Source organism: Uloborus diversus, chromosome 8, assembly GCF_026930045.1.
Source record: "Uloborus diversus isolate 005 chromosome 8, Udiv.v.3.1, whole genome shotgun sequence".
NCBI classification, from domain to species: Eukaryota; Metazoa; Arthropoda; class Arachnida; order Araneae; family Uloboridae; genus Uloborus; species Uloborus diversus.
Genome location: NC_072738.1, coordinates 39205297 through 39277385, shown reverse-complemented (window position 1 = coordinate 39277385; position 72089 = coordinate 39205297). Strand labels below are relative to the sequence as shown.

At 35.1% G+C, this 72089-nt stretch overlaps 1 protein-coding gene across 1 annotated transcript; it reads left to right on the top strand.

Annotated features, from left to right (window-relative positions):
- Positions 1–32904: 32904 nt before the first annotated feature.
- LOC129228321 (uncharacterized) lies at positions 32905–39459 on the top strand. Its single transcript, XM_054862997.1, has 3 exons — positions 32905–33897; positions 35221–35522; positions 39036–39459. Exons 1-3 carry the CDS (start codon positions 32905–32907, stop codon positions 39457–39459), a joined length of 1719 nt encoding a protein of 572 aa, XP_054718972.1.
- Positions 39460–72089: the final 32630 nt, after the last annotated feature.

Below are 72089 nucleotides of genomic sequence, written 5' to 3'. Positions count from 1 at the left end.
TGTGATGAACTGTTGTACTACCATAATTAAACAAAGAAAATTAAATGAATTTCTGAAAAATTCACGGACTTTTTGGCGATTTTTCTTCCGGTATATCAATGCAAAACACAAAACCAGCCAAAAGGGAAGCTGCCCGCCTTTCATACCGAGGTTTTCCTATTCCTGATGATCAAATTGTTTGTGCTCTGATAATCAAATTCTTGCCATTTGAACTGTTCTGAATGATTGTGTACACAAAGCAAAAGGAACCTTAGCAAGCGAACTGTGCGACGAGTAGAGAGACAACTGTAAACAGTTTTTCTTTGTTTATTATTATAAACGTCATTTCGATTATATGTGATTTTCTTTTTGACCCTTTATGTTAACCACTGTTGCAAGCTATGATGCACAATTTGCCGTCACTACTATTTCGCGGTCCAATATGTTTGCCATCAAGGATGGGCATTACCTCACAGCACAGTTATTCGCAAGGTCCCCATGTGAATGGCATGGATATGTGTATATTAAACTTGCTAAACACGGCAAAAAATTTAACTGGTAGTTAAACGAAATTAGCGACATTCTTAGGATTTTGTGTAAAAACAATTTGTACAGAAATTTCTCTTATTACTCTTAGCAGTTGCTGCAATGCCCTTCATTTTATGTTTCCGTAATGCACCTCCATTATGACTTTGCAGAGAAGCAAACAAGTGTACCGTGTCCCAAGTAGTGAGATTAGAAAAAGAGTTAAAATTTGGATTTGCATCCGAAAACATCATCACCATCAGGCAAAATTTGGAGTTCCATTTGACAATTTGAGTTTTGGAGTCCGTGGTTCCAACACATAAAAGCGGATTTCATATCACGTTGCAGATATTGGAATTAGAGAAGGGCCCTCACGGACATGGGACTCCGAAAGGAATACAAAAGTGCACAGAATGCCTGTTCTGAGACAAACAAAAGGGCTCTCAAAACTGCATAGCGAGCGGCCCTCAAAACTGCAAATACTGACAACACACACAAAATCTCCCTACAACGAAATTAAAACTTACATCGTACTTTCATCGAACTGTTCAATATTCACCTGATCAGATCGTTATTCAGTAAAGATTTTATAGAAGAGAAAGGATACAAGCTGGCATTAACCACCAGTAGGGATAATGTTTAATAAAAGTATTTAGTTATTTTCCTCTTCCCGCGGTTTAACAAAATGCCATAAGCATTCCTTTTCATGATTTCTCGATGGGAGCTCGAAACTGCGTGAGTTTGAGCTTAAAGTAGCATTAATATAACTAACCAATATTATAGCTTGAGAGTGCGCCCCTTCCACCCACGTCAAATGCTCTCGACGTACGTCGCATCATCAGATTTCATTCAATTAACACTCAGGCAGTGGGTTCCCAACCTGTGGGTAGCGGCTCCAAATTCGGTTGTAACATTATTCCTACTTTGAAATAAAAATAATGCATATTTTAAAACTTAACGTAAGAAAATAAATGGAATTATTTTTATTTTCCTTTGTAATAGTTAATTGCGTGCTCTGTGTTAGTTTTGATAAGGTCTCAAACTTTAATTTTTATCTGTATTTGCTGCCACTATAGGGTAAATCAGAAAATCAATAGCAGAGTAAGAATTTTGAAAATGTCCGAAATTTCAACCTTCTGAGTCTCGGGAACTCATTTATATAGTAAAACATAGGGGTTTTTCTATTTGAAAATTTAGAGTTTGTGTTCATTTTAGTTTGTACTCACATGTTGTCCCTTAATAAATTAAATGTACGTAGTTTTGAAAAAGACTTGAATCCATGTCGGATGACTCCTTTCTTTTTTTTTCCTATCATGTATAATGGCCGAATAATTACGATTGTGTGTGTTTCCGTTTATTTTTTTTTTCCTATGACTGTACTTAAAAAAAAATACGTAGGGGAGAAGTGGGTCTAGTAAAACAGGGGGGGGGGGGACCGTGAGACAACTGTAGTATATTTTCTGCTAAGGGTATTTCCACCCTCGAAAAACTTAAGAGAAGTCAAGTCGACGTATTGTTTGTTGCACTGCTTCGAGAGCCAAGCCAAGCCATGTAATATCTAACAGGCGGAGGGGGAGAACCCCCTTTTACCTGAAATCAATAAGAAGTGGGTGCAGAAAAAAAGCGCCGGAGCGCACCTAAAAGAAAAGAAAAAGGGGGGGGGGAGGAGAAAGCTTATGGCCTCGCTAGGGCTGCGAGGCCGCTTACGAGGGCATCTATTTGCTGTTGTTGGGCTTGGAGCTGTGTGAGGACCTGGGTGAGAAGTGCCAGGACCTGGCTGGAGTCGGGGGCGGAGAGCTGCTGCAGGGCAACAGGTCTGGGAAGGAAGTCCGTAGTCCTGGGAGCTGTGCGTGGAGTCCTTTCTTTCCATGCGTTTCCGACCTGTGCAGAAAAGGTCCTGGGGGGCTTGGGTAGACGGGGTTTTGGTCTTTCAGGGCAGATAGGAGCATTTGCTGGATGAGGGCCGCCACACAGGGCACAGCAGGCTGGGGTAGAACTGTCCTTAGTACAGTCGAAAGTCCTGTGTTCCTGGGCACATTTTAGGCAGCGTGGGGAGCGGTGACACTTGGCCGCCGTGTGGCCAAAACGCTGGCATTTATAGCACTGGATCACAGTGGTCTTGGGACGAAGTCGCTCCACCTTGATCCGGAGGTATCCGATGTTTCCGACACCAAAGACGTCGTCGGCCTTCTCGTCTTTGTTTAGTACGGCCAGGTATAGGGGCAGCAATCTTTTCTCGGGACCTGACTTCATTTGGAGAACCTTTACAACGTCGAATCCGTATCCTTTGAGATCCTGAAGAATATCCTCTGTAGGGAAGTTGATGGGCAGGCCACGGATTACTACCTTCAGCGGGCGTTTACTGGGCAGGACTCGACTGTGAAATTGGAGACTCTTCTCCTGCAGATATTTCTCAATGAGGTCGATGTCGTCTTCGAGGGCTGGAAAGATGTTGAGATCATCGCCAGTGATTTTTCCTTGGATAGCACCGGCGCATACTTTAGACAGGAATTCCAAGATACCAACTGGATTTGGGGGGTTGGCGACAGTGATGGGAGGCGGAGAACATGCCTTGGTCTTTCTGGGAGCATCCTGGGTGGCCGAAGGTACGGACTGATCTGTAACCATACTAGGAGTAGCACTCTGTAGACTGGCTGGTTCGTCATCTTTAGAGGAGAGGGTGGAGAACATGTTTTTAGTGGGGATAGCCGTCACTTTTTCCTTGGGAGGGCTCCGACAGGTTCTTTTAGCCTTTACGAAATCATTCTGTGTGGGCAACTCCTCGTCGCTTTCGCTGTCGAGGGGGATGTCTGGGGGGAAGAGTCCGTCAAGCTTCTTTTGGTTTTCCTTGGAGAGAAGATCAGCATCATCGTAGATACTTTGTTCCTCCATAGTCCAGGTTCTTGGGTCGGTCAGAGTGAAGAGGGCGTCGAGAAGTTCGTACAGGTAGTCCGCAATGCCGTTTAGAGTGGGCTGGTCGAAAGCTTCAACATATTTTTCCTTGGTTGCCTGAAGATCAAACTTGTAGCGATCAAGAAGTTGTTGAAAGCGAGTGGATATTCCCTTTTTAATGGTGCGTGGGTATTTCTTCCTAATAGTGGCCAAAGACATGAGAGAACCGGGAGAAGGCCAGGCGCTGAGCTGGGGGACGGTTTCGCTGATGGGAGTAACCCCGCCGGCCCACTGCTTCGAGACTGTTACTTAAGCGTTAATATAAGCTTCTTGCATTAGCCAATCAACAAACGTTCCTTTGTCTGAGAATGACAGCTATTGAATTTGTATTTTGCAATGAGATATCATTCCTCCCTAACGCAATTTCCCTCTTCATATCTTCACCCACAGCTTTTATTTGGTCTTCTCTCGGCCCTCTTTTAACACATAATGCTAATAAGAGAAGAAAATCTATACAGGGTGTTCCGTTTTAACCTGCAAGACCTTTATTTTCGCAACCGTTAGTCCTAGATATATAATTCCAATTGCTAAAATGTTCAAAACCAGATGCAGGGTTAAGATATTGAAGATTTGAAGCCAAAATAAAAAATAAGTCAAAAAAATACAAAATGTAATTTTTTTACGGGCCCCAGGTCCTCTAACTTATGTTTAGGAAATAATCACCGTTGAAAAATAATTCCAAGACAAAAAGTTTGAAATTAGTACAACCAATATTCACCGAGATATGAAACGCAGCATTTTCTGACTTAAACCACTTTTCACTCGCCGTCAATAATATATTTTGGGGGGAAAATATAGCGGTTAACAAATGTTCAAAATTATGTGTGCATAGAGTGCGGTTTTTCAAATTGTACGAGGCTTCGTAGTGTGTTTTTGCGTATTATGGCATAACTTTTGCATTTATTTTTGAGTAGCAGAAAAAAAAAAAAAGCACGTTAAAAATGATGCCTAAAGCGGGGAGACCTTTGCATTTGTGTCCCTTTAACCCTAGTAAGAATCTTCGCGTATCGATTAATTACTAGCAGTAACCAGAGTTCCCTAGCGTACCCGTTTTTAAGATAAAACGCTAACAAAGCTTATTGTTGTTTTCACATTTTTTAAAAAATTCCATTTTCTGAAATTCTGATTGCTCTAAATTGATTCATAATATATCCTTGTTTGTTTTTAGCAAAAAAATTCGGCATTTATGAATATTATTTAAGAAGTGTCTTCCGATTTTGCGACTTAGATTCGAGGTTATAGTTGGATGAAATAAATTCATGTGCTTGGGCAATTTTATTTATTTATTTATTATTATTTTTAGTATTATTTTTTTATTTTATTTTATTTTATTTTATTTATTTATTTATTTATTTATTTTTGAGCAATTTATCAGTTTGATCAATTTTGAAAGGGGTCAGAGAATATAAATGCAAAACGCTTTCGGCGTCGTGAGATTCCGATAACATGTCGCAAGTAGCAGAACGCAGATGTAAGGTATTTTCTTGTGTCAATTGCTTAATTCTTTAAAATCATAGAAATTCTTGACATAATTTCAACTTTTCTGTGATTCTCAAAAAAAAAAAAAAAATGTAATACTAATGGGAAGATGTTAAATAAATCTCATTTCAAGCAGCGCCGCGCCGTCCCTATGTGCAAGGTCGTTTGCAGCACGACGGCGGCGAGCTCTGCCGATCATCAAAAATGCTGAACATGAAGGGGAAAAAACTCGAAACAAAAAAGTAGAATTTAAATTCTTTATTATATCTAATGTCGGCAGTAAAATTATTCTGCTCATTGAAACAATTAATCCGTCTCGCTGAGAATCTAAAGGGAAAAAATTATTGATTTGTTATGTTTAAACATGCTATTCAAAAGCACAATCTTTTACACTGAAAACAAGTGACTTTAATTAATGCATACATTAGCATTTTCCTTCTTAATGTGGAGCTTTGTATGCTATTTCTGTATGTCCACAGTTCACAAGTTGAGCATACGAGGCCCAAGAAATTTGCTATTCCCCATTCCGGTTCTTGCGGTGACACGCCTTGTATTATAATTTGTGCAATTACAGTCTTTTTGTGATTTTTAACTCATGTTAATTCCACTGCTTCGTGTTATCATACATAAAAAAATACGGTAAGCACATTTGCATATTATTTAGATGAACGTAATATTTATATATTGTAGACCATAATTTAGGTTAACTTTTTAGTTCTGAAAAGTAACGACGTGACCATAATTACTCGACTATCCTGCCCTTTTATTTCCTTAACTGTTTGTGCATTAAATTAAAAAAAAAAAAAAAGCTTTGGAGAGACTATATGTCTATATTTGTTTTTTGATATTAAATTCAATGCCCTTTGTAAAGGTTCGGAATTTTTAGAATTTTTGATTTTTCCGGAAATGTGTGTGTGATTTCAGTTTCAGATTCTCCGTTGTCATGATTTATTTGACCGGCATAAAACTTTGAATAACTATTTATCAATCAGAAATTAGAGAGATATTTAGAACGGCGTTAACTTTGATCATTAAAACATTCTCTTTTTCCAAAAACGCATTAGCATATCAAAGGCAGAGTTCCTAAAATCGTACCCGACCCGAAAAAATCCGCCCGTTTTTTTCGAGTATGCGTACTTGAAAAAACCCACTTCCTCGGTAAAGTGGGTTTTTCACAATTTTCTACATTTTGAAACATATTTTTTTTTTCGACAAACTTAATATTGATCAATACGAACTCCAGAATAAGAACTCTTGCTTTCTGGACAGTATATCAAATATTAGAAATTTAAGCTGCATAATATCCGTTTCCCTTTTTTTTTTTTTTTTTTTGAAGTACTTATTAGACTAATAAGCAATACTTATTTCAATCAAATTCCAAGTTTTTTTTTTTTTATTTATTTTTTTATTTTTGGGGTAAAATGCTTTGATTAACTGAAACTAGCCACCTCGTTTTTATAGCTGCTCAATGCCAGGTTTCCAAGAGAAAAAGTCAAATTTCAAAAGTTAATTTTGATCGCCCCTTTCTTACATCCGCCCTTACTCGAAATAACTTCGAGACATGAAGCAAAAAGTACACTGCGTTCCAAAATTAAAATTTTAGTTTGTGTTTCATTTGTTAAATTAAATGTCAAAGGTATTTTTTCCCATATTACATTTGTCTACAAAACCTCACCTCACGTGTTAACTATATTTCGTCCGAACGTTAATGTGTAAAGGCGCTCAAAAGACATTTGTACGACGGCGCCTATCAGACTTGGCGCGGGCCTGATTCTAAGTGGAAAATAAGAATAATTCGTCATGAAATCACCTTCGCTTTACAACAGAGGACAGATTTTTGTTGCATGCTACCAGTAGTTTAATGTGCGTGATTTCAATAAATATACGATCAGGACTTCAAAGACTTATACATACTTACAGGGATTACATAATTGAAATGACAGGAGAATTGAATAATCTGGAATATGATAAGAACTGAGTTTAAATATATGCAAGTATTTACATGGAATAGTGTGGCCCTGAAAAGATTCCTTTTTTTTTTTCTACTCCATCCCCCCCCTCACACCATGTCAAAAAAACTCCATGACTTTCCCTCATACAGGGTAAAAGAGCTCCGCTCTGGCCCATATAAATTCCTATCTGAAAGACTTATCTAAAAAAAAATACAGTCGAGTTTTCTGATGTGTTGAAAAGATCCTGAATGCCATAGCGTATCTAGGACGAGAATTGAGAGTATAAAACTATGTGCGACGTCACCAAGTCTAACACAAATGCAAAGGCACTCCCGTTTTATGCTGATGGTGACTGAGCCTGAAGCAATTAGACTTACAATTGAGCAATGAGAATGGTTTCACTGATTCGGGTAGCATTGTCTATCTAAGCTGTGAGCTACGTTATCGTCCAAGCTGGTTTTATTTGACGAATTAATTTATTTACCCACTATGACCAGATCCTATCCCTGGTTTGAACGGACAAAGCGGGTTTCAGGAAGGGTTAAGTATTTTGCTGATTTTTGCATTAAAAGCAAATATTTGTCTGTTTTTTTTTTTCTTTTGAATACAAACAATGACAGCAACAGAAAATGGTGATTGCTAATGGAATACCTAATGTTAACGTTCCACTTCGTACAAAATATCAGGGTTCCCGTCTCCACTCGACGTCTTATCCTCATCTCCGAATCAAGAGACAGAGGATATTAGGATCCCTCCGGTGAGATACGAAGATCAGATGTTTCTCGTGCAATGCGTAACAAGAGTGTGTCGCACGGTTCATGCAAGAGCATGTTGAAACAACTCATCATGTCTTGTATCCCAGGAAAGGATCGGCGGCGAAAAGTGAAATCCAAACTTATACTCCGTTACGTGTTTTAAAAAGTGGTAGTTAACTTATGCAGATTAAATATATATTTTAATTTAATTTTCATAATTTATATAGATTTCATTAAAAAGTGAATCTTGGAATACATAAACCACAACAGCGCTCCAGAAGCAGGGGCACCGTTCCCTTCCCCAAAGAACGACGACGTCTCCCAATGCTACGGAGACCTTCCTTCTTTACGAACGCTTCCAAACAAGGGCATCAAAAACCCTTTGTTTTAACCTCCTAACAATTTCAATCGCGCAGTCGCTACCATGACCCTCCCCCCCTCGTGAGCACCTATGCAATAAAGGAAATTACCAATATTAGTTAGTTTTTCATGAAATACATCGCCAGCTCAGTCATTTCTAGCCGGGGACTGCAGTTTCGTGCTGATTAGCACTCATCAGAACGGCATAGGAAAGTGACTGAGCTTGATTGAACAAATTTTGTAAGGACATTGCATGTGTGTGCGTCGATTTTGAAAGAGAAGGATATTTGTGTTGCAGAAAGTAAAAGCGCAAAAGCAGCATAAGAGAACTAATTCTTTTGGTGCAGATGCTGCATATGACACTGAAATAAACTTACTAGTGTAGTTGCCCACTGTACAATCGTGGGCAGGTAAAGGGCAGCATCTGCATTTTTTTTTTTTTTTTTTTTTTTTGAGCAATCACGATTGCTTATTGTTCTCATTTGACTGTTTTTGGCGTTACGCTGATTTTTCCCACCGCCACCCTCCGCACCATCACCGTGGACCGGCTGGCTCCTCACGATGCTGCTCCTATAGCGAAAGCCGTCTCCAGGTTGCATCCATGTCCTACACACACGCACATACATACACAACTACACACACACACGCGCACATACACACACATACACACATACAAACACTTACACACACTACATACAGACACTCACACATACACTCACACACATACACAACTACCCACACATTCATGCATGCACACAGACACAAACACATATGCCTACACACAAATACACATCCCCCCCACACACATTCATACACACACATACACATAACCCGTACACACAAACACACACGCCTACATACACACACTCGTGATTGCGAAAACATAATTTGAATTCAAGATGTCAAAATTCAAACTAATTTTTTTTATTTTATTTTTATTTTTTTTTTTTTTTTTTTCATTTTTGTCATTTGTTGCACTTGAGCTTTATTGTACAAGCTTGCTTGTTTGGTATCCGCTGAAAAAAGAGCGCGAAAAAAACATCTGATTCCAACATTATTTCCCTTGGATAGTATTGAATTTAACACACATTTCTATAAATATCTCAAAAACTCATTTCTGCCGATACTGCGGTTTACTTGCCCACAGCAGAATAAGAAATAGTAATAAAATATGACTACAAAAATTGGGGAGTGGGAAAGGTTTGCCTGGAAAAAAATTCGATTTCAATGTACAACTATAGTGCCTAGAAGAAGATGATAATAACACAAAAATGGAATGGTCACACTAGAGAGAGAACTGTCTTGCCCATTTCACTGGTTAGCCGCTGCGACGCATGCGCCCTACGGAGTTTAGGACAGCTTTCAGTGTTATAAATATTCTCCGAGTTCTGTGCACCTCGTACGACGTAATTTCGTTCTTTCCCCTTCGATTCTGTAAGCGTTGAAGTGCACAATAGCGCAGGACCAGAATGTTGAGTCCGGCCCATTTTAATAAGAGTTTTCACATTTAAAATATAACAAACTTAGCAACCAATTATTTTTGATATATAAAACTTCAAATCATTAAATAAACTGGTAGATATTATAAGTGCAATCATAAATCGCAGTAGGGTAGAGGATTAGGGATAGATTCATAGTTACCCGTAGAATTACGACGATCTTCGTATACTTAAAAATACGGTGGGGTCATTTCGACCCCTGAGAAGAAATCTGCACAGTTCTCCCGCATAATGTTTCACATTTTGTAAACATTAGTTTAACAGAGATGAGCTTACTAAAACTCGCTTTTGGAGCAATCCGGCCCATTTTAATAAGAGTTTTCACATTTAAAATATAACAAACTTAGCAACCAATTATTTTTGATATATAAAACTTCAAATCATTAAATAAACTGGTAGATATTATAAGTGCAATCATAAATCGCAGTAGGGTAGAGGATTAGGGATAGATTCATAGTTACCCGTAGAATTACGACGATCTTCGTATACTTAAAAATACGGTGGGGTCATTTCGACCCCTGAGAAGAAATCTGCACAGTTCTCCCGCATAATGTTTCACATTTTGTAAACATTAGTTTAACAGAGATGAGCTTACTAAAACTCGCTTTTGGAGCAATCTTGGGAGCAGAAAAATGGTTAGTTTGGAGTAGTAAAGTGGTGAATTTAGAGCAGCTTGCAGCAGCAAAAATTTAAAATTTGTATCAATTTGGAGCAACTATGTATATTTCACACACAGAAACATGTATGACATGATAAAATAAAGGAGACTAAGGATGCAAAACCACCATAACTCTATCTACTAACTGAAACTCTCTTGATTACATTTATAACAAAATTTCTATATATTTTCTTTCTTTCTTCTTTTATCGTCAAATATTTTTCTCAAAAGACTAGTCCTATCCTGATCTGCTTTTTTCTTACGCTTCTTCTGATTTAAATTTAGTTCACACATTTACTTTGCTTAATACACCACTACTTTAGAGCACATTTAAGTTATACTGCTTTGATACCTATTTTTAAAATTTATTTGCTTCATAAAACTCAAAAACATATTAAAAAAGGCTATAAAAAATTTAAAAAAAAAAGAAAGAAAGAAAGAAAACAAAAAAGAATGATTTAAAGTTAAAATCTTTACTTAGCAAGTTACAAGTGAGCTTTCAAGAGCTATTAAAGAATCTTTTTTTTTCTTTTTGGTTTGTACTTGTTTGGCTTTTTACTAACGTTCGACAGAGGCATATATGTTATGTACTGAAATACTTGATTAACAAATCTGAAGATCAAGCAAAGGCAACATTAAAACCTTTTATTTTTAACTGTTTGATATTTAACTCAAAATTAATAATGAAACTACAATAAAAAAATGAGAAATGATGTCATAGGAAAAGGAATTTAAAAATACATGTGAAAAAAATATGAAAAATGTGAAGAAAAATAAATAAATAATTTATTGACAAGTTAAGAATATGAAAAAAATGCCTGAATCTTAGAAACGTGAAATATCTGCATATTCATTACCAGAGCATTAGAACTCCCCAATTTTTGCTATCTTAAGTATCTACAACCAAAATTAGACACCAATTTTCTGTCTTAAATTCTAAAGAAACAAAAGATTAAAAACTGGTGAACAGTATTATTTTTTACAGATGGCATTCGCTTAAATCAATTTGTATGCAACTAAATTGGCATTCTCGAGTGGCAATGGCAAAAGACGAACTTAGAAGTAATCTTCTTCTAAAAACAAAAGATAAGAAAGGTTGAAAATAATGGTCAATGCAAAATTTTTCAAGTCAGAGGACCAGAATCACATAATAAATTAAAACGATCGAGTTTTTCAAATGCGGATGCAATCGGATTTTGAAATGCGCAAAAAATCGGGACTAAATCAAAAAAAAATTGTAAAAACAAGTTCCAACTGCATTAACTTGATGTTATTCTGCAAAAACTGCCATATGTTGAAAGAACTGCAACATTACATGCAAAATCGCACTTTTGGCACAAGTTTATCCGAATTTGGCCAAAAAAAGTCCATTTAGTGGTCTTTTGGAGCAGTTTGGCGCAGGATCGGCGATTGGCGCAGTTTGGCTCAGTTGGAGCAGCTGGCACATCCCTGATTTAAATTAACATATTTAGAATAAATGCATCTTATATATAATTAAAAATTGAGCGTATGTACTTACAGGGTGATCAGCGAATGAACCCTGATTTCAAAATTAAATATCTCTACAACAAAGATCGATAGAATTATGTGGTAAACTATACGCTTATTAGTCCTGCACATAAGTTTAGAAAATGTAGCTTCGAAAATCGTCAACAGATTTCGCTGTAATCGCAGTGACCTGTCAGTAGCCTTTAAAATGCGCTTCGAAGTATAAAGCGATCAGTACGACTGTTGGATAGTGAAAGAAAGCTAAGAAAGCTAAGAAAGTGAAATAATGTATTCCATTGAAGAACGTGTGTTTCTGGTACTAGTATTCCACCGATTACAACACAGTCCTACAGCAACATGTCGCAGTTTTCAAAGCCGATTTCATATTCTACTGAACGTTACGTTAAACGTTTGGAACAATTTGTCAGCAATCAACTCGCATTGGAGGATAGACCAGTTATCAACTGATTTTACTGACACAGAAATAGATTGGTCTCTATGTTCTCCCGATCTGATGCCTTGCGACTTCTTTCTGTGGGGCGCATTGAAAGATTGTCTGTGAAGACAATCCCGCAGCTCTAGATGAGCTTGAAATGTTGATTGGCGTTGCATGCGAGCATGCGATTCCATTTCCGTTGAAAATTTTCGAAGACGTCATGTCAAATTTCATTTTTCGTTTACGCCACGTTATTGCTTCGAACTGTGAACACGTTGAAAAAATTGTATTCTGATTGCAACGACAGGTTCACACTTTATTGGGTTTTTTTCCCGACTCCTTTCAGAGAAGGAGTTTTCAGCGCAGAGCGCCATCTGTTGACGATTTTTGTAACTTGTTTTTCTAAACTTTTGTGCACCATTTTTACAGTTTTGATAATAAACGTACAGTAAACGAACAGAGATATTTAACTTTAAAATCAGGGGCTTATTCGTTGATCACCCTGTATGTATCTATGTCCAAGTTACTTCTGAACGCCAGTGAACTCACCATTGAATCAGGTATCGATATATTCCTAATTTTCCCGTCTTAATGCTCGGCTATTTAATGTAATCCTCCGATAATAATTAGCGGAGATATTAATTAAAAACTGTTAATCATAATACTTTGATTTCGACGTAAAATCCCTATTTTTTGAAGGCTTTCCCCCATTCAAATTATTATTCAGTGCTTCATCTCAACTCCCCAGAACCCTGAGCTGCCTTCTATTGAGCATGGTTACACTATTTTGGAAAGCATTGTCTATCAAAGCTGTAAGTTACGTTACCGTCCAAGTTAGCTTAATTTGACTTATTTATTTAATAAATTTTAGTACCCGCTTTTGGACCTACCCCACGAGCAAAGGTTTTTTTTTTTTTTTTTTTTTTTTTTTTTTTTTTTTTTGAAGATTTTGTTTTTTAAACAGGTGTTAGCCTGAAAAAAGCAATGTAAACGAGAGAAAATCGTTATGAATGTCAAAAAAGTGCCAATTGAAAATTAAACTATTTTTTATAAACTACATTAATCTGACAGCATCAATAATTGTCAAATTCTAGGGTTGCCACAGACTTGTAGATATGGCCAATCGCTTTAAGAACTGTCGCCAATCCAAGTGACGTAAGATTACCGAAAACGTACCTTATTCCCTAAATCTCTTAAAGTGATTGTATTGAAATAAATAAAAACAAATCATATTAATGAAGTTTATAATTAATTTGAATTCTGAAATTTTGAATTCAAATTTTGTTTTTCGCAATCACGAGTTGCGACAGGACCCTACTTATTGGTTACTACCCTACTCACTTGTTTCTAGAAACGGCTCCTGTCTCTGCTCTTGGGCGGTTACGTGTGTACAGTTGTGCATGTGTATGTGTAAGCTTGTGTGTGTACGTAGACCTGTGTGAATGCACGGTGGCGTGTGTGTATGTGTGTAAAGGTGCGTGTGTGTATGTGCGTGAGTGTGTATGTGTATGAGCGTGCGTGTGTATGGGACATGGACGACAACTACCAGGAGAAGAGAAGCGGCTACCGGGAGGAGTCGCGCCTGCAGAGGACTATGGGCTTGAAAAAGGAACCACAACACCACGGAAGGTCAAATAAAAACAATTAGCAATCGTGATTGCTCAAAAAAAAAAAAAAAATATCAACCAAATATTTAAAGAATTTTTTTGACAAATGTTTGAACATCATCGGTCGTCTATGAAGCAAATTAACTGAGTATGTGCAGTTAAAAATTTGGCACTCATGAATAATCAAGTGAAAGATTTTGCATTGCTCTTGTTCGTATTGGCATTGATAAAATCCACGAAAGGAAAACCGTGAAAACCGTATTGTACGCGGTTTTGCTTTTTAACAAAATATGACACCAGAATACAAAACGATACGACGTATTGGTTGTTTAGTATTGGCTCCAAGTCAATAATAGTATTGAATTGGGAAAAAAGATTTGGAAAAAGTTTCAGTCATCCTTGTTGAAGGACAACAATACTTCGGAGGTGTTTGTTAAATTCTTCCAATGTAAAGTCAATAATCAGCTCAAATTACATAGCTTTTACTCCGAAAAAGCCCACCACATCTTTCAAACACGCTATGAGCAGCTCTTATATCTTTAATAGACTTGAATGACAAAGGAGTTATAATTTCTTTCCATTAACGATGCATATTTTTTTTAATTAATACTATTTGTTTTACGAGAATAATGTACATTTCAAATAAAAAGAAAAGAAAAGAAGAAAGTAAAAATCATTTACTTGAATTGATTTTTGTAACTTACACAGTAAGCATGATCAAATAAACGCTACAGATATCTCTTTAAGAATGGGATCGTTTCCAAAATTTTAAAAGTATTTTTTTCTGAAAGAGCATGCTTAAAATATAGGATCTGACCATTTTTTAAATAATTTGTTCAAGTTTAATACTAAAAAAAAGAAAAAAAACTTAAATCGGTGCGCTTTCATTGTTTACGTTTCTGTCGTGTGACATCACAAATGATGAAATGCCATTCAGTGTTGCCATTCAAGGAGAAAAATATTTAATTCGCATCTTTACTCACGTGTATTGGCAACGATATGGTTGACAGCAAGCGTAGAGCGCGATATTTAATTCGCTACTTGATTATCATAACGTGGAAACGTGGTAGAAAGATGCGCCAAATTGCATCATTTGTGACGTCATAAAGACCACGCCTTGTTTTTAAAATCCGACATTTTAAAAAATTAATTAAAAAATAACTGTTGGAAAAATGAAAGTATTTTCTGGGTCAATGTTATTTTTTTACTCATTCTATCAATTTCAATGCCTAAAAATAGTACTTTTGAAGGAAACAACCCCTTTGAAAACATGAGCTTCGGTTAGTTAACACTTGCTAACTAGATATGCTTTCATGTTACCTGAGTTGGTACTTAAACCCTACGTAAGAACTTGTTATCCGGCTGACAAAGAGAAGCATCGGAATTGCAACGACTTAGCTTTTGATTCCGGCAAGTCTTCTATTATTTTCTTTTTAAGCTCAAACTCACGAAGTTTCGAGCTTTTACCTAGAGATCATGAAAAGGAATGCTTATTACATTTTGTTTGCCCGACGATGAGAGAATTTTTATAAATATTTTCATGAAGCATATTCCTTACTGGTGGTTAAATGCCAAATTGTTTTGTTTCCTTTCTCTTTTGTTAAATCTTCTCTAAATAATATTTCTGCCGTTATAAAATTGACAAGAAGTTCCGCCCAGAGCTAAACGAGCCTACTTTCCCGCAGACCATCTCCGACTTTCAAGCATTTGATCAATATTCCTCTACTTAGCCAAGTGAAATACGGGACCGAGCTGTACTCGCCGATATCTTTCGAACCCCCAGTATCAAGTTCGTTATTATCGGTCTGCTCACTAAAAAGTTTTTTTTTGGGGGGGGGGGGGGGGAAATAGACCGACATACATTTTCTCCATCTGAAAACAACATTCTAATTTTAATTTTTTCCATATTTTTTTAATTTATTTATATATTTTTCACTTTTTTTGTGCTTAGCGATATTTTTAAGCTGCATTAAGCCTTCTTTCCCGTTTTTTTTCTTATTTCTTTGACTTTTACGGGAAAGTAAGCTAAAAACTGATATATTCAGTAAGTTACTGCCTTATAGCTCAGTCACTCCAATGCCGGGTTAATGAGTGCTAATAAGCGCGAAACTGCAGTCCTCGGCTGGAGTTGACTGAGCTGGCGGTGTATTTCATGTAAAAACTGATATCCCATGAGAGCTGATAAAAATTAAGACAAATTAGATCAGTATTTCCCATCCGGGGACGATCGTTCCCAGAGGGAAGAGGCAAAGGGTTACCGAAGGGGAGGGGGGATCTCTGCATACCCTTACTTGGGGGGGGGGGGGCAAACTCGTTCGAATGCTGCAATTTTCAGTTGCGAAAATACAAGTTGAGGTGCAAAACAAGACAGTGATCATCAAAATAAAGTGATAGTCATAGCATATGCGAGCGCAGTATACAACACAAACCACGATGACAAAAACAAAGCTCTTAAACGAAAACAAAGGAGTTTGAAACGCAAATATTTTTGCCCATAGTTTAAAAAATTAACAAATTCATCACTGAATGCAGGAATTAAGTTGAAGGCTTTCTTTTCTTTTCTTCTTTTTTATTATTATTTTTTTTAAATAAAAACAATAAATTTCCAAGTGAAACTTAGTCAATCTACAGCAGCTAACATTAGCACGTGCTTCTGTTTTATTTCTCAGCTGTTGTCACCGTTGTTCTTCTTCTTTAGCTGAAAGTATCCCATTCTATACAACTAAAGTGAAAACTTTCGATTTGAACCTTCACAACAAGTAGAAGGCTTCTTCTCGCGCAATCCATTGGAGCCGAATATATGTTTTTTTTTTTTTTTTTCTGAGCAATCACGATTGCTTATTGTTCTCACTTGACTGTTTTTCATGTTACGCTGATTTTATTTTCCTGCCAGTATCCTCTACAGCATCACCGTCGACCGGCTCCTCACGATGCTGCTCCTCTTGCGAAGACCGTGTCCAGGCTGCGTCCATATCCTACATACACACGAATACACACACACACCTACACACACACACATACACACACTCCTACACACACATACACACTCATGCCTGCACACAGACACACACATGCCTACCAGAGCCGTGTCCAAGGGGAGGATTTTAGGGGTTAAACCCCTCCCATTGGGGAAACAAATATATGTCAAATGAAGAAAGTGATTGACTTAAATTAACTTTAATATGAAAGTCTGCGTTTAGCGCTTTTTTTCCCCCTTTCTCTGTGAAGTTTTTCTGTAATTGAACTCAGTAATTCTGTATTTTTTTTTTTTTTTTCTCTTATTCCAACTCATTTGGACCTAAACCCTAAACGCTTACATTTCTTTCTTCTTTTTTAACTTGAAAAGTTTTACATTCCATTCAAATGTTATGTAATTTACAATTGTTAAAGCTTTACCGACTGAAATAATATTTTGGAAAAACTGTGGTGGTAGAACCGCTGAATGAGCTACCAATACAAAGCCTTAATATTGCTTATTGTAAGGAGGTAATGATGAATTTGGCATATGCTGAGCTATGAAAATGTATTGGCGATTGTGTTTAGTAATGCAATTTCCATCTACAAAAAGCTCGTTCTTGTTTAGTTTACAAGTAAGAACGTATTAAGCATTATTTCAGAACATAAAATCTGATGCACAGTAGACCTTCGTTTTACAGGGGGGTTGCGTTCCACGGAAATGCCGCGTTAATTGAGACCTAATACTAGTGTTAAAATAGGGGTTTGATTCGCTAGATAACAAAATACTTCATTCTAGTGATGACTAATTATATAATAAGTTTAATGTATACTTATATCGACTTTTATACACAACATGCATAATTAATTTCGTGTCCTGTTTATAAAGATGAGCTGGCTATGATTTTTTTGTTGGCAGTCATCAAAAAATTTTCTCTGTAATTCTTTGCAGAGCATTAACGCATCCATGATCACTTGCGTCATTTCCAAGATAGAATTTTCCTTCACTAAACAATCAGAAAGATCAATTCTATTGTCTAGGAATGGCTCAGAAAACTCAATGTGAACGTTTTTGGTTGTGTGTAACCGACGTTGGTATGCTCATTGGTTTTGACCTACTTTGTCACTCCTAAAAGCTCTTCTTCCAGTGAGTTCTGAACTGTGTGAGTTTAATAACTTTACTTCTGGAAACAGCTCTGGAACCAATCGTATAAAATGTCTCCAGTGGCCCAAGCTCGATTATTAGCACGCCAAAATGCAGTTGATTACGCGTAATCTGCAATGTTTAGGAGTTTGGATTTTGAAAGAGGGAAAAATTTTATCTGTTTGCATTGTCGCATCCGCGTAAAACCGAAACTTATCCGCGTAAAATAAAATAAAGGTGTCAAATCTTAAACCGCGTATAACCGAAACCGCGTTAAATAAACCCGCGTAAAACGAGGGTCTACTGTACATTCTACATTATAAAATAATTTGTGGAGAGTTTTTAATTCTTGTTGCAATAAATCGCATAGTAAACAGGTTTAATTCAAAAGAAACAAGATTTGGTTAAAGTGAACCTGTAAAATGAAGAAATACTTTGGTTACCTGCCAGAATTATCCTTCTAGGGGGAGGGGGCAGCAATACTTACAGGTGTATAAACGCCATACTGGGATTGACAATTTGTCGTAAAACTAAAGGTTGTGAGGGGTTGAATTCCCCCCCCCCCACACAGGTAAGATTAAAACCCCTCCCTTTATGAAAATCTGGACACGGGCCTGATGCCTACATACACACAACCACACGAACGCTGACACGCACACGCACAGCACTGCATACACAACACTCACACACACACACACGCACCCACACACATGCGCCTACACAAACACACACGCGTATACATACACACATACGCTCGTGATTGCGAAAAACATAATTTGAATTCAAGATGACAAAAATTCAAATTATATATATATATATATATATATATATATATATATATATATATATATATATATATATATATATATTTTCTCTAGAAATAGCCATCCCGGAAGTTTGAGCTCCAGACATAATATAAAAACTTGGGACAAGCATAAATTACTTTTTTTCTTCATGTGAATTCATTTGTTCTAAAACACAAAAATCAATTCTCATAGACAAACATAAAACACGTTACTTCAGTTTGTATTTCTTTCTGCTGCGATATTTTATAATGCACAGGATGTTTTTTAAATTTGCGATTCGAACGTGGGACTGTTACCGACATGATTTTGGAGTAACAAAAAGAGTTCTACTGTCATATATCAAAGTAAAATCTCAAAATTTTGCCATGGAGTGCACGTGCGACAAAGTTTACTACATGTATATATATATATATATATATATATATATATATATATATATATATATATATATATATATATATATATATATATATATATATATATATATATATATATATATATATATATATATATATATATATTGGTTTTTAATTGCAAGGGCTTGGGAAATTCATCTGGGACTTATATTAGCTCTTATCCTGATATTCACCCAAAAGTGAACATGCCATATTTGAAACTATTTGCACACCCACGGTAAATTTCCCTTTCCTGTTCCAGATGTGTTGAAAGATGTCATTTTAGAGGGAGGGGGGGTTGATAAGCTGGATCAGGGGTTACTCAATTCATGGTTTGATCAAAAAAGCAGAGACGTTTTTCAAAGCCCTACCAAACTGATAAATCACCTCAGTCTTTGACGACACGGGATGTCTTTTCTAACAATGAGAAAAAAAAAAAGCAGAAGAAGCTTCTTAAAGACAAAGTATGATGCACCATGACCATTTCGCGAGCACACTAGAATGAAGTTATTATCAGCTCTCCATTGTAAATTAAAATTCAAAAATCTTTCTTTTTTCGTCCAAACAGTCCAACTGAGGGGTACTGCAACGGAGTGAGAGATCTCCGAGAATGCTTGTTTTCATTGTGCCGTACTGCAATTCCTAAAATGGCAATAAATTTTTAATTGACAGTATTATTCATTCTACAAAGCAATAGTTACATTTTGCGTCACTAGATGGCGCAACAACCTGCATTAATTTTGCTCACACTCTAGGGTGAAGTTATATCAGCTTTCCATTGTAATTTAAACGAAATTTTTGAACAATAAACTTCCCCAATGAGGTGAGCAGCGACGAGGTTGAGATCTCCTAGAACCCTCGTTTGCAGTATGCCGTATTGCCAATCCTAATATAGTAATAAATATACATTTAACACAGCAATTGTAGCATTTTCTGTCACAAAGTGGCGAAACAGCTTGTAGTAATTTTCCTGTTTCATTTATTCGAGGGATTTATCAACAAATAAATCAGGGAAAGGGGGCATTCATTAATTACGTAAGGGTCCCGAGGGGAGAGGTGGGGTTGGAAAAGTCTCTACATACCCTTACTTTGGGGTGAGGGAGGGGGGGGTCTTCCTCAATTGTTACGTAATATTTTCCAAGTCGATAAATTATATTAGATATCACTCGGTCAAGTGGTTTGGCAGAGATCCTATTTCATTTGCGTCTGAAAGATAAAAAACGTATTATGATGTGCTGTTGTTGAAGACGAATGAGTAGTGTAAAATATAGCAAAAGCCTCGTACTTATGTATGGCATGTTTTATTTTTGATTTGTTTCGCATCATAAACAAAAAAAAATTAGAAAAAACATTCAGTTTAGATTCCAACTTTTTAGTAAATATTTCTTTACACAAAAAGGTTTTTAAAAATTATTTACTAATAGTGAATTTAAGAACTTCCACTCATGTAAGATTCATTATTTAAAGAAACGAAATGGAATCTTACGTAAGAAAGGGGGGGGGGGACGGTTAAAAATCTGGGTAAAATGGTCAAAAATTGCCAAAATCATCCTTACGTAATTAATGAATGGTCCCTAAGTCCTCAGAGGGGCAATGGGGGGGGGATAGTATTTATACGATGAAATATTGATGAAAAAAAGTCTGGGAATATCGAATTTGAAAATTGATACGAAACATATCGTTCACAGTTCAGACAAGGAATCTTTTTTCAAAAAAGAAATAAATAGAAGTTTAGCAGCTTCCTCCTCAGACCTCGGTTGAACCATAAGGGAATATTTCATCATTCATCGACAGGTTTATGAATTTTCAAGTTTTCATTTTCTTTTAAAATGTAAGAGTCTGTGTTTTTTATTTAACCAGTGTTTACTTAGTTGTACAGTATTGGGATAGTTGGAACTACAAAAGTATCGGAAGAAAATTCAAGGAAACTTCTAAAAAGTTATATGCTCTTTTGCAAATTAAGATAATGAGCAGAAAAAAAAAATGTTTTTGATTCGACAAATCAACGACGGAAGTCAACAGAGAGAAAGAGCAAGGGAGGAGAAAAGAGGGTGTCTACCGATTTTCGCCTACGCTGATAACGAGAGCATTTTTGACGAGTGGATCACGCCCTCCGGAGAGGATAACGTCAATCACATGGATGGGACGATTTCCGGTTTTAGAGAAGGGGTTGGGTAGGGATTTCTAATTTTTCCCTACGATCTCCTCTTAAATGTAAAACGTGTTAGCAGCTGAGATTCAGCCATTTTTTTCTTCGGTCTTTTCGTCTAGTAATTATTCATTATTAAAATGAGCATTCATTTTATTGATTCCATCAGGGGAGGAAAAATATTAATTTATGACGACTTTATGTTCCGAATAAATCGGAAGGGAACTCAAAAATTGTTCTGGAAATGTACAAAACTAAATTGCAAAGCAAGCATCATTACAATGAACGGAACTGCACAAAATATTAAAAATGTCCACAACCATGAGCCACAGACAAATGAAAAAACAAGAAAAGTCAGAGATATTTGAGGTAGTGATGTAGTAGAACTTTGGTGCATTTCTCTCTCATCATTCAGGTTTTCGATCAAAAGGGCAAATCGACTCGTTTTTTAAACAAAACAGCACATATCCAAAATTAAAAACAGCCATATCTCTTTCATATTTTACTTTAAAAATTTGTTGCTCTGTTACATAATATGTTATGCCTTTGTCCTTAACAGCTATGTACCTATAAAATATGAAAAAAATATTTTGCTGTTAGCTTAGTTAGTTTTATTCACCTCCTGAAAAATTTTGAAAAGGATGAACTTTGGATGAATTGCTCCTCAGATGAAAAAATAGTTATGATAAACATTTCCGCCAAAAATATTATTCATGAAGTTTGCCTAAAGTTGTCTTTTCTTTTAAATTGGAATTCACATTTGCCTGAAACTTCTCAGTCCCCACAAATATATTTTTTTTTTTTTTTTTTTTTGAGCAGTTGAAAAGATGAAACAAAACTTTTTCAAACCAAAAAATGAATTATGGGTGGTCACGGCCGAACGAAATCTTTCGAACAATATATAGTTTTTGAATCTGACCTCTCAGCAGAGACCGCGTTAGCTCCATGCCGCCCCTAGGCAGATTTGTAATCATTCTCTCCCCCCCCCCCAATCAAAAGATAAAATGCAACTTTTCTTGAATGTCTCGACTGAAATCTTTTTAAATAGTAATTTCAAAATTCACTTTTCAATAATTTCATAGTTAGTATATATTCCTTTTTTTAGGGGATAAGAACATTATATCAATCATTCAATTAACATTCTTCTGACGGGTTTAGAGAGGTAATTTTTTTTTAAATCAAGTTTCTTTGGAGCGAGCTGCAAGACTCATGAGGTAAATATTTTTTTTTTTCAAAATATTTAAAAAATAATCAAAACCAATATTTTTTTCCCTAGGGATTTGTTTTACAATTTTTCACTTACTTTTCGGCTTGAAACTAATGTATCGATCTCACTTCTCTGAGCCAAATGTCCGAGAAAAATTTCGCGGTAGGAAAAAAAAAAACTGGACAAAATCTTGGATTTTTTGCATGCGAATAGCATCGCATATCTTCAGAAACGAAATTTCCCAAATAATTTTTATTTATTGAAATTACATTCACAGATATAAGTAAAAACAAATGAAATTATGTCTATAATTAAGCATTAACAAATATTTCTGGGGATGTATAGTCAGTCCCCATTGTTTATCACTTCTTGGAAAAGGTGATAAAATTTAATAATAAGAAAATGACTCAGTATGGAAAATAAAAAATAATGAAATTTTATTTTCAACAATATAGTAAAAAAATGATCGTAGTAAAATTTTGTGTCCCCTAAAAATGTATCAACCTCGTTCGGAAATTCGGCACTGCTTTTTAGAAGTTCTTAGATTCTGCACACACGAACGCGGTAAAGGCATATAAAAATAAATCAAGCCCACAATATATAATTTATGAGCGGTATGAACAATCATTTTCTACAGTGCCCCCGAATACTTGCAGTTCTTTTCAACATTAATCCAATTGTTAATTCCGATGCAATATTTTGTACTTCAAGCAGTAAAAAGCACAAAATATCAATACATCTAAAAAAAACTAAAAGCACGAAAGCTGTATGAACGCAAGGTAGTTTTTTTTTAAATCAGAATTACTACAAATTTTACTCTCTGTTTTATGTTTATTATTTGTTATTTTTATTAATGCGCATTCTTATTTGTTTCATTAATTGGATAATTACAGCAATTTTCAAATTGAATATCAGGTCTCAAATCTATCAAATGCTTTAGCAGAAATTGAACTATAAGCATTCATGTTTTCAAAATTTTTTTGGTTGATATAAAGGATAAGTTTCCTTTATAAAGTTAAAATTGTACATAAAATAAATTTTGTTTTTAAAATAAATGTTTCAAATTCTCAGGTTTAAAAAATAAATTTAAGAAAGAAGGGGGAAAAAAAAACGATGTAGCACACGAGGCGCTGAAAACAGCTGTGCCAAACGATAACATTCCACTTATTTCGATTCGTCCCAATCTAGTGGAAAAGAAAAAACCCCTCCAAATATCCCTATCACAGAAATTACCCCATCCATGCAAAACTTTTTCCCTATGTCCAGAGAGAACCCATCAGTTGTCAACCCACTTTCCCGGTCTCTATTGTTAGCTATTACCCCTCGGTCCCCTGCCGTTCACGGTGACAGGTTCTAGATAAGGAGCGTAGGCAAGAATCGGTATGAACCGAAAAGAGAACGCATTGTTACACTTGCTATCGCCTTCCAGTAAATTAGTTTTTGACCACTTCTCCAATCCACCGAAAAATACAACAATGATTTAAATATAAAATGATTAATAGTGAAAGGGCGATTCTCGAAAAAATGTCCCGTGCGCAACGCTAAGTTTTTATTTTATTCAAGTAACTATTAATTAAATATGGGATTAACTGTTATGCTTTCATAGTATATTAAAGCATGTATTATTCCCCAATAGTTTTTTTTTTTTTTTTTTTGAAGGCTTTGGGTAGCTGGAAAAGATTAAAAAAAAAAAAAAACTTAGCGTTATGCACTGGAATTTTTTCGAGAATGGCCAAAAATGATGCCTTAAAATAAATGGTGCATATCTGAGGACGCTTCTTATCCTTTGAGTGTGGCTGAAGGAACAAACCATCAAGTACGGGAGAAAAAATAGCTAATAAAACAACTGCAGTGGGCATTAGATAAATCAAGTTGTAACAAATATACGCATTCTGACACCAAGCAGCTTAAAACATTTTCTTTTTACTTATTTTTTTTTTTCAGCAAAACTTTTCAATTTACAAAGTTTGAACAGAACAACGTCTGTGGGGTCCTCTAGTATATCTCTATACAGTAAAACCTGTCTACAACGATATTGTTGGGACCTAAAAAAATATCGTAATAGACAGGTTATCGTTATAGACAGTATCGTTATACACAGGTTTCACTGTAATTGAACTTGTTAACGTATCGCCAGATGGCAGTCCTTGCGACGCGGAAAGAAACTGAAAATAACGGTTCGTCTCCTAATGAACATACTAAAAATATTAATCCGTACTGTTGGGAAAAATATGTCTTTTGGCCGCCATTTTGAAAAATCACAGAAAAAATTTTAAATAAAAAAAATCATTTGTGAGATTAAATGATAGAAAATTTCCAGATAAAAAAGGAACAAAATATGAGATAATAAGAGAGAAGTGAACATACTAAAACTATTCTCCTGTTCTATCGCGAAAAATGGTATTTTTTAGCCGCGATCTTAAAAAATCATGAAAAAAATTTAAAAAATAAAAAAAAATCATGTGTGGTATCAAATGAAAGGAAATTTCAAGCTGAAAAGGATTTTTTTAAAGTGAAGTGAACATGGTAAAAATATACGCCCGTGCTAACGCGAAAAAGCGGGGTTTTTTTCGGCAGCCATCTTGAAAAATCATGAAACATTTCCAAAATTTAAAAAAAAAAAAATCCTGGGGAGCGTTAAATAAAAGTAAATTTCACACTACAAAAGGGTGTTAATCATATTTTTGAAGCGAAGTATTTTTTAAGAGGAAATAGGTAGAAAATGGTAAAACAATTATGCTTACATGAACTTGTGTTAGCACCGCAAGTGCTAATGCAATTCTTCAAAGACCATAGTCTATTTGCTACTCTTTTAAGTGGTTTATGGAACATTTTTAAGGGAATTATGGACACAAAAACTAAGTTACCGCAGAAAATTCTGATGTCATTAGAAGAAATGTCCAAGAAAAACTCACCGGCAAAGGCTTTATTGCAGTTATATACGCAGTAACAATGAGTAACGCGAGTACAGAAAAAGGATCATCATTACTGGTGAGACTCACTACGTAAATTCACGTCTTTTAACACAGAGGATGCTAGCATGTACGTATCTCCTTAGACAGTAACACTCAAGATGCTTGGGAATTTTTATACTACGCATATCTACTCTGCCAACTACATTATTTGACCACACTACTCATCATATGAGAAAAACAGATAAATTTTCATTGGCAAAATTGTTAGATACCTTGAATCCTGAATGAAAAAAAATGATCTGTATGAGAGTACTTTCTACTCTCTTGATGGTGGCGCATTGGTTCATCAGTTTCCCTGATCCACGTCTAAAGTATTTGGAGATATGAAAGTCAAAACGAAGCATATGAAAGCAAAAGATTTAGAAAAGAGACGGTAGTATTCAATCGGTGTAAGAAACCAAATATAAAAGCATTTGATGAAAATTCACCTATAATATTCCGAAAAACAATTTTCTTTCCAATTCTGTAACAAACAATGTTTTGTCAACATACTGGCAAGTTGTTTTCAAAGGAGAGGTCATTCTGTGATTCAAGCGGAAGGTGGCGCAGACACGGTGATAGTGAAAGAAGCTGTAAAAATTGCCCAGAAAAAACACGTGACGGTAGTTGAGGATGATGCAGACATTTTATTATTTTTTTTTTACTATATCATTCTTCTAAGAATATGTTAATACTTCACCCCCGAGGGTCCCTTGTTCTTGTCAATGTGGGGACTCACCAGATGAATACAAATTGTATAATTTTGATACAATTTGCCACACAATCTGATAAAATTTGTGACATTCAAGCCATTCAGAAATCTATTGGTGGGAAAGCCTTGTTATGTGGTCTGAAAATGCCATAAGGAATATACAGTAATAATATTTCAACTATTATATATATTAACACTTAATCCAACATCAGCATCCAAGTTAACCAACTATTAATATAACTGAATAATAATATCTATTATCATGAGTATCCTTTGTTCTTAAGATTTTACCCTTAAGACTGTTGATCATGCCATTTCGGATCATCGAAAGATGTTACTTTGGAGTATTTGGTTGAAATCGGTTGTAAGATTATTGTGTCACAATATGTAGGTAACATTGACACAAGCCATTAAAGCGCGCTTCGCTATAAGCAATATCTTTGGAAAAAGACTTCAGTTAAAAAAGAATTTGACATAGCTCGTTTGCCTCCAATGCAAAATGCATCGAAATATCATCTATATCGCGTACATTTGCAGGGCTTTATTTGGGAAAACGAACTCGTGATCCCACACTTTCGGGATGGCAGTTGATAGAAGGAGAATTTCAGCTGATATCCAGACTTGAGCCCAGTGCTAAATCAACCCTTACTTGCCAAAATATATTAGAACAACCATGTAACACTACAAAATGTATATGCCGTCGATATGGACTTCCATACACGGTAATTTATAAAAACTGTTGTGGAAATAACTGCACAAACACAGGAAACATTTTGAATTTGGATGAAGATAAGGATGAGATTTTATTTTGATAATGTAAATATTTTATTTTATAAAACTCCTTTAAATTCATGATTTTGTTTTTCCTTCCTACTTATTTTTTTTTAAATATATTTATTTAACCTTTTTGAAAAATGTCCTTGGACGAAAAACTATCCACAGTTCTTATATCACTTTGATGAATAAATAATGTTTTCAACACAGCAAGAGACTTCAGTGTTTCAGCTCCAATTTCATTATTTCCTTTCTTTTCAATCTAAAACAAAATCATTTTCTCTTTGAGCAAGAAATTTTCTTTCATTTGATACCACAGATGATGTTTTTTATTTTTGAAAATTTTCCATGATTTTTCAAGATGGCGACTAAAAAAAACAAAAAACGCATTTCTCGCTTCAGTGCGGATGTAAATTTTTTATCCTGCCCACTTTACTTTAAATATCCCATTTTATAATCCTTTTCAGCATGAAATTGCCTTTTATTTGATACCACACACGATTTAAAAAAAAAAAATATTTTTTCAAGATGGCGGCCAAAAAAAAAAAACCGCATTTTTCACTACAATATAGATGCATGTTTTTTAGCATCTTCACTTCACTTTAAGTATCCCATATTATAGTCCTTTTCAGTGATAAATTTCCTTCCATTTGATATCACACATGATTTTTTTTTTTTCTGAGCAATCACGATTGCTTATTGCTTTCACTTGACTGTTTTTGGCGTGTTATCATTTTATTTTCCCACCGCCACCCTCCGCACCATCACCGTCGACCGGCTCCTCACGATGCTGCTCCTATAGCGAAAACCGACTCCAGGTTGCATCCATGTCATCTACACACACGCGCATACATACACAACTACACACACACAAACACATACACACACATACACCTACACACAGATACACATACACACACGCATACAGACACGTACACATACACACACACACAAACTTACACACACAACTACCCACACACTCATGCCTGCACACTGACACAAACACATATGCCTACACACACATACACCCCACACACACATTCATACACACAACCACCCACACACTTATGCCAGCACACAGACACAAATACACATGCCAACACACACATACCCCCTACACACAAACACAAATACCCCCCACACAAACACACACGCCTAAATACACACACTCTTGATTGCGAAAAACATAATTTGGTGTCAAAATTCAAATTAATTTTTTAATTTTGTTATGAACTTTCAAGATGGCGGCCAAAAAATGCATTTGTCCCAACAGTACGGATAGATATTTTTAGTATGTTCATTAGGAGCGTGTTACCTACCATTTACCACAAGAATAATTTCTGTTGCAATTTGTTTGACCTCAAGGTATTTTTTGGCCTATTTCTACTGCACTATACGCATTGTATACACGGGCCACATTCGGCTCGCGAAACTGTTTCGTGTGGCCCGTTGATTGCTTAAATTAAAAGATCAGAGATCACGAGCAATCACGATTGCTTATTGCTTTCATTTGACTGTTTTGATGTGCTATGATTTTATTTTTCCGCCAGCACCCTCTGCAGCATCACCGTCGACCGACCGCCTCACGATGCTGCTCCTCTAGCGAAAACCGTTTCCAGGTTGCGTCAATATCCTACACGTACACGCATACATACACGCACCTACACACACAGACACACCTACACACATACACACCTTCACACACACATACACACACGCATACATACAGAGACCTACACATACACACCTACACACAACTACCCACACACTCATGCCTGCACACAGACACAAACACATATGCCTACTCACACATACACATTCCCTCCCCCCTACCACAAACACTCATACACACAACTACCCACACACTCATACCTGCACACAGACACAAACACACACGCCTACATACACACACACACTCGTGATTGCGAAAAACATAATTTGAATTCCAGATGTCAAAATTCAAATTAATTTCTTTTTTATAACTTTTCTATTTTTTTCCATATTTTTCATGTTATTTAGAAACGAAGAAAATACTTTAAAATTTTATCTTTGTCTTGCGAGAATGATTTTAACGTGAAGAGTAGGAGTAATGACAGAAAAGTAAATGGTAAATTAGTCTTTAATTAACAACTAAAAATGCACAAAAACTCAACTTAATTTTACATCCAAATTAATGTTTTGTGAAATTATTGACGAAGTCAAAAAAAAAAAAAAAAAAAAAAACGTCCACAATTCGCCACAACAACTACTTTTTTTTACGTGCGGGATTTGGGCTCAAAGCATGCGACCCACTACTGCAGCTCTGGCGGTTGACTTTTCCTCTCTTCCATATTAACGCATTGAAAATTATTCAAACACTTAACAGAAAAATAATTCGTAAAAATCAGAAAACTGATCCAAGAGCAAATATTATCTATTGACCCATCTAGATACTGTTACAGGAGAAATTTCACACTGTCGGCTGTTTTTCCAGAGCTTTTCCCGATTGAGACAGGGCAATATTTTTTCTTTTTATAGAAAACTAGTGGTACCCGCACGGCTTTGCCCGTAGTTGAAAATTAAAAGGTCATTCGGTTCGCCTGTATATTTACAAATAATGGATGACGAATTTCTCGCCAATAGGGAAGTTTTCGATTTTTCAGTTTTATTTTTATATGATAGAGTAACATGTATGAACATCATAGGTGAAAAAATTTTTCGATACGATAAGTAGTTTTTTTTAAATTAATTTTTAAAGTTCAAGCGCTTGTGACGTCAAATGGCATAGGAAGTGACGTCATGCGCTCTTCCGATACGCGAGAAGCCGAAGGACATGCAGTTGGCTTCGAAGACGAAACGTAGAAGGCTTATCTCCTCGCATTTAACTCCTCGCGTTTCTGGAACATTAAATCTCTCATCCCTCTCGGAAATATTGGAATATCATCATTGGTATTACTTGAGGAAGATTATCTAGATTGTGCTTAAACGAATCCGGCCTCCACAGTGTGTTCAAAAGGATTATTGAATTTCTAAAAAATAAAAATATCAGCGCGCTCAAAATGTCCGTACGAAAACAAGGGATCTTCGGCGGAAGGCTGCTCTGACGTTTCAGAAGAGCGCACTTTTGCGCGTGGATTTTTAAAAATTCATTAAAAATCAATCACGGTGTTTTAAAATTCGGCGATGGTGAATTTTTTGTTTTGAGGGTCAATTAACAATATCCAATAGTCAAAATATGAACATTTAATAGGTTGCAACTTCCCTATTGGCTATGTTCATTCGCTCTTCCATTCCACGCCATGATAATTTCGTAATTTACTCGTCCATCTTATGATAATTTTGCTCCGGAAAGTGTTCTTAAAATTGAAATAGAAAAAGAACAAAATCGCTTCGAGGTGCACACCCCCACTACAAACTAACTTTGTGCCAAATTTCATGAAAATTGGCCGAACGGTCTAGGCGCTATGCGCGTCACAGAGATCCAGACATCCAGACATCCTATAGACAGAGAGCTTTATTATTAGTGAAGATTAGGACTGTGAAGAGCCATTCTACACTGCCCATTGCAACATGACTAGCAAGACGATGAGGTTTTATTGTATATTCCTGTGGAAAAGTGTATGTTTTTTTTTTTTTTTTTTCAGATTTATTGTTTCACAAAAGGAATATACGGCAATGGGTATGCGCAGAAAATAAACAGAATTATTTTATGTGTAGCTTTTAATTTAAAATGTTCTGTAAAATATTCTTTTTCTAGACAATGAAATAATGCTTTGCAATATTTACATATTGACGTTTAAACGATACCAACATAAAACTGACGATTGCAGTAATGTGTTGTTCTTCTTGAGAGACAACGAGTTAATTTATTCTTTAAAAAAAATCATAGACGTAACTCCAATGCAGAAAAACCACGTTACAGTAGGTTTGCTCCTTTTTTTAACAATTTTTTTCTTTTTTTTTTTTACGAAGAAACAAACTTTCATAATTTCAGTTTTAAAAAGGTATACGGTCCCCTAAAATGGAAAAAAAAAACGAATTTTTAAGCATAGCGCAAAAACTACTGACTGTTTTGAGCTCAAATTTTGGATTCCCACATATTTTTTTAATTAAAATTTAACATGGTTTCAGTTCATATTTTTTTCAAAAATGTTTTATCATAGTTCATAGGAAATCTAAATTTACATTTTGGCTGTTGTAAATGATGTTTTTATTGTTGGGTCCATTCATATTTTATATTAAAAAACAATCTTTACCACACTTAATCTAGTTTTTGTGTTATGTGTAAAAATATCAAAATACGTTTTAACATTACGAGATGGATTTTCCAAAACTCAATTCTGACGTTACGGCTGGATCAAATTAAACAAAATTTTGCTTGCAAAGTTAAAAAAGGATGCTGATCGCAAATATTTGAAAAAAAAAAGGGGGAGTTCTCATCAAAAATTTTGAAGTTGGTGCTCGATTTAATATGAAGACGACCCTTTAACAACATTTTACTAACATAATTATGTAGAACACATTATTCCTGAAAAAATAACATCTTACACGTGTCTCTAGGGTCAATAGTCTTCGAATACGAACGAGTGTTTCGTTTTTTTAAGGGGCGTGGTGTACTGTGGCATAAATGACGTCAGGCCAATCAGGGGTTGTTTCTTCTCGCGGCGCTTATAGGCAATTACAATGCTTAATAAGTAATTAATGAATTTTTTGTGGGGGAAAAGAATTGGATTGATAAGTTAGCATAAAAATTTGCAAAATTTCCCAGATGCTGTTGTTGTCTATTGAGCATGCGAAGGTGTGCTCGAAACTAGTTCCCAAGATTTTGACCGCCGAGCAAAAGGAAACACGTGGGCAAATGAGTCGTGAAGGGCTGGAATCCCCGAGATGTCTCTCCCGGACTTCTTTTTTGTTCCCGCTCATCAAAAGAAACTAGAAAGGAAGGCGTTTCCAGTCGATAGCGAACATACAAAAAAGTGTAACCAACAATTTAAGTGCCATCCCGGAAGATGCGTTTAAAAACTGCTTTGTACAAAGGAAGGACCGCTACCGCCGGTGTATCTAAGCGCATAGGATGTATTTCGAAGAAAATTAAGTGAATTTTTCAAAAAGTACAGTAAAATTGTTGTTCCGGCAAAAGTTCGGTTACTTTTCAATAGCACCCTGTAGTCACAAGATAGCTAAGTGTTTTGGAAAGTTTAGTGTAACTGGAAGGTGACTAGACTCTGATTGATCTTGAGCATAACGTGATCTTTTAATATTTTTGCTAGCATATCATTTATGAGGCATTCAGGAAGGCGGAATTAAACAAAGAGTGTAGCTGTTTAGCACAACATTTGCCATTTTCATGAATTTCTCATTGGATTGCGTTCCTACTCACGAACATTTCGCTTATCTGATCGTCGATGTTTTCAACACCTCAGCGGCAAGCAGATAACAATATCACCTTCGTTTACTTCTAGGCCGACCGATGATAGCTGAAGTCAATGATAAACGCAGTTGTTTTGACTGGCGATAGAGAACCGAAAAGACCTTTTCGCCATCCAGCAGAGGCTTATTCATTCTTATCGTTTTATCTCTGAATCTAAGAAAAGTTCCTAAGAGCTTTTTTTTAAATTATTTTTCTAGTCTAGTGGACTGATCTTGCATTTATACGTTCTGTAGAGTTCATAAAGTTACGACACAGACCGAAACTCTCCGTAAGTAATTAATCGGTGAAAGGTTAAGGAAAATTTAAGGATTAAAGGTGCAGTACGTGATTTCTTTTCTGCAATTTTGATCTTACATTTTTCTATAACTTTCTTTGGTTCTAATTTTAACCATTTTATGATATCGACATTTTTTATAGTGTTAATCCTCCTTTGCTCCCATTTATCACGAATGTGTAATTTTGACAATTCTATTATATATTTAACTAAAAGCAAGTACTTAGCTATTGAAAAGTAGATATTTTTGCAATAATTGAAACTGTGTAAGTTAGCTTGTCAGAGTAGTGGTGTATAATATAAGTGTAGTGTAAATACAGAAACTAAGCTGTTTTGAGAGAAAAAATGGTATAAGCTGTTGATGAATGAATTAGTGCTATTTTTAAAAAATGTATGTACAATGGTGTATTTGAATTAGACTGATATCGAAGAATATGCAGGGTATTAATAATCAGGAATTTGATGACAATGGGGTTAATTCGCAGATAAAATCTACCTTTGAACTCTTAGAAAGAGGAGTGCAGGAAATTCAGCTGTCTGAACAGTACAAAGATGTAGTTTTAGTATTGGGTAATACTGGTGCAGGTAAGACTACATTTACACAATGGATCGCCGGGGATAATGATAAATTAATTGCAAAAGAGGTAGCAGAAGGCACTGGTGAATTTATAATTGAAGATAATAATAGGATAGGTAATTCTACTATCAAATCCAAGACCATTTTTCCTGAATTGGTAGTAGAGCCTAAGACAAAAACTGCGTTCTATGATTGTCCAGGATTTAGCGATACCAGGAGTACCAGCAATGAGATATCGGCAACATACTTTATCAAAAAAGTATTAGATCATGCTGAACGAGTGAAATTGATTTTTATAGTTAACTATTCTTCCGTTAGAAAAGGAGTTGATCGGCAAGATTTAATGAAACTATTAAGGCATACTACTGATCTTGTAAAGGATGTTGATAAATTTGGGAGAAGTATTGCTGTTGTAGTATCAAAAGTTGATAACCAGTACGTAAGAATAGGAACTAGCTTTTCTTTTATAGGAGATAGTAAAATTATTTCGGCTATTGCTGACTTTTTGAGCGAAGTTAAACACGATATGGAAGAAAGCAAAAAGGTTCCGAACCTTTCCGATAATGAACAGAAATTTTATAGCAGTGCAATAAAGTTTATTGATATACTGTTAAAAAAAGAAGGTGGATACCATACGAAGATAGGTATTTTTAGAAGACCAGATGAGCCTGGACCTTTAAGCAATATCACTTTACTTCGAGAGGGGAAAGAGCACATCGAAAAGTTACTATATGAAAGACTTAATTTTACTGAAAAGATTTCTGAAGACTTCGGTTACACTATATCTGAGAAATCTAAGAACGATATAAACGATTTAATAGATGAAATTAATAAAAGAATTTGGTCTAATGTTAGTAGTATATCGGAAAATGTGCAGAAATATTATCATGATTTTGCGGAACAAATGCGTCATAAGATAAAATCTTTTGTAACTAGTGGTACTGTAATTGATGTACAGCAATTAGAAGCTCAAACATTTTCGTCCAAGTTTAATCGAGGATACACTATTACATCAAATCTTGTAGAAGAGCTTACAAATTTCTCGAATCCGGTTGATTTAGCTGGAAAAATTAGTAATTACCTCACTAGTTTAGAAATTAACTTGTTTGAGGATAATATTCTATATCTGGAAAAACTGGGAAAATATTTTAACTTTTTACAAATTGTGAGTGATAAAGTATTAAGGACTAGGCCATTGGCCGGTCTGTTCAGTGGTATATTGCAAGATTATACTAAGTTAAGAGAAAATATTAAGAAGGACGTAATTGATACAGCACTAAAGATTAATAAGCATCTGAATTATACAATAGAAACAATACATAGACATTACTATAAAAAAATGAAATCACTTGAAGTTCAACAGTTATCAGCTGAACTAAGAAAAGAACATGATGTAATGTTAACCATGGTAAAAGAAATTGAAAGGGCAGTCACTACGCATGAATTATTTAGAACAATGCAAATAATTGATGGTAATGTAAGTCGATTAAACATTAAAATAACTAAGAACAGTATGGCTATAGTCATAAATCGTAAGAATTATTTTAATTTTTTACACGTTATCAGTGATGAAATGTTAATTAATGAAACATTGACTTGGATATGTCCTTTTAAAGACGCAGTCAATTTCCTTAATAAATCAGAGAAATGGTACGCATTTCTGAGTAGCTTGTTTTCGAAGTTTTCAGAATACGAAATACAAAAAGATGTAAGTAAATATAATGTTGCAAATATTGAAGATTGGGGTGCAGAAGAAAAATTGCAAGGGATAGAAATTAATGAAAATAATTTCAAGAAGTTTTTGAACAAGATACAGACATATAATATAGCTGAGTATGATAACGTTAAAAATAATATTGTTACAAGGTTACAATTAGAAGAACTAAATCATGTTTTAAACTTAACTTTGAAACACAGGTTGGATATAAACTGCATAGAACCTTTCATTTATATAAAAGGAAATTACGTTAGCTTTAATAATATTATAGAAAGTGTATTCAAGTTAACAAACAGTATGAATGTTGATGTGGATAGATCTTGCAAAGATTTCCTAACTGTGCTGAGATCTGAAAGATTTAATGCCATAAAAGTGTTTGCTTTAAATACACTTTTCATTGATTCAAGTATACCATCAATCAGAAACAATATTACGCTGACTCTTATAGCCCCAAAGTGGGTGGTTATTGGCCATCAAACAATATCACTGGATGGTTTTGCAGGAGAGTCTCATCACAGTTCAACACAACAGAAACACGAATATTTCACTGTGCAGGTGATACATGGAAGATCTAAAGGAAGGGATGGTGCTTGTCCAGGAGCCAACGGAGCGGATGGTAAGCCAGGTGGAGCTGGAGGACCTGGTGGGTTTTTCTTTGGTGTCGGTGAACACTTTGTTGGTGGCGAAAACTTAACAGTTACTGCGAACGGTGGTGAAGGTGGTTTAGGACAAGATGGCGGAGATGGATTCGATGGAAAGTATGGAGATAGTCCTTCACTTCCATCAGGATCTGATTCTTGTAATTTATGCGGACGCGTTAAAAGAATCAATGGTTTTGACTGCATAGAAGAAGCTGTGATTCCTGGTTCGCTGGAATATAGTGTTCGAATAAAAATTTTTGGCAAACAGGGTGAAAAGGGAGGCGGTGGTGGAAAAGGGGGCAAAGGTGGAAAAGGAGGGTATCCAGGGAATATTGTATTATTTGAACTGAATGGAAAATCAAACGTATCCAAACACCTTCGCGTAGGGAAAGATGGGCGCAACGGTAATGACGGAAAAGCAGGAACTACTGGTAACGAAAATAACCATGATTTAGAGGTTATTTGTAGATATGAGTGGTGGTTTGGAACATGGTACTCTACTTGGACTTTGCAGCGAACAATAAACCATCAAAGGGGTTCAGGAGGGGGGAAGTGTGTAAATGCACCTAATGTTAAAAATGCCAAAATTACAGAGAAACCTAAACCAGCAAGTGTTATGGAAAAACTTGATCAAGCTAAAATTGTAAATGAGTACAAAAGTTATGTAAGAGAGAATTTAAATGATCGTTTCACAAAAGCTTTTCTAACCACGTTTTTAAGGAAACTGGAGAATAATCAGGATGTTAAAGCTGTTTATAATACACTTGGATTAGTAGATGAACTAAAAACTTTAGAAGAAGATTTTCACAAGATAAATAACAATGTTAACTTGCATCCTTTTTATCAATCACTATTAGACAAAATCAAAGAATATGCCCTTAATCCCAAAGAAGTTGGGGATCTCAATCAGTATAGAAAAGTTCTGAGTTATTTGTACACATCTACGTTGGGAAGGATATATAATCTACAAGATAACTTCGAATCTAATTTGATTGTAAATATCACTTCATATATAAATGTAGTACAAGGAGACATTTATAAGTTAAAAGATTTGAAATTAGCGAGAAACAAATTAGATATAATTACTAAATATAAGCAAGACTATAAAATTAGAATTGATATAAAAATCAAAGAAGCTAAGGACCTCATTTCGGAAAAAATTGCTCCTGAAATAGATAATATTGGCGCTGAGATTGATGGTAAAATTGAGTCATTGATAAATGAGGTAATCATGTTACAAGAAAAAACCAAAGAAGAGCAAAAGCAATTAATTGAGAAAAAACAACAGTTAGAGACTGAATTGGTATTGCAGGGTTTATTTACACCTTTTAAAGTTTTGGGTCAAGTAATGGGTTTGTTAATTCCTGGCGTAGGAATTGCTGGTTCAGTAATTGAAATCGGAAAAACAATAGCAGATTCTTTAGTTTTAGATAGCCGACGTAGTACATTTCAATCGGCAGGAAGTGAATCTGACATTGAAGCTGTACAAAGTCAAATTAAAACTATTCGAGACCAAAAAGTTACTCGTCTCAAAAAGATCCTGGAAGATTTAACACAAGGAATTGATGAGTACCCAGAAAAATTACTTACGTTATCGTTAAAGGTAGCTGATATTAGAGAGAAATTAAGCAAAATTGATGAGAACAGGTATGATTTTAAGGATATTCACGCCTTAGAAAATGAATTAAAATCAAGTCTACAAGCGAAAGAAGATGAAATCAGGACTCAAAGTGTGAGCAATCCAAACACTTCAAATGCATTAATGGTGATCGATTTTTGTAAAAAATCTGCTCAAATTTCTTCTGCGATGTTTGATACTTACAGTAAATATAGAAATAATCAAGCACAGCTAGACACGTTAAATAAGGCTATTGACAATAGTGAAAATAAATTCCAGGAACTTAAGGAATTTGAGGAAACTATTTACAATGTGATAGCCCCAATATTACAAAACGTCAAAAGTAAGTTTAGTGTAGAAACTCAGTTTGACGCAAAATCTGAAGTGTCTCTGGATATAACAAAATGGCAAGTACAAAGCAGTTTAAGTGAAATACAGTCGAAACTGGAACAGGTGACCAATGGTTTGCGAGTCAAAGATATGTTACTGCATTGTATAGTAAAGTTAAAAGATGCAATGAGCATTCTAATTAACTCATACAATCATATCCAAGATTACCAGGAAGACCAATACTTTTCAAATTACGTAGCAAATATATTCTCTATTGCTCCAAAGGACATAGATAGGGTTGTCAATCCAGAACTTGGAACAGAGCTCAAAAATGCTATAAATGACCTCGAAATTACAATTAAATCTAGTATAGTATTACAGAAATACCAAGTGGCCATTTGCGCATTTAAACAGTTTGTGTTTCCATTTGCTCACATTTATCTTAAAGGATTAATGCTCCCATCACACCTAGAACTCATTAGTGCTAATAAAAAGAATATTTCACTTGATATTTTGGTGTATGAAGCTGCAAAACAAATGTCAGAGATTAAATCAAAACTAGAACTATATAAAGTATCAGTGACGGAACGGGATAGTTCCATTGGTATTGGAGATTTTAGTAGTTGCTATATATCCTCGGAGCCCTTTTTTGTCTGGGAAAACAACACGTATGAAAATGAAATCTCAAAACTGTTATCTGGACAAGAAGTTGTGCTCAAAGCTGATTTAATGGACTCTTTTCCTAATGAGGATGCGATTAAGTTTAACACCATTGAATTGAATTTTCAGTTAAAAAATGAGACAGCTCAGTTTGAGATCAATAATGTACTTAAGGGGTTTAGCATAAGTATGACTCATCTTGGTAATTCGTATTATCGATATAATGATAAAATATATCAAATCACAACCAATAGCCAAAATTTTTGGTATTATTTTGAAAGAAACAATAATAATGAACCAGTTCGTAGAAGTATTTCATATAATAAGCTTAAGAATTCTGACTTTATGCTTAGTCCATATGCGTTATGGAAAATAAAATTAATCAATTTAAGAAGAAACAATAGAAATATTACTTTTAAGGACTTAGAAATCTACAAAGGTAAAATTGACCTGGAGTTAAATGGTGAAGGTTATTTTGTAGATAAGGGAGGGATTAACGAAGATCTCTTGATAGACAGATATTATACAGCAGTTGCTGAGCATGTTCATCTTTTAGAAGTGCACAATGAGGAATTAGATACCGTATCCCCATTACAAAGTAATAGTATCTCTCCTAAAAAGAAACGTGAAACTAATCGAGATACAGAAGATCGAGACTTACGAACTGTCGATCAGGGGCCTCAGGTTGCTGGAGCCAACCGAGCAGCGAATGAAGATAGTAACGCCAAACCTAGTGGTTGGTTTTCGTGGTTGAGACTGCCAAGTTTTAATTTCTTACCTGTAGGTGAAGCCGCTGTTATAGAAGGCAAAACAGTAAACCTGAAAGAACATTTAAATTCAGATAGCATAAATATGCCGTTCATAAGCGGTAGGAAATCATTTAAAGGTGTAGTTTCTCTTAAGACACCGAAATCGACTGAGTATGCTACAAATAATAATACATTCAATAAAATATCAAAAAATTATGCACATTATATTAGAAACGAAGATACCTCAAGCTTATCAAATAACCTCGATTTCAGTTCTGATGGTAGCAAGACCAACAACATAAAAGGAAGAACTACAATTGATATCTATGGCAATTTAACTCTTGGGCAATTACTGATATATATGATGTTTGGTAGCAATAAATCCTTCAGTTGCCATCATTACATAACGCCTGAACAAGAACAGAGCATAAAAGTTGAAAATTTGGCTGCAGAAGTTGTACCAATTGTGAGTCGCCATTCTTTTGGTGGTTTTAATGGCTTTGTTGGTAACTGCAACCATGCTCCTCAGTGGTATAAAGATATGCATAAAGATGAATTTGAGGAACTAGTAATCAAAAAGTATCAGAGGAATGAGAAAAAAGCTGTAAGTGAAAACTCACTTGAGGAAATATTGACTGGTAGTATGTGGATATTTGATAATGAAACAACTACAAATTATGGAGACAATAAGGCATGAATAATTAAGGGGCTCGTTCAGCTCCAACAGAATTCGATAGAATCGAATATGATCAATTGTATCTACCAATCGCGCAGCCAGAAATTTCCTTTGCCCCGCCCAGGAAATTTCTCGCTACGCAACTGGTAGCTAGACTTCGATCGAATCGAACAAAATCAAGTTGAATGAGTTTTTTAAAGCATGATGTTCTTGCAAAAAATGGATTTTCTGAAAAAAAAAAAAAAATTTTGAAACCGAAATTTTTAAGTCTCTAAAGTAAGAACATTTTACAAAATTGAGCTAGCGTGTTCTAGAAGTTTCAAGTAAATAAACTTTGTACAGGCGTAAAATTTTCAGCAATTTTATACATTTTAGCAAAATTCATTAAATTATTAGCAAGGCAGTTGTTATTTCCTTCGATTGCTCGATTTCTCTGGATGAGGGACCATATCAATTACTTTAGTTCTTATAAAATAAACATTACTTGCATTCTTAAGTAACTTTAAACTTCCGCTAAAATTCAGTAATCTTCCTGAAACTATCCTGGAATGTTTCTGAAGCATTCGGAAACCTCTCAAAATTTAAGCCACTTTTGTCTCTTCAGCCTTCGAGCAACTAAGAAAGGCTTAAAATAATAGCGTGGCGTCATCCTGAATTAGCAGTAAAACTTCAAAAGCACTATTTCAACTGTGGTCAAGGCTAACACATAATTGCAAGTAAGTACCTAGCATCTCACTTGTTTGCAATTCTTCGAAATCCAGAGACTTAGTCTCTCTTATTGGGAGCTTTTTGTCCATATGGACAAATGTAATAATTTATTATGTAAGCTAAAACTCAATGCATTAAAAAATACGTACAATTAATCTTTAAACCGGTAGATAAAAATATTTTACACAACAGTGAGAAGTCTGCATTCAAGCAACTTGTAGCTATTCAGGAAACTTTTTGACTAAGATACCTGATTTTCACAGAACTTACTACCAAAAAGGGGACAAAATTCTATATACAGTAAAACCTGTAAAGTTGACCACCTTTGTAAGTTGACCACCTGTCTATGTTGACCGCTTTTGTCGGGAACGGAATTGGACCTATCTTATATAATGAAGGAAAACCTCTGTAACTTGACCACCTGTCTATCTTGACCACTAATGTACACCAAATTTGGTTCGGAGTATTGTAAAAAAACCCTTTGTAAGTTGACCACTAGGGTTTTTTTTAACTTAATCAAGCAAATTATTTTCTTTTATTATTATTTTTTATAGCTTTCCAAGAATAATTTTGATGCTTTAGACCAGCATTTTACCAACTAAATAAAACAACAGCATAAAGCTTATGCTGCTCCTAATTCTCCGAACTTGTTTTTCTTTTGTTGTTCTGTTTGAGATTGCTTTTTGTACTCTCTGTTCAATGAAAATAAAAAACTGGTGTCAGTAGAAAAAGTACAAAGTCTTTTCTTCCAGTAGCAATATTTTGAGGCAACAGTGGAATTGTGCTAAAGAGAAAAGTTACTTATTTCTGGTGCAAGGGATTAAGAGAAAGGATATTTTCATTTTCAACTGCCTTTATGAACTAGGAGAGTCCAGCTTGTTGCTCGTTGTGTAAAAGTTTTACATAAAATGGTTTCAAAAAGAAAGTTAGTTGAACTTGAGATTGATAAAAAGTATGAAATATTAAAATTATATGAAAAGGAAGAAAGTTGGTGAAAATTAGCTGACACATACGGAATTTCTAAAACTACAATGTCTAATTTAGTAAAAAACGAGGAAAAGAAGCAAAAATATTTGAATAACTTTTTTAATTATTGTTTCAAAGTAATGTTAAACAATAAAAGTGACATAAACAGAAAGAGTAAGTGGCAATGATTCCAGAAATGAATACATGTCCATGGTGCAAGAAAATGACAAAAAAAAAAAAAAAAAAAAAAAAACATTACCACCCTTTATAAGTTGACCACCTGTCTAAGTTGACCACCAAAGTACTGCACCACAAGTGGTCAACTTACACAGGTTTCACTGTATAGGTCAATTCCCAAAACGTATGAAGCCAGGTAAAGCGGTTTGACTACATAGGCCCTCGTCGGCTGCAACAAGGGTCCAATGTTGATAATTTGGACCCAGAAACGCAATGAAGTTTCCTTTAGAATTACCATTTTTACCAACTTTCTGCTACTGTACTAAAGTATGAGCCATTTGCATGCACTTAGCTTTCAATTAATTACGTTAAATACTAATTTTCAATAAGTGATTTAAAAATTAAATAGAATACTACTTTTTTAATTTCAATAGCTTGAATGCCAAAATAACATAGTTACAGGATGTTTATCGTTTGGAAATGAAACTATTCATTTTCATTTTATATTAATAGTCTGCTAGTGAAAAGTATTTGTTTTTTGCTAATAAAAAAAAAACATTTACTTTAACTGGATATTTATCGTCTGCTGGTGAAGATAACCGAAAAATGATAATAATGGCATAATGATAAGCGAAAAATGGGAGAAGAGAAAAAGCTCTAATTTATTGCACATGGCACATAAAAGAACACAAATACAAGATTGTTTTGAGTTTTTAAGTAACTTAAATAATGCCCATTAAAAAATACGTCTTCTCCCTCTCCCTTCCACTCGTTGTACGTACTAACAAAAGAGGGCAAATGTGGTGACAGAACGAACATTGTACTTAAGTTTGAAACTCCAATGGAAGTGCCATTGCATTTCTGAGGCCAAACTAGCAACTTTGGACCCTCGTTGCAACCAAACTAAGACCTATGCAGTCAAACCGCCTTACCTGAGCTCATATCTAGTGGGAAGGGAGCTACATCTAGAATTTTGTCCAAAATCCGTGATCCTCAAGGTCGTGCCGTTTGGTCGTTAGACGAAGACTCGTGGAATCTAAAATCTGTACATTTTCCACCGAAATAATCAGTAATGTTTCGAGATTTTTCAACAATGAACTTTGACGTGTCTCGCTGATTATTACTACAGAGTATCGCCACAAGCTTGCTGAAATCGAGAAGTAGATCGTCAAGTATGTAAGCCCCCCTTACAGACAAGGCCCGATCAAGACAAACTGGTGCCCAGGTCCTGAGTAAAAATTGGTGCCCCCTTCCCTCTCCCATAAGAAAATCAACACAATTTCAAAGTCAATGTTTTATACTAGAAACCTAATACACTAGAAACCTACACATTACTACAGAAACCTAGATTTGGATACCAAACACTTGATAGTCACCATACTAATCATAGTTAAAATTGCCTTACCTTAAGGTGAAACTGAATTAAAAAACAATTTAAAACTGCAAAAATAGCAAAAAAAATAATCTAACTAATTCTGACATTAAGCTTTAAAAAGGCTTCTTTCTGGCTTTAACAGAGGCAAATGTGTCGATCACATCGTCGAAATCTAATTTTGATGTCACAGAATTTTCTATGGTCAATAAGGAAGACGGCTGTAAATTATCCGGAGAAACGCAGCTTCTAAAACGATTTTTGATTCTTTTTAATGCTGAAAAGGAACATTCACTGGAACAGAAAAAAAAAAGGAAGAAAGGAAGTTAATTTAGGCTATTTTAGTGCCCATAAATTTGTGGTGCCCAGGTCCGCGGACCCACCGGACCGTGCGTTAATCAGGCCCTGCTTACAGACCACTAATGCTGGAACTCCGTTACAGAACATTATCACCGTACTTACGAAGGGTAGAGCACTCTGTCCGTCCAAAGGCGTACAGGCCCGATGAGAGGCCGTGTCAGTCGAGTCGGAAACTAGGGGCCTGGGGGGGGGGGGGGACACTGGCGCAAAAAAAAGAAAGAAAGAAAGAAGAGAAGGAAAGGGGGAAAAAAGAAAGGATGAAAGAAAAGGAAGGGGGGGTGCTCTGAATAAGAGGAAACGTAAAATTTACTCTTTTGGTATTTACTGTTGTGGCACACAACTGTTGTGGTACACGTTTTCTAGTGAGTAGGTTTGATTTTTTTTCTTTTCTTTTTTCCCTTTTCTTTTCTCCCCTCCTCCCTTTTTTTTTTCTTCTTTCCTCCCTTTTTTTTCTTTTCCCCCTTTTCTTTTTTTTTTTTCATCTTTTTTCTCTTTTTTTTTTGGAGGGGGAGGGCACCTGGTGACTAGGAGCCAGCCTTGGCTCTCCGCGGCCCTGAGGAGGTATCCAGAGGAGCCCTGATAGGGGGTCCAAGGAAGCCCTGATGGGAGGTCACGGGTAGTCACTTGGACTTCCCAAAATTTTCCTTATTCGGCAAGTTTTGTCTTACGATTCGGCAAAAAGGTCATCATTCGATAAAAGTTGGAATTCTATTCGACAAAACTATCGTCATTCGGCGACAATTTGAAGTTTCATTCCAACAATTTAAAGATCTTTTTTCTTTTGATTTTAGTTTAAATATTTTTTGTTTTGGAAGTAGGGGCTGCTACCCTCCCTTGCTGACTCCGGATATGCCCATGATTCAGTCATAATTTCCCGAATAAAGCAATTTTCAAATGGCTCCAACGGAAGTTCATTGTGTTGTCTTCAGTCCCGATTGGAAAAGGTTAAAGGACCACTTTTATTTGGTAACTATACATTATTGTAAATTTCTTCTGTATCTTGATCACTTAATAGCCTTAGCTCTAAAACTTATGGGTTCAGATTTCTGCATTAACCTAAAATCGTGTCTCGCTTACTAATAAATACATAAATTATTCATCTTTTAACCTTATTTTATTTTTATAGCCATCTCTTTATTACTTTAGACCAGTGGTGCTTAACCTACGGCCTGCGAAGATGATCTGAGTGGCCCGTTTTTTTTCCCCCAAAGTTAGAAATCGAAGAGCACTATTAGTGACAATGTCCTAAATTTCGAGCCATATCTTCAGTAATTGGATTCTGTAAAGCATGCATTCAATAAAATAAGCATCGAATACTGATAACAACAATGAGATCGTTTCAAAAATTTTAAAAGTATTTTTTTCTGAAAGAGCATGCTTAAAAACATAGGATCTGACCATTTTTTAAATAATTTCACTAAGTTTAATATTTTTAAAAAATTACTTTAATCGGTGCGCTTTCATAGTTCATAGTTTTCATTTCTGCCGATGACATCACAAAATGCTGAAATGCCATTCAGGGTTGCCATTCACAGTGCAAAATATTTAGTTCGCATGTTTACTTGTATTGGCAGCGATGTAATCGATAGCAAGCGTAGAGCGCAATATTTAATTCGCCTCATGATTATCATAACGTGGAAACGCAGTAGAAAAATGCGTCAAAGTGCATCATTTGTGACGTCATCAAGACCAAGCCTTGTTTGAACAATCGATTAAAAAAAAATAATTAAAAAATAACTGCTGGGAAAATAAAAGTATTTTCTGGGTCCATGTTTTTTTTTTTTTTTTTTTTTATCGCTTATTCTATCAATTTCGATGGAAACAACCCCATTATCGGTCTGTAATGTTCTTTCCTTTTTCATATTTTTCCATGTTATTTAGAAAAGAACGAAATATTTTGAAATTTTATATGTGTTCTGCCCCCTCCCCCCCCCCCTTCCCCACACACGAAAATGATTTTAACATGAGGTGCGGCCCTCGGGCAGAAAAATGTTGTGCACCACCGAGAAGTTCCGGATTTGAGGATCTATCCCCCTTCGAAACTCTTTTCTTTTTCTGTAAAAAAATACTTTAACCATTAATTCCCCTCCGAAAAAATTGCTGGCTACACCACTGGTATATATGTTGCTACAATGTATTTATCGTATTAATATTTTGTTTAGTAAAAAATCTTACTACTTAGTAAAAATATGTAACAATGTTTCTCTTTTTCCAGTTTTCATTAGATTGCATCTCAGTTACTTTGAATAGATGTTTTGCACTGCTCTTTCTTCACGTGAAGTAGCGGATAAAATATGTTATCTGTGTTAAACCAAGTCAAGTATACTAAGTAAATAAATAGAACGGTCATTTATCGCTGAGAATCATAAATGAGTAATTAGTAGAAATTAGCGTTAAACAGTTAAATCTTTCCCGAAGTTAACCAAATGAGTCTAGGCGGGTACGCATTTGCACCCGTAGCATTTTAACCTTAAAAAACCAGGTGTGTTAGTTTTTTGCCTTTTTTACGGGTAAAAGGTTCACAAAATATAGTGCATTATTTGATGGAGATTTAAGCGAACCTTTTATCTATTGCATTTCAAGCTGTTTTTTTTTTTTTTTTTTTTTTGTAAATTGTAAAATGTTTTAGAAAATATTCACAGCACAATAGTGGGCATTCAAAACTGACAACATTTTATAATATTTGTAGAAGTTTGAGTGAATTATTAACATTACTTTTAATAAAACGTTTTATTATTTCTGCTTCTTAATTAAGAAAGTAATTTAACAATACGTATTACTCATGCATGAATTTTGAAGAAGTTAATCACTTTAAAAGTATCCAGAATCAAATATGAGTATATTTCTACTCTGATACGCAAGTTTTAATTAATAATTAGCAATTCAATGAAAAGTAATATGACAGTCTTTAATGTAAGCACTTGGGTCCAGAATTCTGCCAGCACCATGGAGACACATTTAGTTAAAACTGCAGGTGAAATTTATAAACCTTGCAAATCTTACTTTGCAGTTAAAAGTGTATATTTTCTCTTTCTAATTGTGTCAAATATCAATTAATATTTGTTTAATTGAATGAACTTAAACCATATTGTTACTATTTTAGTGTTGTATCTAATATTTTTTGCGTAGTAATTTTTTTAAAACCTCTTCGTTAAAAAAAAAAGAAAGAAAGAAAGAAAAAGGAAACAAATTTCCTCTGTACTTAAGTGTGAAGTGAAAGCACTAATGTTATATCTCCACATTTGTGTCAATTACAAACAGTGTTGGAAATAAATATCAGAATAATCTAGGTGTCACTACGACACTTAAAACAAGTTTTGTAGGTGCCAAATGAAAAATCTAGGTGCTAGTTTTAATAAAGTAAATACGCATATTTGGCAGTGAGAAGCAAAGGGATGTAAGTGGCAAAGTTAAAATTTTGGAGATAACCAGTACAAATGGTAAGTGAACCTCTCCTCTGTCTTGGGGCTAGTGATTGTAGCAGTAGTCCTGGTAGGTGCTGCTGTATAGCATGATTTGGAAAAAAAATCAATGTAAGCCTAACTAGGACATTATCTTTATGCGCGTTTTACTCAAAACTTGAAAATGGCCACTTGCATCCCTTTGCTTCTCACTGCCTCAGAAAAACAAATAATATACATGAGAAAGTTTTATTTTTCTTTTTTATTATATATTTCATTTATGTATTTTTTACTTACATACTTATTTATTTAGTTTTTTTTTTTTTCTTTTTTTAATGTGAAAATTGAATGAATGTTACTACTTCATGGTATCGTGATCAAGTTGAGTCTAGTAAGAGTATCAATGTCATCCAAAACTTTTAAACATTAAGTAGCGTCAGTTGAGGTAAAGGAAACATGATTTCAATGTTCCGACTTTCTATTCTTTCCTTTTCTTTGGTTGAGTTGAGACAGAAAATTCTGTGCATTGTGTCAAAAACTACACTTTCTAAAAGCAACTGAGTATGAAAATGTGGACTTAATGACTGTTTTCTGGCGAATGAAATCATGTATCTTCTGACTACAAAGAAAGAGGGGGGGGGGGGTTAAATACCCCTTTTTTACCCAATGAAGTTTGTGTAGGAATAATAATCACACAAAACAGTCAGTTTAAAGCTTAAAGCGTAATTCACACATCGTCCGCACGTCACGTTTGCCACGTTAAGCGGAAGGACGTGCGTTTTCCGAAAGTTGTATTTCTGGGATAAATGGAAACACTTAAAGCATTGCCTAATTCTAACACTGTAATGACTCAGGGAATCTTAGAGCCAGTCTGAATAGCTTAGCGCAATTTCATATTTTTATATTAGAGTATATTTTTAAATTATAAGGAGCAGAAATTTTATTTTATGACCTCGTTAGCACAAACGCTCACTAGAACTTCTAGTCCCCCCCCCTCCCCTCTCGGCGAAAAAAAAAACCAAAAAAAGATAAAACTGCGCAAAGAAATCAGGAGTCCCTCAAAGATGCCCTGAATGGCTATACACTTATTAATTCAAACTAAATAAGGTGCAAGCTTGCAGTGAAAGTTACATGTTGCGCTTAAAGAATTACGCTTATAGAGTTAAAGACCTCCTTTTTCAAAGGAAAATGCGAGAAAAAACTGTTTTCTTTTTAACATTATTTTCATGCTTACACGCATGCATAATGCACAATGCAAATATGCTTTAATTGCATTTATTTAAGTGCAATAAGCCCTCAGTTCTCATTTAGAGACAATACATTTTTCCTCTGTCTCCCTAAAAAAATTAAAGATAAAAAATCTGTTCTTCAAATGTGAGACTACTGAAGTGGTGAGAGTACTTTTCACTAGAAAAAAAAAAGTATATTCTTGTTTGATTAAGGAATAGAGCATAGATAATTCTAATTCATCTGAATTCGATGCAATTCAACCAATGTTGTTCAGCAAAGTCGCAGTTTTGCTGAACAACGTGATTACAGATGCTGTGGAACACTACTTAAAGACTTATGTTACCCATTTGGATGGTCTTCCTGACCTACCAACCTTGGAATCTAGACGAATAAACAGGATTGTCCTGCTTACCTATTTCAACCATCTCCTGAGAAAAGATTTGAGATCATAAACCAAATTCCATCTTCAGCTGTTCCTGGTTTATACTGACAGCAGAAGAAGATGATCACTGCTACAGCAGCAAGCAGCAGTGACGTTTTGATTAAGACACCAATTCAGTCTATTAAGATTAAACTAAGGAACCCAGCCTACTTCTTAGATTTTAGGGCAGAACTCATTGCTATAACAGAAGCATTTAGGGCATTGGTACCAGAAACTTCATTTGTAGACGTTTGGATTCTGACAGATATCCGCAATGCCGTTCTGCATCAAAGCAACTGGACGAGATTTGATGACATAACATCAGCGAATCAGGGTCAATTCTTGAAGACCTAAAGGTGCTCTTAGAACAGCATAGAATACTATTCAGTGTGTTCCTTCACATATGGAAAAAATACTGTCCACATTCTTACAAAAGAAGACAACTCTAGCTCTTTAACCTGCTGTGGAAGACTAACCTCATTTGAGATACATTCAGAAACAAGGAACTTTAACCAGCAAATATCAAGGACAGCTCCGCTATTGGGGAGTGTTGTACCTTGGGACACTTTTCTTATTTAAATTTTTAACGTTAATTATTTAAATCAAATTTAAAATATAAAAGTCACATTAAAATACCCCAACATATTTTCCAGCAATACATTTTTTAAAATTCAGACAGTTTGAAAATAAAATATTGCCAGCCATTTAAAGTAAGAGTTATATACTGTCCCAAGGTACAGCATCCTGTTGTACCTTGGGACAATCTTCATGATTTAGGAAACAGCGATATACTTCAACCAATTTTGCACCACAAAACAAAAAAAAACTTTTTTTCATGGCAATGAATTAAATTATGAATAATGAATAAGTATTTAACGTTAAATAAATAAATAAATATATATATATATATATATATATATATATATATATATATATATATATATATATATATATATATATATATATATATATATATGTGTGTGTGTGTGTGTGTGTGTGTGTGTGTGTGTGTGTGTGTGTGTTTAAAAGACTACATCAAATTAGAACATTTTTCTATGTTCCTGAACATATCATAATTATTAAGAATCATGCATATGTTGCACCTTGGGAAGTGTCCTAAGCCACAATATGTACGGCAGACCCGAGGTACAATCACCGCGTCGTTTAAGAAAAACCAAAATAGTAGTCAATCTAAGTGAACTATAATTATTTTCTCACAACCAAAATATTTAACGTATTTCTCTTTTATAACAAAATAAAATTAAGTTGATTAGTCTTGCAAATACAAAGACGGAAAATGAAATAAAAATGAAGAAAAGAAAATTAACTTGAATTCTTAAATTTTGAATTCAAATTATGTTTTTTGCAATCACGAATTGCGGCAGCACCCTGCTCATTGGGAGCTATTGTTTCTAGAAACGGCTTCTGTCCCCCCAAGCCTGCCCCTCCTCCTGGGCGGTTACGTGTGTATGGTTGTGTGTGTGTGTAGGCGCGTACGTGCATGCGTAGGCTTGTGTGTGTGCGTAGAACTGTGTGTATGCACGTAGGCATGTGTGTATGCACGTAGGCAAGTGTGTATGCAAGTAGGCGTGTACGTATGTGTGTAAAGGTTTGTGTATGAGCGTGTGTGTATAAGAGCGTGCGTGTATGTAGGACATGGACGCTACCGACCAGGAGAAACGGATTCCAGGAGGCAGTGCTCGGAGCCGCGCCTGCAGAGGACGGTGGGCGGTGGTGCTGCAGAGGCCACTTGGTCCAAGCTGAAAAAGGCACGTACACCAAAAACGGTCAAATGAGAACAATAAGCAATCGTGATTGCTCAAAAATATTTACTTTTTAGTTATTAAGTTTTCTTTCTCTCACAAAGTCATCTCTTTTGATGCTGATTTTTACTACGGCACCATTTAGTAGTGAAGGTTTCAATTAGAGATTACAAAATATATGGCTGCTAAAAACAGATTCTTAGAAATTAGCAGTGTCCCAAGGTACAACACTCTCCCCTACCCCTGCTACTCTGAGAAATAATCTGATATTGCCCTTGTACTTAAGTGTATCGGACAGATCTGTCCAAGTCACCACTAGCAAACTATATGGAGGCTCAAGCGTGATCTGCCCACCTTTTAAATTGCATGGGACTTCTGCATGAAGATCTAAAAACCATTCCACTACTGGTTTACGATTTTTCAAAGATTCACGAGCTTTTGGAATTGATCCAGCCTTTGATTAGAATTCGTGGAATAAGCAACAATAACAGCTATTTCCTTATTTTACTAAAAAACAATTGAAATATTTTTATTATTATTTTACCTTGAAAGGCAATCGATATGCTTTTTCTCAATAAAAGAGTTTTAATAATTAAAAAATAAACAAAATTTTAGAAGGTATACCTAACTATTACTATTTTGCTATTTTAATGACCTTAATTAAATAGTGTTTTTTCTATTAGAGAATTTTTTTTTTTTTAAATATCTTGACATATCAATACAGTGAGAGGCTACTCTATTTAGTTACTGCTTGAAATTTTAATTTTTGTTTAACTTCCTTTGTGCAAAGTTTTGTTTTATTTTGCTTTATAAATGTCATTCATAGTCAAAAGAATAATTGAATTTGTTTAATTGGTTTCTAAAGCAGATAATATATGCATTGTAATTTAGTTGTTCCTTTTTACATGATTGTTATGTTTTACAGTCTCAAGAACAAATATGTGAGAGACTTTACATACTGTGAATAATTATGTCAGTCTTGGATATGTTTTTTCGGTTCAGTTTAATAAAACTTGTAACTGGATGAGCTGAAATGAGGTATTTGCAGTTTCTATTTCTTCAGGCAAAATTGGGGTATTTGTTAAATTTGCAAGCTCTTGCTCTGCGCTATTGATTTTTGCTAACACAGGGGGAGGGATGAAGCATTACATAACTTGTCTTTTGGGTTTGTTTTCCTATCCTCCATCTACGGTTTTTACACTTATTCCTGTGACGGAAAAAATTCTAAACGAATGATGATAACTAATGTTGGTGTGAGTCTGCTTTCATTCAATAAGGTGGAAAAGGAGCTTTTGACGATGGAGTTTCCTTTTCAGGAGGCATTACATTCAATGAGATTTTACCTCCTTCTGATTAGAGTGAAAAACCAACGTAAATAAAGCACAAACTGTGAAGAAAATACAGCATATAGTTATTTTAAGGCTACAATGGAGCCTCTTCATCAGTGTAAAAAGCACACCAACACAACGGAAAGTCGCGAGAGAACTGACAACAACCACGTGGATACCAGTATTTATACCAAAGAGGGCCAACCAATAGGAATTCAGGACACAAGAAAACAAACAACCAATCAGCAAACGACGTGTCAACACCGGGTTCAGAGCAACCAATCAGAAGCCAGGAGACAAAAAAAAAAAAAAAAAAATGAGAGACAACGAAGAAACCGAAAAAGCAATTATAGAATTTGCTTCCAAATATCGTGAAAAAATGGCGTGCTGGAAAAACCATTGACAAGAGAATGAGAATTTTTCCAAATATAGTAAGCTTCCCCGAAATCGACGTCATAAACCGAAGAACATTTACAAATAATCTTTGCAGGTGAAAAATCAAAACAGTGACGAGAAGTCTAACAATGCTGAGCGATGGAAGAACGAGCAAGTTCTTTATGCTTCACATAATTTTCGTGCTCTTTCGAACGGTGCTTGAGAGCATGTTACCTCCTTCTGCCAAGTTCCCCTTTTCTTTAGATGAATTAGCTTTCTTTAGAAACTAACTACGCTTGCTTCATCTTAGAAGAAGTATTAAACATATGAACTTTTAGATAAGAAAGTGTATCAAGAAGAACCACAATTTCAAGAAAAACTAAACACTCCTAAAGTAAGTGAGTACGAGATGAAAGATTATCAAAAGATAGCAATAACTGTGATCTTCAATTACAGTAGAAAATTCAACAAACAGCTTCTGCGGTAGTGGAGCAAGTGTCTGATGAGTAAATTACAACTAAAGACAACTCCTCCCCCCGATCGGTAACAAGACCTTCTCGATTTTGGTAGGGGATGTGGAGTGACTTTTCAACGCCATCCAACTAAGAAACCCGGAACAACAGCTGACTAGATGGAAATTTTGACAAAATACAGTAACACTATCAAAATCAACATTTTTTGTACATAATTAAGGGTGATTGCAATTTAAAGAAAAACATATAAATGTTTTTTTTTTTTAAGCACAATTTTGAAGAGAAAATGATGTTACTTTCAAAAAAAAATAAATGATAAATAGTATTAATTTCAAAATGAGTAAAAGTTATTTAACATTTTAGAAGCAACATATTTTTCAAAAAGAGTCTTGGTTAAAGATGAGAATGATTAAAAATATGCTGGTGCAGTAACAAAGTCATAATCAGTAGAATGTCACAATTGGTAATATGGTCATAATCAGTAAATTGTTGGCTTTAGTAAATTGGCGGAAAACATAACTCTTTTTTTTTTTTTTTTTTTGAATTTCATTAAAGTAAGAGTTTGATGAGTGAATGAGCTCAGAGACTTCAATCATTCAGAAGGAATAAAAGATGGATAAAGTGAAGCATTCAATGCTTGAATCAAGAATCCCAAGTCACGCGATGCATTTGAAAGTAAAGTATTGGACGAAATGAGGTTTATTTTTCTCGTTTCACGTAAAACGTTTCTCCCGTTCGTCGAAGCTGAATCATCTTTGCCTCAGCATTTCCTTAAGCCAGTGTTTGGACTTGCTCCAGTCACTAATTCCTGCTCCAAGATTACAGCAGCACCTGTGATCTGAAATCCTCCAAAGAAATGTTTATTCAATACCTTAATGTCCCGGCACATGAGGAATTTATATGTTCTCCAATAAAGGATCTTAAGGAGGAAGATGCAATGGCTTTCTTCAAGAAGAGCAGCCTTCAAAATGATCGTAGATGGAGGAATGGAAATTCTTTTCATCTCAAGTTAAGATGCAGAATGTAATCTTCATTTCAGCATCGTCCTATGTGTCTCTTCCTATTTCTGAAGAATAAAAAGTTGTTCTCCAGTAAAATAAGTGTCTCATCAGTTGTAAAAGGATACAGGTAATAATTTAGGACTTCTAAGCATTGCAGTAGCTGTGGAGCATGGATGGGCGGGGACATCGTCCCCCAAAATTTTGTTCTTTTATTGCATGAACTCGGTGTCTCCACCCCCTGCTCGTTTCGCTTGCCAACCCCTGCACTGTAAAAACAATTCAGAAGCGTTCCTGAAAATAATGGGCAGCTAATATGCCCAATTTCTGCCAGTGGCATATTTTGTAAAAAACAGGAAAGTTCCACGCTAAAAGTTAGTAGCCTTCCTGAAACTAGCCTGGAATCTTTCTGAAAAATTCAAACCTTCCCAATCATAGCCAGTCACTTTTCTGAACTAACTCAGAAACTTCAGTGAAATCTTAAAAACATGTACACTGTAAAAACGATTCAGGAACGTTTCTGGAAAATAATGGGTAGCTAATGTGCCCAATTTCTGTCAGGCACAAATCTTGCGGAAAACAGGAATGTTTTCCGCTAAAAGTCAGTAACCTTCCTGAAATCATCCTTAAATCTTTTCAAATAATACATTAATATCTTCGGTTAGGGCCAATCATGTTTTCCGAACTTTCAGAAAAAACTTAAAATAGGTTTCACGTAGTAGCTTGGCGACTTCCTGATTTGCCAAGAAAGCTCCTGATGCATCATCGCAAAGGGCCAAAGCTAAGACAGAATTGCAACCTCCAAGAATCTCACCTGGTTGTAGTTCTTGCATAGCTGCGAAATACAGAGACTTATTCGCTCCATTTGAGAAATTAATCAGTCTAGATGGATTGTAGTCGAATAGAATCTGATGCATTTAATCTATACGCTCAGTTAATATTTAAACTGGGAGCTTCAAATATTTTTCGCAACAGTGAGAGGTCTGCATTTGTGCAACTTGTAGCCATTCAGGAAACTTTTTGACAATGATGCTTAATTTTCTCAGGAAGTGGATAAAAAACATTGAATTCCCGAAACGGTACCCTAAAATAATCAGTAACGTTTCGGATTATTTCTACAGTGTATATAGTAATAGCTTGACACCTTACTGCTTTACCAGGAAAGCTTCTAACGCGAAAAGAGTCGAAGCCAAGACGGAATTGCAAGCAATTCTTTCAAAGCTACATTATACCGAGACTGCATGTTGCCGAATTGCATGTCCGAATTGACCGAGCTTTAATCAAGACCTTGATTAAAGCTCAGTCAATTCGAAGAAGCCGTAACTAAGTTGAAGCAGAAACACTTAATGAAGAAGATAAAAAAGTTCCACCACAGTAAAAAATCGGAATTCATGGAAATTGTTGCGATACAGGAAACATTTTAGCAACAGAACTTCTTTTTCACAGAAAACTGGTGAAAATCCTTGAAATCCCGAAACGCTATCCGGAAATAATCAGTGACGTTCTGAATTTTTTTACTGAGTGTTCGCCACCTGCCGTGGCTCAAGGCCGCCTGCGGCGTGTGACACTTGATGATTTTAATGCTTTTACTCCTCAATGTCCTGAGGACATCCTCAGGATCCTCCGGCCCCTTAAGATTTAGACGGATGAGACAGGACGGAATACCTTCCCCTTAATGTCCTGTATCCAACGTTACCAGTATTGATCTGGTAGACATTGTCATTCCGGAGATGATAGGATTACACACACTCATATAGGGTTTTCAATAGTAAAGACAACGAAAATGTAATGTAAATTGAATTGAAACCACCTTTTCTTTGGTGACAACCACGAAACCCGAGGTGATGAGTCGTTCCCCCAAACATATATTTTACTAACTACAGCACTGCTTTTAAGTTAAGCTGTCGCAGAACATGTGCTTTGTGAAGCAAAAGCAACTCCAAGATGCTACCTTACAGATTGATTTGAAATCTACTGACACCAGTTCTCTTAAATAAAGAAGTAAGCAAGGCCTGTCATTAATGCATATTATATCGAAAAAGAGCAAAAACCCAGTCCACATATGAGGCAGTGAGAAGCAAAGGGATGCAAGTGGCAAAATTAAAAATTTGGAGATAACCAGTACACATAGTAGGTGAATCTCTCCTCTGTTTTGGGGCAAGAGATGGTACTAGTAACCCTGGTAGTTGCTGCTATAGAGCATGATTTAGAAAAACATTTCAATGAAAGCCTACGTAGGATTAAACTTAGATAAAATGAAAAGCTTTCTGCGAGCACAAATCATAGTTGAAAAATTTTTTGCAAATAATTATTTTGCCTAACTCACCTTTGAATAAAGAATTAAATTTATATTCAAACATGAAAGAGGTAAAAAAAAAAAAAAAAAAAAAGCTTTAAATCACTTATTTGTTTTTTTTTTTACAATAACATATACGTAGTTTGCTTTTTTCACCAACTGAAACCAACCAAAATCATTTTTTTTTTCACACATGTGCTTTAAAAGAATTTTGGAAAAAGACTTCAACAGAAATAAACTGGGATTTAAAAAAAAATCCCTTAATTATTATTATTTATTTATTCATTTATTTTTTAATTAACGTTAGCAGTTTGAAAAAAATTTCTGCAGAGCCAAAAATTTTCTGCGAACGCCGTTCGCGTGTTCGTCTATATTATGCAAGACTGTAAATGCGTTTTACTCAAAACTTGAAAATGTTCACTTCCATCCTTTTGCTTCTCACTGCCTAATATATAAAAATACATTCATTTCCCAAAACCAGGGGAGGGGAGTAGGTGCTTTCGCCTGACCCCCTAAATGACTGGAATGAAGCAAACCTACCTTGCGTAATCCAATTAAAACCCCTGAAAAGATATTTTTTTAAATAAAAAACGAGGTTCTGCACAACACGTATTATTTATATTTTATTAATTAAATATTTTGTTGCGATGTTAGGGACAAATAATATTGGTCTGGGAGTAGTTATTGAGGAATTTACCTAGACCCATTACAGTTTCAAATACGTTCATTTCAAAATATGAATAGTTTCCTTCATCATAAATCGACACTTTCATGAAATTTAACGATCTAATGAGGTTTGTAGTTCAGAAATCACTGATTGATAAATAATTAAAATGTTTATTAATTTCTAAGTTTCATGATTACATATCAACTTTCAATCTCTTACAACAACATAAACTTCATGCTTCATGCTAATAATAATGATAATATAGCACACTGTTACCTTTTATCTTAAAATATCACTCACCAGGGACAGTAGTGGCCAATGTCAAACTGGGAATAAAATTTGGCTCAGTCACCCAGATAAAACTGGGGTCTCTCCAATTAAAAAAAAATTTTCAATGATTTTTTTAAAAAATCATTGAAAAGGAGCAATTACTTTTTAAATGTAACACATTTTTTCTTGTATGGAATAAATTGAATAACCAAATTCATCAGAGACAATTATTTTCTTTAAATTTTATTAAACGACATTAATTTATAATAAGTTATATGCGCAGTGCGCACAATAATCAATATTCTCCATTTTAATAAACTTAAATAGCTGAATTATGTCCCGTCTTTCTGTCCTTTACTCAAGAATACAGATATTCAGCTCAGCACGATTTAAGACTTAACAATTCAGCCGGAAAAAATTCTGTTTAAATGTAATGTATAACATGCAGAAAAAGGCTTTATTGTGACAAGGCTGAACTCGATCCGGTAACTTAACTGTTTTACTTGTAAGACAATCATTTTAGGGGAGTGAAGAATCAAAAAAGTGGTTGAAAATTAACGCTATCCACTGGAGTTTAGGGTTAATCCACTGGAGTTAGGGTTAAAATTTCAAGAATAAAAATATCAGCATACAGGCAACTGCTTCGTTCAAATGTAGAAGAGTAGAAGCAATTTTAACCCTTCATACCTTTTCGGACGACTTTCTAGTTAATAAATAAAAGCCTAGTTCAGTAAGACTTCAAAATAAAATAAATTCTAGTTCAAAGCATTTTAACCAGGGTTGCCAGGTGAAAATTTGGAAATTTAGCCAACCCACTTCGTGAAAGTAGCCAAAAGCATTCAACATGCAAGAAAATCGCTCTCTGAGTGGAAAATCTTCAATGGGGTCTTTTCGGAAATTTCAAAAATATTTTTTGTCTGAAACAGTATGCTTAAAACACAGGATCTGACCATTATTTTAAAAATCTTAAAAAAATAACTTTATTCGGTACGCTTTCATTGTTTACGCTTCTGTCGATGACATCACAAATGATAAAATGCCATTAACTGTTGCCATTCACAGAGCGCAATATTTATTTTGCATCTTTACTCACGTGTATTGGTAACGATAAGGTTGATAGCAAGAGCAGAGTGCAATATTTAATTCGCTTCTTCATTATCATAACGTGGAAACGCGGAAGACAGATGCGCCAAAGTACATCATTTGTGACGTCATAAAGACCACGCTTTTTTTCAAAGTCGGACATTTTAAAAAATTAATTAAAAATCTGATGACTTATGATGCGATAATCATTCCATAACTTTTATTCCCTGTCAAACATTCGATATCTTTTCAACAACTCAAAAGAGTAGATGCGCGCAGGGGTGCCCCCATAAGAGCAAGGGTGCACCCCTCCCCTAAATATCAAGATGACCGCCCTAAAAGCAAGATTCCCCCCAAAGAAAAAAGTACCCCTCAAAACAAACCCCTCCCCCTAAAAATTTCAATGGCGTAGCCTGCGCCATGACCCTCCCCCCTAGGTCGGCACCCCTGGATGCGTGTACTCTTATACGCGCATTCGAAGTCATACTTCTTAAATTCATATTTTTTACAGTTGTAAGGTATGTTAAACATAGAGATTTGGACTTTCAAATTTAAAAAAATTTAATGTTTTTGTTAGCTTCAGTTACTGAAAATTTGAAGGAAAACACTGTATTGTTTTGTTAGATAGGATATTTTCAAAAAGAACAATAAAAATAAAGTCCAGTTGCATACTTAGGGTAAAAGACCCTCCGTGGGAAATTTCGTGAGGAAATTGTGAGACCTATTCTAATGCATTCCTCATGGCCTATATAACTATGCCTCACCGGGTGTTTTGCTTGAATTTGTGTCAGACGGCCTGTGTGACGTCATTAATCCAAGATTGGGGCTGCACTAGATATTGATGAAAATTTTCGATTTTGACTCATTTTTAAGGCATATTATGAAATGTTTTCAACTTTTATTACGTATTTAATATTTTAATACTATTATATTTCAAATTTAAAAACAAATTATCTGCATAAAATAAATTATTTATTTTGTTATTTTTGATTTTCGATACAGATTTTATGAACTTTTTTAGTAAACAATAGCAGTTAAAAATATTTTGGAAAGCTTGCACGATAAAAATCAAATTTATTTTTTCATAAAACATTAAATACATGCTTTGCCCAGCAATATTTATGGCGTAAAATGTTCTTTGCATGAGGGTCTCCTGGATCTGTGCAGTCACTGTAATTTTGAAAGTTTCATTTTTGGAAATTTCAATGGCTTTTTTTAATTGATGACCTGCAGAATCTGTTTTTATCGCCACCAATGGTTTTCTTACACCGCCTTTCCGAGGCAGAAAAACCACTTATTTTTGTCACCAACGACAATTTTGGATCTCGTTGTGTGTGTTGTGTGTAGCCTACAACACTGTCTTCATGAATGGAAGAAGAACAATATAGTTTATTCTTATCCATTTCGTGGAATCTCTTTCGTGGAATCTCTTACTTCTATTCATGCTTGCTTTATGAATGCACTTCTCTTAGCATCGTGCATGCCATGCAGTGGCGGATACAGCCGGCGGGCAACGGGGCATTTGCCCGGTGGGCCGGTCATGCTTTGGGCCGATCAACTAACAGCAAAGTAATGCGGGCCTGTTGCATTTTTTTTTTTTCCTTTTTGCTCTCGGCGACCCTGTTTATAACAATTGGAATAAAAGTGACAAAATATTTTTTTCCGTAAAATTATTTTAAAAAATGCAATTTTAAAATACCATTGAGGAGCATGAAAGACTCTACATTGTTAAGATTATCAAATCAAAGGCCAAAGGCAGCCGAAGTGTGAGTTTCAAACATTTTTTGACGAAACAACGTTGTACAAACTCACGGTTTGGGTCCCTCAGTTTAAAAGGAAAATAAGTTGATAAAAACCAATGTTGAAAGAATTCCGATGGTCCCCAGAACCCCCCCCCCCTAATCTCATCGAAGATCAAGTAGAATTTAAATTTTTGGGCTTCAATTTTGAATAACTTCCTAAGAGAACAGCCGAATCCACTCCCGCCATAACATGGAATTCCGGTTTCGAAAATTTGCTGAAGGAAAACACTCGAATCTCTCCAATTTTTTTAACATTCCCAAAGATGGTCTAAAACTGTGTTTTTAAATTAACGGTATCAAAAATTTTCTGGGAAAGTGCCTCATCCCCTCCTCTTTCTCGGTGTCCTCAATGAAGAACGTTTTAAATCTCGTTTTTAGTGCTTCAATTTCGAAAATTTTCCGGGGGGGGGGGAGCCTACTGAAAACTCCTTTTCCTAACATCATTGAAGGTCAGCAAAAATTTCGTTTTTGGAACTTAACTTTGAGTAACTGCCGGTGCTCTAGTCTTTACCAAAAAAGGCTTGATTGATCAAGCCCCTTGGGCTCAATTGATTGCTCAAATTAAAGTCTTAAAAGATTTTAATTTGAAAATTTTCTGTTAGATGGCCTTAGAATCTATCTCGACTTAAAATCACCAAAGATCTTGTAAAACTGCGGTTTCAGAGCTAATATTTTTTAAAAAATTTCAGAGGAGAGCCCTCGGAACCGCTCTTCATAGCATATACTCGAAGATAATTTGAAATTCTGTTGTTGAATTTTCACTTCCGAAAAATTGTAGCAGGAGAAACCCTGAACCTACGCTCCCCTGACATCACCAAATATTGCCTAAAATTGAGTTTTTAAGACTACAATTTCGAAAATTTTCCGGGGGAGAGGCCCCCTGGACCCCCCTATTTCAGACTCATTGTTAATCTTTCCATTAAGTTTATATTGCTAATACTTTAATGACTCTCAGAAACCCGAAAGCTAATTCCACTTTCTCTCTTTGTATTGATACACGCGTTTGAAAAAGAAAAAGGGGGGTCGACAAAATCGTACCCGACCCCTCCCACCAGGTTTTTGACCTCGTATCGAGTCTGAGGGTCGTCAGGGTATGGCAGTATAAAAAAGGGAATGATTATGATATGGCCCAGTAATGTGTGATTGTGTCGAGGGACCCATCACGTTCTAAGACGACCCTAGTCTTTCACCCATGAATATCGCTAAATCAGTTTCATAGCAGTGTTATTATTACGAATATATTCAATCAAGTTCCGGGCATTATAAAAATACTTAAATGGACAATTACAATCACAAATCTCCCCCAAAATAAGGTTTAGCTAATACTGTATCAATTTGTTCACCATTAAAGCGCAGAAATGTTCCTATCTGTTGAATTTCGTTTAAATAAAACATATTTAGTTGTTAAGAATAATTTCCTCATATTTAAGTGATATCCCAATCGTTATGTACGAGGGCTATCCAGAAAGTAGATTACGTTTTGGAATAAAAAATAAACAAAGTATAGGAAAATTTTTTTATTATATACAGATGAAAGCCACACTCAAATACTACTTTTCGACATAGTCACCATACAAATTAAGGCATTTATCGTAGCGATGTACGAGCTTGGAAATTCCTTCGTCGAAAAATTCGGCCGCCTGCGCCTTCAACCACTCCGTTACCTCTTCTTGCAGCTGTGCGTCGTCATCAAAACGCTGCATAGCCAGCCACTTCTTCATTGCTGGGAATAGGTGGAAGTCGCTCGGTGCCAGGTCGGGACTGTACGGTGGATGAGGAAACAACTCCCACTTAAAAGATTCAAGAACTTTACGAGTGACATTTGCCGTGTGGGGCCGGGCGTTGTCGTGAAACAACAAGATCTTAGAGCTCAACATTCCTCTGCGCTTGTTTTGAATTGCTCTTCTGAGTTTTTGGAGAGTTTGGCAATACCTTTGAGAGTTTATTGTAGTGCCTCTTTCCAGGAAGTCCACCAAAATCACACCTTTTCTGTCCCAAAAAACAGTCGCCATGATCTTCCTTGCCGACATTGTTTGCATGCATTTCTTGGGTTTTTGGGGAGAACTTGTGTGCCCCCACTGCATTGATTGCAATTTCGTTTCACAGTTCACGTGTTTCACCCATGTTTCGTCACCAGTAACGATGCGATCGAGTAAAAAGTCACCATCCTTATGGTAAGCGTCCAAAAAGTTCAACGCTGCAGCCATTCGCTGATTTTTGTGGTCCTCTGTCAAGATTTTTGGAATCCATCTTGCACAAAACTTGTGGTAACCAAGCTTTTCGCTGATGATTTCGTGCACCAAACTTCGCGAAATTTGTGGAAAACTTAAAGAAAGTTCCGTTATTGTGAAATTTCGATTTTCCCGGACTTTAGCATCGACTTTTTCGAGAAGTTCGGCGTTCACTATGCTGGGTCTCCCACTTCGATCTTCGTCGTGAACATTGGTTCGGCCATTTTTAAATCTTATGACCCACTGACGCACTCCACCTTCAGTGATAATGTTGTCCCCATACACTTCACAAAGCTGCCGATAGATTTCTATCGGTTTACAGTTTTTTGCAGTCAGAAACCTTATTACTGCGCGCACCTCGCAGCTCGCGGGATTTTCAATTAACGCAGACATTTCAAACCGTCACAGTATCTGAACGAACACAGCACGAACCTCTCACTAGCACGGCTAGATGCAGACTGAGCTGCGCAACGCTTTGACCCCAAGATGGCCGCGCTAGCCCCGCCCCTAGCGGACACAGACGAAAACGTAATCTACTTTCTGGATAGCCCTCGTAAAATTTAATATCTATAAGAGCTATGGGGCCGTTACATCTCCTAATGCCAGGGCCGATTTTTTCAACAAATCCGCCACTGATGCCATGATGCGGTTTCTTCTTCAATTCTTCTACGGTCACATTCGTTAATCGTTCAGTAAGTAATGTATATACTCTTTGTCATTCCATTCTACTCTCTTCTTGCTACATTCTAACACTTTATCATAACCAATGGGTTTAACTAATGGGCACTTCTTCTTAATCTGAAAAAATACACTTAGTTTATAATTAATTTGTAGCCTTGCTTTTTTCGAAGATTGAGGCAAAAAAACTTGTAAATGAGTTTCTGGGAGAGAAGACATCGTAAATAAAATAGCAGTGATAAGTTAAGGAAAAAAATAACCGTATGTGAAGATTTGCAGACTATTCACCAACGAACCGACAAATAATACTTTCTCTACGCAGAAGCTTTCTCTTCTACTCTCCCTACAAATTCCTTAAGAGCAACCCCAATGTACGATATTCATATCCGGTCAAAGAGTTTAGCGGGTCAGGGGGTATACAGGGTATTAGAATTCTGTCAAACGATTATACAGTCAAACCTCGTTAAAACGAACTCAAAGGGACCTTCAAAGTGAATCTGTCTCAACAGTAGCTCGTTTTATCCGAAAAGCAATAATGTTTGGTGTGTTAAGTGATTTTCAACAGAAGGACGGGGATCGCAAATGTAGTTCGCTTTAGCAGTAGTTCGTTATAATCGTGTTCGAATTAACCAGGCTCAATTGTACTAATGTTTAGTGATCTTAGCCTGAAAATTAAAAGTATTTTTAACTGCGAAAGTTCACCCGAGGTACTTTTAAAACAGCTAATTCTGAGAGCCAAAGTGAAAAAAGAAGATTAATCAGAATTTTTTTAAAAATGAATTAATAAACAAAAAAATTTAAATATTTTGCTTTTAATTTATAATAAGAAGATGAATTGAATATTAATTAAGAAAATTCACCAGAAAATTATCACAAAATAGCCAAAAATTAACTCATAATTGCAAAAACTCTTAAAAGCCGCCATCTTGGATTGATGACGTCATACAGGTCGTCTGACACAAATTCAAGCAAAACACCCGGTGAGGCATAGTTACACAGCCCATAAGGAATATATTAAAGTTGATCTCACAATTTCCTCACAAAATTTCCCACGGAATGTAGTATGCCCCCCTACTATAAAGCAGAGAGTTTGTAATACAATTCTTCAATAGTAATAGTTTTGTTTTTCAATTGAAAAGTCATAAAAATTTCGGAGGAGAAAAAGTATTTTAAAAAGCATCTTTTGGAGCAATTTTGAAAATTTTCGTAGGGGCTTCGAACCCTAAAAACCCGTCCCTTAAATACTGTCTTGTAACCATACTAAAATAGTGCTTCTAAGACGTTTCCTGTGATTTTATGTGATATATCTTTTTTTTTTTTTTAATATTCAAAGACTTCCAGATTTTTCTAAATTTCTAGTAAAAATAATTGTTTCAATTTTCTTTTTAAATCATCTGATCAATAAACTTTACGTTTCGTTTTTTACCATGTTATGTAAGCGAAATATAGATAGGATTGGCTAACACATAGGTTTTCTAGCCAAGTGTTATCATCAAAAATAGCTAAAATAGTTGATGTTAGCCAAACCTGGCAACTCGAATTTTCACTTATTCCAACCTACATTTGATACACAATGCAAGGAATTCGCAATATTTTTTGTTACAAATGCAATGAACACAAGCGAAAACTAGATATTACGTGCTCGATCTTTGAAAAAGAAGTTCCAAAACGACTATTGTCCGTTTTTCAGGATAAGGCACTTCGCCACGACCTCTCGAACGCAGAGTTCCATTTCGGGGGTGATCGGTACGCAATCCACGCGCTTCTAAAGGAGACAACCAGACAGCCTTAACTCGGGCGTCTTAGCGTTCTTTACATCACTTGCTTCACTCGTTTGTTGGCATTTTATCCTTCTTACATTTTAAAAACTGCCGGTTTTACAACAAAGTATACGAGTATGCGTAGTAGTTTCCGAGTATACCTTCTGCCCAAAACAGCGAAATAGAATCATCGGATACCACGTGACGAGGGAGGAGTCAAGTGCCTTCTTGTTAAAAACGGACAATCTTTTTTCAACTATTGTCTGGGATTGGCAATAGGCTGCAGTGAAACTTTTCCCCAAAGACACCTTTCATTCCTCCAATCAAGTATAACTACTCGACAGATCAATAGCGTCTCAGGTTGAAAAAAAAAAAAAAAGATTTTTACTCTCTCCATAGTATACTGCCATCTACCGGTTATCTAGTTCAACTGGGGTCTTCAGTTTTGTTCATCGTCATAAGTTGCTTCCGTACATAACTCATTCGTTCTATGATACTGTTTTTGAAATTTCACTCGAAATAAAAATTGTTTTGAATCAACACATCAGCACGTGAAAAGAGATTATTCCCGCAGACTTGAGCATTTCAACAAGGAATTAAAATAACGCGTTCGAAGAATTCCATTTTCTCCTACTAATATTGAGACTCTCTTTTCATCAATAGTGTTGCACGCGTAAATCTTTCTTAAAATAGAATCAATTAAGAAATTCTTATAGCAAATGATAGTAAATAACTTTAAGTGGAATTACTTGATTAGTTGTACTAAGTCATTGGTTGTATAATTAATTCACTGTAGAAATTATAAAACTGAAATAAAATATAAATGAATTTCAAACATTCGAGCTGCAACGATAAATACTAGGGACCATTCTTTAATTACGTAAGGATGATTTTGGCAATTTTTGACCCCTCTCCCTCCAAATAGGGGCAGTTTTCACCCCCCCCCCTATCTTACGTGAGATCCCATTTCGTTTTTCAAAATAATAAATAACGAATCTTACATCATTGGAATCGTTATTGAATTCACTATTATTAAATTTTTTTCAAAACCTTTTTTATGCAAAGAAATATTTACTAAAAGTTATTATAGACTGAATGTTTTTTCGACAAATATTTTTTTGCATATGATGCGATACTAAATAAAAATATGACTGGCCATGCAAACAGTGCAATTCTTTCATCATATTTTACACTAATAAATCAAGTAAGAAACAGCTCATCCTAATCCGTTTTTTACCTTCCAGAAGCAAATGAAATATGATCCCTGCCAATCCACTTGACTGCCCGGTTTCCAATATAAAATATCGATTTAGAAAATATTACGTAAGAATGGGTCTGACCCCCTCCCAAGTAAGTGTATATAGAGATTTTTCCAACCCCCCTCCCCCTCGGGGCTCTTACGTAATTGTCGAATGGCCCCTTAGTAACAGTTAAATCAATTTTTCCTGGAAATTGGAATTGCTTATGCACAATACTTGCGATGATCTTGAGGGTTGATCAAACTGAAGACTAATTAATAATCTCTTGTACATTTTTGTACTTGAAAAAAGCAACTCGAGATTCATTCGTTAGTGAAAGCAGTATAAATTATGAAACTTCTATTATATTGCAATTATTTAAAATATACGCAAGTTATATAAATCAACAACCACTTTTTGAAAAAAAGTAATAAAATATAAGTCTCAATTTCGCATTTCCTCGTTCGATCCTTTCCTGGGATACGAAAAGTGATGAATTGTTTCGTCATGCATTTGCATGAAACGTGCGACATGCTCTTGTTACGCTTAGCACGAGAAACTTCTGATTTCACTTTCCTAAGGGAGGATTCGTGATAATGCTAAGTTTCTTATACGGTTACGTAGCGGTCACTTAAGTACGCGGTGAAACTTATGTCTAATTTTCCAGTTCTAATTAGTGCTGCATTCATCGGAACGTTTAATGCTTAGAGTGGAGCTTTATGCTGCCGTGTGCAGGTAAAGGGCAGTAACTACAATTTTTTCATTTTTTTCGCATCCGGAAATTTCCTCTCCCTCGGCCTCATTCGGTCACGTGATGAAACCAGTGATTGGGTAAAGTAAAAAAAACAAGGTTAAAAAAAACAGTTGCATTATTATGTTTTTGTTTTCTGAATTTTTGTTTATTGTTGTATTTTGATTGTGACTTTTCACTTCATGTTTCTTATTCATTCTGTTATTGTTTGATTTTGTTTATTCTCATTCGGTTTTGTTTTGCTTTTGATTATGTCTCAAATCAATAGGTTTGCCTATCTCCGGATTTAGAAATTTCGTTTTTTGAACCATTTAAAATTTCTTCAAGAGTGTAGGCGCAAGAAAATTATTCCGAAGTTTATCTCTTTGAAATGTAATTTACCACATCCTGTCAAAATTGAGAAAGTAATCTTTCGGTCGAAATTAGCTTTACTCAAAGCTTCGATCCAGGAAACTCGTTTATTGAACGTGAACTTTATGATTTACATCTTTCGGTTTCTAATTCCATTTCCGACTTGAACATTATTCACAGAAATTCTTGGTCTAGAACCCTTCGTTCCTCTGATAAACATCAAATTGTTTTGAAAAAGAAATTAGCTATGCTTTGTAAAACTTCTCATGTGGTTCCTCTTAATAATTTACCCGTTGGCCATGTGTCGAAATTTCTAAAGATCCTAGTGATAAAGAGTTAAAAACTATTTCATCTGCTGTCAAGTCTGTTAAGTCTATTCCTTCAAATGTTAAACGCTCTGTTGTTCCATCTATTGCTAATTGTGCTAGATTTTATGCTTTACCTAAAGTGCATAAAGCTGGTATTCCTTTCAAACCGATTGTTTCCAATATTGGTACGGCTTCGTGCAAATTTGCAAAATATTTAGTCTCTGTGTTTTTTCCTCTTAGGAGTCACAATTTATTTACTATTAAAAATTCTGTTTAGTTTGTTAAAAAAATTCATAGTTTCGTTCCAAACAATTCTTTTATGGCTTCTTTTGATGTTAACTCTTTATTTACGAACGTTCCCGTCGAGGGTTCATTGTTATGCCTTCGTAGAAGACTTTTCGAATTTCATTTCACCAATACGGAAATTGAGGATTTAATTTTCCTTACCCGTACTTGTCTTAAGCAATGTTCTTTCGTTTTTAATGGAAAATTTTATATTATGTTAGATGGTCTGGCTATGGGAAATCCACTTAGCCCCATTCTTAGTGATATTTACATGCATTATTTTGAGGTTAAGGTGTTCCAAAAACTGCAGTTTCAATTTTATGTTCGGTATGTTGATGATTGTTTTGTTCTAATGAACCAGAATCAGTTTGAGAGTGATGAGGTTTTATCTATTTTAAATTCCACTGATCCTCATATTCAGTTTTCTTGTGAGAAAGAACGGAATAATTGCATTTCATTTCTTGATGTACTTGTTTCTCATACTGAAATTGGTTTTGAAACTACTGTTTATCGCAAACCTTTTGCTGTTTATTTACCTCCTCATAGACTATTGTCTCATCCTCCAAATCAAAAATATTCTGCTTTCAATTCTTTTGTTTATCGCGCAATTAATATTTGTTCTTCATTGGAACTTCTTGAAGTGGAACGTAATTATCTTAAAGCTATGGCAATTGATAAAGACTATCCGCCAACTTTGATTGATTCCATTTATAAAAAACTTTCAAATAAATCCCAAACTAATGTTCTTAACCGAACCTTCATCAGAAAGAATTTAGTTGTTTTGCCATTCTTTCCATCTGTAAGCTATCAGGTTGCTAAGATCCTAAAACGTTTCCAATTCCAGGTGGTGTTCTCTCCTATTAATAAACTTTCATTCTCTTCTCTTAAAGATCCTATTCACCCTCTTAATTGTTGTGGAATTTATAGAATTAATTGTAGCTGTAAACTTGCCTATATTGGACAGACTCGTCGTGCTTTAAAAATTCGCTTGAAAGAGCATCAAAATTATGTGAAAAAACAACAATTAAATAAGTCTAGTATTGCTCAACATTGTTGGGATTCGAATCACTGTTTTGATTTTAACTCTTATCAGATTATCCAAAAATGCCCCAATTCATCAGATCTTGACTTTTGGGAATCTTTTCACATTTTGAGGAACAGTTCTAACTTAGTTAATGATCTTAAAGCAGTTCCATATTTTTCCAACATTTGGCTCCCATATCTTTAATACTGTCCCTTTCCCCTTTTTTTGCCCAATTCATTTTTATCTATATTCCTTTGTTTATTTTTACCTTTTTGTCTTGATTGACATCCCCCCCTCCCTTTTCTTCTATTTATCTTTATTTTTCCTTTTTTCGATTTTTTTTTGTTTATTTTATTTTATGGTGTTTTTTTTTTTTTTTCTTCCATTCAGCTTTTCCTTTCTTGTGGTTCACGGTTACCAAAATTTTCTTTTTGTTTAAGCTTTGGCTTAATCTTTGTCCAATTAAATTCTTTCTTTCTGATTTACCGTACTTAAGAGAAAGCTCTTGGCCTTTGCTTGCATTCCTATTGGTTCCTGATCGGTTCATAATTTTCTCATTGGTGTTTGGCTAATCCGCTATTTTTATCTTTTAAGAGTGAATCTGGGTAAAGATGCGTAAGCACCACACGTAAAATGTTGACTCCCCCTCCTCTTGGCTTTTGTCGGATGTCTTTTCATCCATAAGCTCATTACTTTTTCCATTGAAAAAGGCGTTCCCTGTAACGCCGAAACACGCTCCGCTGTAATTGGCAAATTTGTGCTTTTTTTTTTACGTTTTTCTTACTTTACTGTTCGGTACAAAGCTATTTATTTATCTTTATCTCAGTGATTGGGCTTTCTATGTAGGAGGTGGTGACTCCATGCACTCCCGCGCAAACAATACCTGCGAGAGGACTGATTAGATTTTAATTCATACACTTCTGCTACGTTAATTCGCAGTGCATTGCAGAACATTCAGTTGAGAGAATTTCTGTGGGCATAGAACAATAAGTCATACCCACTCTTTCAATATAAAGGAGAGACGTGTGAAGAAGAATTAAACTGTAGGTGTTTTTAATATATAAAACATTAAATCATTAAACAAACTGGTAGATAATATAAGTACCATCTAAAAATGGTAGTAAGGGCAGAGGATCAGGGACTGATTCAGAGTTAATAACTTTCCAGCATTAAAGTGTGCAGAAAATATCCTTCCATATTAAAATCTTATGAAGATTCAATTTTAAGCTCTGATTCCGTAAAGTCTATTAATAGAACACTGGATCACTGCCTTACTTTCAGACTTCACTCTGAAATTGCAATCAAGGAATCTATGGCAAGCTAATTTTCTCCACCATTCTTTTAGTATTCTCCCCCACAAACGACTTATCTAACATTGCTACTCTGCGCCCCCAGACTGTTGTGAGCAGTATAGAATTGGATTAGCGTTACAGAGACAGATGTTAAAAAATATTGGCGAGAGTGAAGCTCTTTTACTGGGTATGGGGGATGGGACATGAAGGAATTGACTTGTAGCTAGGTGTGGAAAAGATGAGGAAAAGTTTAAAAAAAAATAATAATTTGAATTTTGACATCTGGAATTCAAATTATGTTTTTCGCAATCACGAGTGTGTGTGTGCGATTGTGTCTGTGTGCAGGCATGAGTGTGTGTGTGTAGGTTTGTGTTATGTGTCTGTGTGCAGGCATGAGTGTGTGTGTGTGTAGGTTTGTGTTATGTGTTTGTGTAGGGGTGTGTGTGCGTGCGTGTGTGTGTGTGTGTAGTTGTGTATGTATGCGCGTGTGTGTAGAATATGGACGCAACCTGGAAACTGTTTTCGCTAGATGAGCAGCAACGGAAGGGCCGGTCGACGGTGGTGCTGCAGAGGAAGGCGGGGGGAAAATAAAATCATAGGACATCAAAACGGTCAAATGAGAACAATAAGCAATGTGATTGCTCAAAAATAAATCAAAATAAAAATTAATTTGAATTCTGAAATTTTGAATTCAAATTATGTTTTTCACAATCACGAGTTTGTTTCCAGAAAAAAAATTAAACCCCCAAAACATCCTGAAACAAAATCGTAAAAGGTACTTTTTGTTTTTGAAAATATGAATAATTATTTTTTTTTAATCATGTATAAAACACTAGTTTTCTACAGTAATTTTGATAATGAAATTGTGCTGAAATGCTCATTTTCTGGTCACACTAACCGATATTTTCAACTTGGAAAGCAGAAAAACAAACAAATACTAGATTCAATTTATCCAATATTTAAGGGAATAATATTAGCAAATTCATAAACATTACGCTCCTGGACGGCACAATTTTCAATTGAAATAAATACATGAAGTTATATTAAAAACATATTTTACTATTTTATTATAATTTAACCACTGCGCTCATATAGCAGAGAAAATAACTCTGAATCAATTCCAACTTTTGTAAATACTAGTGCTTTTATAATTTGTTTCATATTTTTACATTTTTAACGTTGACTTTGCATGAATAAAATACTTTCTCTTTAAAAAAAATAAAGCTAGCCAATGAAAGGTTAAATTAATTAATTCTTGCATAAAAAGTGCAAATCTACAAAAAAAAAAAAAAGTATAATTATGAATTATTTTGTACAAAATGCATTACCTCTCTTTTTAACTGATTTTCTTTGTGTACTTTCTCTACTTTCTGTGAATATACCTATATATACAAAAACAGATATAAAATGGATCATCACACGAATATTTAATTTTAAATTATGTATTTTATCAATTTTGTACAAAAAGGGAATTTTTTTTAAGTATTTAGGTATTTTCCAAAATTTTACATTAATACGTAATATTGCTAACATTATGATTGCACAATTTATATTTAAAAAAATTAAAAAACTAAACTTTAAAAAATTTAATAAATCCAAAAAAGTATACATATTTTTTATAATTCAATATTTACTAACATTCTGCGTAAAATAGAACGAGAACGAAATACAAAGTGAATAAATAAATAAAATAAATTATAGTAATGTGAGTGTACATACCTTTATTGCAAACTCTAAGCAGAAACCAACTCCGTTAAGAACACTGAAATTTCTTTAACAGAACAAATATCCTTTTAGTGAAGAATTTATTTTCCCTCTTCATGAAACAAACAAGCATAACTTTAATCACAGAACTATGTATATATGCGGACTGCGAACCAAATGCATACTGCCGAGCTAAACACAAAAGTGGAATTTGCAGTTTAGCTCAACCTGAGATACAGTGAAACCTGTGTAAGTTGACCACTCGCGGTGCAGTACTTTGGTGGTCAACTTATAAAAGACGGTAATGATTTTTTTTTTTTTTTGTCATTTCTAGCACCATGTTTTCATTTTTTGAGTGATTCACCCTTATTCTTTCTGTTCAACTCACTTTCATTGTTTAACATTATTGAAAGTAAAACAATAATTAAAAATACTATTCAAATAATTTTGTTATTTTTTCCTTGTTTTTAACTACGAGTATATTAGACACTGTAGTTTTAGAAATTCCATATGTGCCGGCTAGTTTTCTCTGGCTTTCTTCATTTTCAATTAATTTTAATATAATATTTCATATTTTTTATTAATCTCAAGTTCACTTAACTTTCTTTTTCAAACCTTTTTTGTACACTTATAGCACAAAGAGCAATAAGCGCGACTCTCCTAGTTCATAAAGGCAAAATTGAGATTTTCTATCTCTTAATCCCTTGCACCAGAAACATGTAACTTTACTCATTAGCAGGACCAGATCTGCGTACCCACAGAGAGAGGGGCCCGCGTCCTTAAAGGGGCTAACGGCCCTAGTATATGAAAAAAAAATTAGCACTAAGACTTATTCACTTTACAAATAGACACTGCCGGCCACTTGAGAGGTGCGCTACATATTTTGTTGGAGGGGGGCCCAAAATGTATAGATCCGGGCCTGCTCTTTTTAGCTCAATTCCTGTGTTGCCACAACATATTGCAACTGAAAGAAAAGACTTTGAACTTTTCTACTGACATCTATTATCATTGAACAGAGTACAAACAGCTATCTCAAATAGAACAACAAATGAAAACCTAAATAAATAATTAAAAAAAGTGATTTGCTGAAGAAAGTTTAAAAAAACAAAGCAAGTGGTCAACTTACAAAGGGTTTTTATAATACTTAAAACCAAATTTGGCGCACATTAGTGGTAGATAGAGAGGTGGTCAAGTTACAGAGGTTTTCTTTTATTATATATGAGATAGGACTAATTCCGTTCCTGACAAAAGCGGTCAACAGGTGGTCAACTTTATAGGTTTTACTGTATTGCGTTTTAAAGTTTGACTCATCCATGTGTTTGGTTCAAATATCTTTTTT

Coding starts and splice junctions, on each gene's coding strand:
- LOC129228321 (XM_054862997.1), top strand. CDS start 32,905: ATGCAGGGTATTAATAATCAGGAATTTGATGACAATGGGGTTAATTCG. Junction 33,898..35,220: donor ATAAAAGAATTTGGTCTAAT/GTTAGTAGTATA, acceptor ATAGCCCCAAAG/TGGGTGGTTATTGGCCATCA. Junction 35,523..39,035: donor GGAGATGGATTCGATGGAAA/GTATGGAGATAG, acceptor CCTCGATTTCAG/TTCTGATGGTAGCAAGACCA.